The sequence below is a fragment of the Dromaius novaehollandiae genome, chromosome 1 (assembly GCF_036370855.1).
Source record: "Dromaius novaehollandiae isolate bDroNov1 chromosome 1, bDroNov1.hap1, whole genome shotgun sequence".
Classification (NCBI taxonomy): Eukaryota; Metazoa; Chordata; class Aves; order Casuariiformes; family Dromaiidae; genus Dromaius; species Dromaius novaehollandiae.
In genome coordinates, this window is record NC_088098.1 from 207,873,879 (window position 1) to 207,945,967 (window position 72,089).

At 39.6% G+C, this 72,089-nt stretch overlaps 1 protein-coding gene and 1 long non-coding RNA gene across 2 annotated transcripts; one reads left to right on the forward strand and one right to left on the reverse strand.

Annotated features, from left to right (window-relative positions):
- Positions 1-208: 208 nt before the first annotated feature.
- MTNR1B (melatonin receptor 1B) lies at positions 209-41,804 on the reverse strand. Its single transcript, XM_026109126.2, has 2 exons — positions 41,411-41,804; positions 209-7,646 (listed from the first exon to the last, which is right to left on the reverse strand). Exons 1-2 carry the CDS (start codon positions 41,640-41,642, stop codon positions 6,778-6,780), a joined length of 1,101 nt encoding a protein of 366 aa, XP_025964911.1. The 5' UTR covers positions 41,643-41,804; the 3' UTR covers positions 209-6,777.
- An 87-nt stretch (positions 41,805-41,891) lies between these two features.
- LOC112988599 (uncharacterized) lies at positions 41,892-46,288 on the forward strand. The gene is made up of 2 exons (XR_003260582.2): positions 41,892-42,001; positions 45,352-46,288. It is a non-coding gene; the product is annotated as an uncharacterized LOC112988599 (long non-coding RNA).
- Positions 46,289-72,089: the final 25,801 nt, after the last annotated feature.

Sequence of the window (72,089 nt, forward strand, 5' to 3'; positions counted from 1 at the left end):
GAAATTTTAAATAGGTATTAGGGAAAAAAATTGCCATGACAAAATACTGACATAGGTCTAGAGATGTTGTGTAATCTCTGTCCTTGGAGGTGATTTGAAAAAAATCTTATAGCTACTCATGTACTGATTACCACACAGATGTGAATATTTGAAGCTAGAAGTAGGCTTTATTTTAGCATCTCTTCTAAATGTTTTTTCCCCCCCTTATGGTAATAATTGTCCAGAAACATAGAAAAAAATAGTTACAGTGAAAGCAAGAGGCTGTGAGGGAGGTTGTCTTTCCTGGAAAGTTGGTTTTGTCAAGTGCAGAGCAGTTTAAGACTCCTCAGCCATGTAAGCAAGTCATCCTCCCCAGGACTGGGGAAATGAAGCTGGGTCAAACTGATCCTGATAGGGGAAAGGGAGCAGTGTGAACAAGGGCTACAAATGCAATGAAGAGCTACAAATAGAGCCCTAAAGATTTACTGTCAGCAGAAGATGGGAGAGAGAGGGGACAGTGATAATGTCTGCTGAAGGAACCACATTCCTATTAGCAATCTCTGTCCTCTTATCTTCCCATAAAACATCCTGAACAGCAACAGCTGCAGCAACAACTTGGCTTGCCAAAATGCTTCCTGGGCCTGGCCTATTTGTGCATTTCTTTTGTTCTTGCAGCAATCAGGCAAGCTCTGTGTTGTGGAGAAAATAAAAGCTAATGAAGTTCTCCATGACTGGAAACCGTTGTGCATCCATAGGCAGTCTTCCACATTCTGTTCTCGTGTTATTCTACAAGTGTCTTCAGTTTCTGGTGGGGACTTCTGAAGCTGTACCCTGCATCTGGGCAAGCTTAGGAATTGCGGAGTGCAGATTTCTTCAGGAGGGTGTCTCTTGCTTTGAAGCAGGATTATATTACCTTTTCCTGTGGAATTTTGCAGTCTTTTGTAATTTTTTCCAGGATAAAATGGTTACATTTACACTAAACACATGCAAACACATGACTCACCACAAGGTTTTAGTGTGAAGCAATTTAAAACAATGGTCAAAGGGCTTGTTTTCATAGGCTTTTTTTCTTTTCTAAAGGCAAAATCCCACTGTTCATTCGTTTGTAATTAAAAAACACAGCTGGCATTAGTGGACCTCACTTGTCACTGCCTATAATTTTAGTTGGCATGCATTTAGTTCTGATTGCATCACGTCTCTAGTAAGAAGAGTTGAATTAGTTGGTATGTATTTCAGACATAAAAAGTTATTTTAAAAATGTCATTACTGTGTGCAGATCTTCTTTCTTCTCCCAAGGAATGATTCTTTATGCAGCAATTTCAAGAGTTCATTCTGCAGCCATCAAGCCATTTGCAGTTTTGCCTGCACAAGATTGTGAGATTAACTTGTTCTGTGAGTGGACATCAAAAATATTCCATAGGACCATCCCAGCTGTCACCAAGGACTAAAGCTCTTAGAGCTGAACACAATAGTCTCTGCAGTTAGTAGCTGTGACAGTCTCATCTCAGTGACTAGATCCAGAGGGAGTTATAGCTGATCACCTTCTTTGTGGCTTCAACCGCCAAATCCAGCTGTTACCTTCAGATTCTCTATTTTTTACAATGAATTCAACATTGTTCTTACCCCAGAGGTTACACTGAGTAAATTTCTGCCACAAAATATTTACAAAAAGGTTTTAAAAAATACTTTAGCTATTTTTTCTTACTACAGCTGGAGGTATTACTAACAAGAGGAGGAACGTGAATCAGTTATATATTTTACAACTCACATCTGTAGCAGTCTCTATGAATGCTCATTATGACTGGAGGCAAAATATTGATTTATTATTATAGACCAGATGTGTAAGATCCAGTTAAGCAGCAATATATCAATAGATGACTGAAAAGAAATTTTGCCTTCCATATTTCCCATTAAATCTGTAATAGAATTTAAATTCCAGAAAATAATCAGCTGAACAAAATTGTGTTATATACAAGGTTAAGAAGTATATACAATCTTCCATAGATATTTATTCACTGTATAATTCCAAGCCTCATGCAGTTCTTTAAAAATACAATTGGGAAGTAAAAGTAATCATTTTTAATCTAAGAGTTTTCTGAAAGGAAGAAGTGGAGATACAGAAGTGTATTTCTGCCCCTGAGGATGGGCAAGAAATCGTCATGGTATTTAGTCAGTACTTTTGGTGTGAAATTTTGAACTCACTGAAGTCAACAGTAATAGTATTTAATCCTTAATATTAGTTTTAATTCTTTCTTGAGAGTGAAATTTTCACTTGTACAGGGGGAGATCACAGGGCTAATGCATCACTTTAGTCTCATTTAGACTTCACTACATCCTCCACTTCCCTCTTTACTGAAGCAGGATTTACTAGTTGTCTTCACTCATCTGTCTAAGGGTAAGTTTTCTTCTGGTCAGATTTCTATTGTAAGAACCACTCTAGTTTTTTTTTTAAATGAGAAAACACAATGCTTTTCAATCAAGATAAAATTAAATGGTTGAGAACACATCAAATTTGCTGGAAACTGACTTTGTCCCTGACGCACTAGTTTTGTTTTTACTAATTACCTGTGCAGAACATAAGATCTCTCTGACTTTCTTCCTCCCTTTTCTTAAGGTGTCAATACCTGATATGTTGGTATACATGCTTTGGGGTCTTTACAAATAAAATAATAATTTCCTCAAAGATACATAAACCTGTACAGAACTGTTATGTTCTTCCTGAGTATACTCTCAAATCATGTTATAAACATATCACCTATGTTGATGGTTAGTTAAACTGTAAATTGCATTTACAATTTCTTTGTCAAATTTAGATTGAAGAGGAAAAGATTTGAATTTAATAAAGTGAGGGACAAAATTAATTTAGGGCTTTTTACATAGGTAGATGGGTGCATTATTATGTGGAAAAATGAAGTATTGCTTGATGAAGAAGTTTTACCATGGAAGAGCTGTATTTAGTTGTCTAAATTAATTTAAATTTCATGTAGTTAATTGATTTACAGTTTAAATCAAAACGTAGTGCTGTGCAGTAACACATGGTATAAATACTTACTTTACCAAGCACAAGTTATTATCCATATTTAAGGACTCAATAAGAAACAGTATCTGGCACACTGAATAGCTCCATTGTTTTTGCACAGACACCATGCAGAGCAAAGTCTTATTCAGTGCATGTAGTGGTAGTGGTGGTAGAATCCATGCCTAAGAATTAAGCATTGTTGCCATGTCTTTTAAACATTTGTGATGTCGGATCAAATTCTGGAACGCTTCTTTCTCTGAACAGTGAATTATTCACGTGAGCTTCATTTAGGATTGCGTAGTTGAGGAAATAACAGTAAAAGGATTTTTAAAAGTGACCTTTCATTTTTAATGTGCAGTGATGATTTGTAAAATGACTTCATAAAAATATCAAAACTGCTTACCATGCATATGCAGAACAACAGCTGCTCACTTTTATGGCTAATGAAGTGGTTACAATGTTTTGATTTTTCTTGTGGAGTTAAACAATGATGTGAATTTAATCAAAATTCTGGTCTCTGTTCTGATCATGTTATCAAGTGATAAACAAATTTCAAACAATTTACTTCTAATGCTAGTTGATCTGTAAGTTGGACAACAAATTTTGTCTTTCAAGCCAGAGTTTTGAGTAGTCAGGGGTAGGAGTCATTAAAAACAATACTGTCAGTGGAGCAAACCTGAAGTCCTCTCCTTGATTCTCTGATTCTTGAAACTCCTTATTTACTAAGAGGACAGTTTCCCATGTAGACATGCAAGTACATTAGTTCTATGTTCAATACCTTGGTATGGAAGTCATGAGGAAAGAAAATGCAAAACATAAAGTGCCAGATTTACAGAATTATTTTCAAGGAAGAATCAACACATTAATGATTGCTACTTTTAGTTACGATATTTTTATCTCTACTACCAGACCAGTTTGTCCTATTAAAGTTTATCGAGTTATGTGAGGAATATTTATAGGTCCTGGTTGTTTAGCTCTTTATTTTAGTAGATAAGTATATCCCTGTATCTACCATCTAGAGAAAATGTTTACATCCCCTTTAACTCCTTATTCACAGAGTTTTAAGCTTTCATCAGACTACTACTGTATGAGGCCTAGGGCACTGTACTTCAGAGATTATTAGAAATTACCTGAACAACATTGAAGTAGCTAGAAGAATCATCACATTTGTTCTTTTGCTTTACTTCTTTTACTTTAGAAAGATATTTTAGAAAGCAAATAAAAATTTAATACTGTGGTTCTTTGATGTTTGTCTATAAGTATAGCAAAATAGGGACCATGTTTAATATGTCTAAATGGCTCCAAGAGCAGTATGTTCGATGCACAAATTAACACTATTATACAGAGATATTTTTCATAATAGTTAGGTCAGAAAACCCACACTGGCATGTAAATAGCAACCTGAATTCCTCTTTTTTTCTATTTCAGTGCCAGAAGTGGATTTACCAGATAAAAGCTAATTGGCCTCTCTCCTCTCCCTGATCAGTACTACTAAGAATGATGTGCATTTCAGGACTATCAAGGAAATAACTTTATTCACCCTGTGATTCCATCTGCTCCTGATCCCTAATCTGGTATAAAAATAATGCAAACCACACTGTGCAAATGACTACAATGCTGAGAGGTACAGCCCAGATTATAATCTGGTCACAGTTACAATGTGATGATATCTGAATAAAAAAAGAAACTCAGTCTGAATTTGAGTTACCTCATCTGAATTTGTAAACATAATAGAAAATCATCCTTTTATTTTATGAACTCTGCAGATTTGAACTGCAGTTACACCAAGGATAGGATTCAGATCACCTATCTTTGTCTGAAGTGTAAGTATCTACACATGAACTGTCTAATCTGCATTATAGTCAATGAGGATACAGTCAGTAAGGTCTGTTCCTTCGACCAACAAATCTGTCTATTTCAAGATAATATGAATTGTTTCCTAGAACTCCATGTAATACAGTTGGAATTTAGAAATTAGATCATATGCAAACACTTACTCTGGAGATAGCCAAATTAGGCAAGATACATCTCACTCCAGCTATCAGTAGTGAGGATTTTAATCTAAACTAGTAATCAAAACTCCTTCTAAAGTCAATAAACCAGAATCTCCACAGAGCAATTCATGCCATCCTTGGATGCCTGTCTACCATAGATGGGAAGAACCATATTTATGTGGACTATAGGGAGACCCTTGCAGGTTAGCTTAAACCAGACACCTACGGTGGATTTTGTTCAAGATAAGATGTTTGCATATTAGCCAAGTATCTCAGCTGCCGTTATAGTCGATGAGGCTTCTTTCATTTGGCCGCACACAAGTGTCTAGTGCTATCTCAGATGATTGAGGGTATCCTGACCAGCCTCCTTTTGCTACTCCAGAAGAGCACAGGTCATATGCCATAATTGCCAGCCTGTTGCAAATGTGTCAGGTATGTGAAAGTGCATCAAATGACATTGGAGGTATATGTTTAGGTAAATGGAGCCCAATGAAGGTTTATTCAATACGGGCAATGGAGCCTAGGCAGGTAGTCAGTTCACTGGGAGGTAGAAACCCAATGGCTGTTGAGCTGAATCTTCTTCTAGGTTCCACTGACAGTATTGACTAGACCTCACAGATAAACACCTACACATAGACAACTAAATGTAAGTGTCTTCACTGTAAACTGAATTCACCCCTGGATGGCAGAACCGGATGAAGTGAATCTCGCCCTAATAGCCATAGACACAGAAGTTCACAGACCAGGATACCCTTTTCCATATTCAGGAAATACTGAACTAGTTACAGCCTCTTCTTAAAAAGGCTTCCCCTGAAGCCAGATTCATCTCAGCTGTCAAGGGTACCGAGACAGATCTCTGAGAGTACTATTAAAAAGTATCATTTTTAATTCTGCTACTTCATTTGTATCAGTCCTATTCAGCACTCGTTCCTTCATGTACATTCTGGAGTTTACAACTCAGAGAATTTGTTCAGAAAAAGATAAAGACAGGAGATTTGTAATATTACATTATTTCAGATGTTTGGTATAGTTATGTGCCTTCTGCATTTTACTGCACAGGTAACACAGCCTGGTATTGTAAGAATGCTGAACATATGCCTTCTCTAAGGGAGTAATATTGCTCAAAATAAATGTGTAAGAAATCAAGCCTTTGTATTGTATCTTCTACAATAAAATTGACCATAGAACATGAACAGAGTAAGTACACAGAGATGGGGAATGCTGTGTTATTATTTGTTGTTACAACAACATTCTTCTCTCCAATTCACAAGTTTGTTTCCAAGATACTACTATGGCCACCAGTACATGCACAAAAGTGCCATGTTTGACTCAGGTATGGAAAGCTGAGTAATCTGCTTCACCCTCTTTGTTCAGATATAAGAGGGGGGAAAAAATCACTTTCCAGGCTTTAACCAGCTGGTATGCCCATAGGTGAGTGCACTCGTTGCATTTTCTAAGGACTAAATTCTGACTTTGGATAATGCATGCAAAACTCCCATTGAAGTCAAAATGTGCCTCATTCACATGTTGGAGGGCAGAACTGAGCTCTCAGAACTAAAACTGCTTGCACTCACCTGCTGCTTTAATTCTGAAATGTATTTTCAATTGATATCTTGTGTAGACAGTGAATTAATGTGAGCAATGTGCTATATCAAGAAGACAGTATCCTAGTTACAAAGTGCCATCCAAATGGAAACCTCCAAAAGCTAAACAAGAACGACGAGGATATTACAAACATATTATTGGAGTTTTCCTTTACAGTCCCTTACATTCACTATTACACATTTACAAAGTATCAGTTTTCATTTGGTCATTGTTGTTTAAAGCAGGAGAAGGCTTGCTCTTCTGACCTTCAGTTCCTCCTTTGGACGTGTCTTGGAAGAAAAGCCTTGGCATCCACAGTGACATTAAAATTCGTTTGTATTCTTTCCGAAAATTCTGATTAAGAAGTCCATATATTATTGCATTAAGGCAGCTGTTGAAATAGGCCATGAAGTAGCTTACAATGAATAACCATTCAGGAACTTTTGGTGCCATTTCTGAAGGATCAATGGCTACAGCCAGTCCAATGAAGTTCAAAGGTGCCCAACAAAAGGCAAAAATTACAAAAACCACAAACATGGTAAGAAAGTTTCTGAAGTCGCTTGGCTTCAGTCTTGGCTTTGTTTCTGACTTGACTCGTCTTCTAACTTGAATCACTAAGATCCAAATTCGAAGGTAGCAGAAGCTCACAATGGTGATAGGGACAATGAAGTGAATAACCACGACAGCTATGGTATAGTAGGAGCTAGCAGTCTGAACAAATGTGCATGAATAAATGCGTGGATCATACTTCAAAGAGCCAACAAAAAAATTTGGCACAGTTGCAATAACCGTTAATACCCAGATTAAGGAGACATACAGCATTGTGTTCCAACAGCTATACACTTTGTCATAGGCAAAGCTATGACATATATAGCAATATCGGTTTATTGCAATTGCAGTGATGTTGAAAATAGAGCCTATTACACTTAGTCCCATCACAAAGCCACTCACTTTACAGTGCATTTCACCCAAAGTCCATCCATTGTGGAAAATGGCTAAGAGCACCAAAGGGTATGGGTATAAGGCCACCACCAGATCAGCCAAAGCGAGGCTAACCACAAATGCATTACCTAGGGAAAAAAAAAGATACATGAACGTAAGTCCAAAGGCAAGCATATTTGTGAATGAAAAGAAAGTATTTTATAGTGTTTTGGATATTGGCAATGTGAAATTATTGATGATGCCACCAAGCAGCAAGTATATGGGATCAATTTATCTGTGTGGGAAGTAACTCTACCACTTAAAGCAAACTGCCATAGAAATAACTGCAGCAACATGATGGTTCAAATCTGTTGGTGACTGGATTATACCCTCATTTTTATTCTAATCATTAATAAATTCAACCATCAATGAGCTATTACATAAGTATGTGCTGAGTTGTTTCCATATAGCTCACTCCAGCAGTAGGAGTAAATAAGGTGAAAGAAGACAAAAGTGTAAAGGGATCTAGGTAGACAGGCTATTATGTCATTCTAACCTATCACTGGAGTACCAAGGGTCTTGACAGACAGCAAAGGGAAAGATATATAAAGACTAAGTCTAACAGCATTAGAAGGATGCACAGTTTTATGTGTATTCTGAACAGCTGTACAATAGGCTGCAGTAGAGATATTTTCTTGATGAATGGCCTACCCATGCTGCAGCTATTTTCCTATCCCAGTGACTAAGTAATAAGACTGAAGTGTCTTCACTACCTTCTATAGACAGGCATATTAAATTATACAAAATAAAAATACATGAGTGTAATAGAAAGGGAAGAAAGCATTCAAATGCACAGAAAGAGCCTTTAGACCCCTTTCTGCTGATGATGTTTAAAGAAATTTTAGTAATGTAATTGAGGCTTATTGTCTTTCTTTAAATAGTGTCCTTTTCATTATTTTGAAATTTCTGGACAGTGCATCTAAGGACACATTACATAAAATAGCAACTTATTAAAATATACTCCTGAAAAATGAGATTCTTACCATGGTAAGCAGTGGCTCCCTTGGTTTTTAGGAAACATACGAAATAATTCTCTAGGAACTTCCCAAGAAATAGAAGGGAGAGGTACTAATCTTAGGGTTTTGGCATTTAAGTAACATAAAAGACATGATTATATTTTCAAAAAGAGCCATTAAACACTCAATCCTACAAATTCTGAGCTTTCTGGTCCTCATCTAGCAAGAAGGATAGAAACATAGAAAAAAAGTGATGCAATATCTGTAAAGGCCCCAAGTGATTCGTCATTTTTATGACTGTTTTACAGGATCAGGAGTTTCCTTTGAATAAATCGTTGATTTTATATCATGGTCTTTTATTTTTCATTCGGAGTTATTTTGGTTGTTACACATTTATTTAACAAGTTGTTTTAAACTGCATATAGATTTCAGCCTCTTACCCCAATTTCCTGATAACTAGGCTACAGAATCATGTTCTTCCTTGTACACTCTTCTTCTGACCCAATTACTCTTGTCTCATTTAGGGTAAAATGGCCAAGCTTCAACAGAAAGAGTGTTTCTACACAGGCTATTGCAGACAGTTCAATTTGTCTCTGAGAAATGGGAGAGAGGGTTTGTAATCCTCTCTAGTTTAGAAGGGAATTGAAGCATATACTAGTGTTCTGTCTAGCAGGTTATACAAAGGGCAAATAGCCTCCTCTTCTCCTAATGTTGAACTTGGACCACTGTGTAGTGAAGAATGGAAGGAGGGCAGAAGAGACATGAATGTGACTATGGCATAGTGGATGAGTGTTTGGAATAGCAAAGGACAAGGCTTGATGCCTCAGGATATTCCTGCTCTTCCTCCATTTTCATATTCTAACCTCAAGGGGAAACTCAGAATCCCTCTTGGACATTTCTTGCTTCATTATGTCTTCAGCTGGAATGTAAATGAAAAATCTCTTTGTTAAGGCTAAAGGCTTAAAAACATGTATAATAATCAGCACTATGTTTATAATTAAACAGCCTTTCATACTGTCTGATAATGATAAGAAGTAGAGTATTTTTTAATTATGTTACTGGTAGGTATTAACCATACTGTAAAGAGGAGTTCCGCTGCCAGACTGTTGTAGCCCTTGTACTCAAAATATATTGAAAAAGAGAGCTCTGGAAAGCTCTGATACTTTTCCAGTTGTGTCTGAAGTGTAAAGATACAATCTGAGTTCATTTTCTAGGCAGCTAGTCAAAGGCACAAGGTATTATTTCAGGGATACATGGTTTTATGCATTCTGTAAGTTACTTATATACCATCAGTAAGCATACAAATTGTTTTTGTTCTAGTTTTTAAAATGTTCACAAAATACACAAGAGTCTAATCTTTTAGCTCTTTCCTGTAGATCATTAAAGGAAACTGAAGTATATCTTTTACAGTCTCAATCAGAATTCCAACTTTCTGCAAATGCGTGCCTCATACATACAAAATCCTTCCTCAGCTGTGACATTACCTCTCTCTAATAAAGGTCATGTTGATCCTAATAATAGGGTTAGTATGGAAATTCCTGGTGGCTTATAATTTTTACTTCTAACTACCAGCAATTTCTGCAAAGAAAATGTCATTTTTATAATATTATTTTTAATGTTATTACCTCTAACTAATTATATAGTATTAGTCTAAATTATCTACCTCCTAGGCCTCTTTAATGACTGCTGAAGGTAATCGGAGAATTGGCATAGATTTAAATGAACCATTAATCTGTCCATTAGAGCTCTGAGAAAATAAAGACCACTTATTCTAAAAATGATGCTTTTGTCACCTTGCTTTCCAGCCTGAACTAAGCTAAGAAGTAGTGGAATCATATTAGAAAAATCTGGCAAAATCTACCTGGAATACTCACCTAGAGACATTCAGATAAGACAGCTCCAGAAGGGCAGAAACCCAGAAAACATAAATTTGATAGCAAAAAAAGACCTTTGCCAATAAAAGATACAATAATAATAATAATAAAGCAGATGAATAATATTTGGAAACAAAAGAAAAAAATCAAAGCTGAAAACGTTCTCATAGTTCCTATGACTTTTCAAAGAACAGACCTCACCTTCAGACAAAGATATATAGTAGCACGTTAATCCCAAGACATGTTAGTCAGGATTCACTACAGTGGGCGGCTTATGTGGCTCTGTTGTCACAGCCTGAAACAATATGGAAATTGTAGCAGCATATATAACAGACTGAAGAAAGCGACCATTCCTTCAGTCAAGAAACTGTCCCTCTTTAACCTCCCCTTGGCTACATAACTAGTAATAGAAACTATGCTGCTCTGATGAAGTATTGTCATGAACTTTTTTTGTGCGAGGTCACCTTTCTGGATCCAGACCTAGGTCTAATTTCCAGATCCTTCTGAGTGAGTCTCAAGGTCTAGACCAGATCAGATTGGAGCATGCCCAACTAACAGGAAACTGGTACAAAATTGACTTCACATATTTATGTCTGTACTTCTGGTTGTATAGGAACAGCCCTGAAACTGAAACTGAGTCCAAATTTGCTTCTCAGCCAGATCATTTGAGCAGAGGATTCTGCTAAGGGCCAGCTTGAGTGCAAGCCTGAATAAGGTACAAGCATTTTTCCAGGTCAGAGTTCAGGATTTTGGCAAACCAGGTGATTACTGTGATGGAACTATGTAGCTGGTCCCACTCCTGACACTGTTGGAACTTCCTCATTATATGTGTGCGCACGTACACATTAACACTTAATATAATATTTCTTTAGTTGTTCTTCTTTCCCAAAATTTCAGTTAGTTTTGACATATTTTAGGAAAGAATTACATAATGAAATAATCGATAGGTTATATATTCAGAGCCAAAATTTCTGCTAAACCTCCAGGTGACAGCTTTTAAGTGAAAGTTCTTGCCAAATTATTGCTAGTTCTTGCTGCTGCCATTGACATCTGGCAGAAGGATAACACTCATCTTTTCTGACCAGTCATATTTTTTACTGGGCTGCAGTTCCTTGCAGCTCCTTTTGGACTTGGCTGGGGGCTTCGTTTCATAAGGTTTGCTCTTTTATGTGTAAAGAAAAATACTACTCTGGAGGGCCTGAAGAACTGGCATGGGGTAAGTAGGCAGAACTCAGGCATGGGTAGGGGCTTTTTCTCTGTTCCCAGAGTGCTCCAGCAAAATTGCGTTACTCAAGCATATGCGACTGGAATGCTGCAATGGATGAATGCAGGCTCTTTAGGAAGGACGGGCCAGGAAGGTGAGGAGAGGGAGTCAACCTTTATGTGAGAGAGCAACCGGAATGTATGGAGCTCTGCCTAAGGGTGGATGATGAGTGGGTTGAGAATTTAGGGGTAAGGATTAAAGGGCAGACTAACATGGGTGGCACTGTTGTGGGTGTTTGCTACAGGCCACCTGATCAGGAAGAGGAAGTAGATGAGGCCTTCTACACACAGCTGGAAGTAGCCTCACGACCCACAGGCCCTGGTTCTCATGGGGGACTTTAACTACCCCGATATCCGCTGGAGGAACAACACAGCAAGGCACAAGCAATCCAGGAGGTTCCTGGAGAACACCAACGACAACTTCCTGACACAAGTGATGGAGGGGCCAATGAGGAAAGGTGCTCTGCTGGACCTCATATTTACAAACAAGAAATGGCTAGTTGGAGATGTGAAAGTTGGGGGCAGCCTTGGCTGCAGTGACCATGAGATGGTGCAGTTCAGGATCCTGCGAGGAGGAAGCAGGGCAAGAAGCAGAATCACAGCCCTGGACTTCAGGAGAGCAAACTTTGGCCTCTTCAGGGACCTGCATGGAAGAATCCCAGGGGATAGGGCCCTTGAAGGAAGAGGGCTCCAAGAAAGCTGGTTGATATTCAAGGATCACCTCCTCCAAGCTCAAGAACGATGTATCCCAATGAGCAGGAAGTCAAGCAAAGGGGACAGGAGATGAACATGGATGAACAAGGAGCTCCTGGCAAAACTCAAACAGAAGCAGGAAACACACAGAAGGTGGAAGCAGGGACAGGCCACTTCATGACAAATATAGAGACATTGTCCGAGTATGCAGGGATGGGACTCGGAAGGCCAAGGCTCATTTGCAGTTTAATCTGGCAAGGGAAGTCAAGGACAGCAAGAAGGGCTTCTTTAAATACATCCGCAGGAAAAGGAAGGTGAGGGGAAATGTTGGCCTGCTGCTGAAGGGGGCAGGGGCCCTGGTGACAAAGGATACAGAGAAGGCAGAGATACTGAATGCCTTCTTTGCTTCAGTCTTCACTGCTAAGACCAGCCCTCAGGAATCCCAGGCCCTGGAGGCAAGAGAGAAAGTGTGGAGAAAGGAAGACTTTCCCTGGGTGGAGGAGGGTTGGGTAAGAGATCATGTAGGAAAACTTGACATGCACAAGTCCATGGGCCCTGGTGGGATGCACCCACGAGTGCTGAGGGAGCTGGCGGACATCATTACTAGGCCACTCTCAATCATCTTTGAAAGGACATGGAGAACAGGAAAGGTGCCTGGAGACTGGAAGAAGGTTAATGTCACTCCGATCTTCAAAGAGGTCAAGAAGGAGGACCCAGGGAACTACAGGGCAGTCAGCCTTCCCTTGATTCCTAGAAAGGTGATGGAGCAGCTCATCCTGGGTGCCATTTGCAAACACATGAAGGACAAGAAGGTGATCAGCAGTAGTCAGCATGGATGCACAGAGGGGAAATCCTGCTTAACCAATCTGATAGCCTCCTATGATGGGATGACTGCCTGCGTAGATGAGGGGAAAGCAGTGGATGTTGTCAACCTTGACTTCAGTAAGGCTTTTGACACTGTCTCCCCTAGCATCCTTATAGGCAAGCTCGGGAAGTGTGGGCTAGATAAGTGGACAGTGAGGTGGATTGAGAGCTGCCTGAATGGCAGAGATCAGAGGGTTGTGCTCAGTGGCACAAAGTGTAGCTGAAGGCCTCTAGATAGTGGTGTCCCCCAGGGGTCAATACTGGGTCTAGTATTGTTCAGCTTCTTCATCAGTGACCTGGATGAAGGGACAGAGCACATCCTCAGCAAGTTTGCTGATGATACAAAGCTGGGAGGAGTGGCTGATACCCCAGAGGGTTGCGCTGCCATTCAGAGGGACCTCAACAGGCTGGAGAGATGGGCACAGAAGAACCTCATAACATTCAACAAAGGGAACTGCAGAATCCTTCACCTGGAGAGGAGTAACCCCAGTACAGGCTGGGGGCTGACCTGCTGGAAGGCAGCTCTGTGGACAAGGACCTGGGGGTCCTGGTGGACGGAAAGTTGACCATGAGCCAGCAATGTGCCCTTGTGGCCAAGAAGGCCAATGGTATCCTGGGTTGCATCAGGAAGATTGCTGCCAGCAGGTTGAAGGAGGTAATCCTTCCCCTCTACTCAGCGCTGGTGAGGCCACATCTGGAGTGCTGTGTCCAGTTCTGGGCTCCCCAGTACAAGAGAAACATGGAGTTACTGCAGCAAGTCCAGTGGAGGGCTACTAAGATGATGAAGGGACTGGAGCATCTCCTATATGAGGGAAGGCTGAGAGAGCTCGGCCTGTTTAGCCTGGAGAAGAGAAGACTGAGGGTGGATCTCATCAATGTATATAAGTATCTGAAGGGAGGGTGTAGAGAGGATGTGGCCAGACTCTTTTCAGTGTTGCCCAGTGATGGAGCAAGGGCAAAGGGCACAAACTGAAACACAGGAAGTTATGTCTGAATCTAAAGAAAAAATTTTTTACTGGAGGGTGGTGGAACAGTGGAACAGGTTGTCCAGAGAGGTTGTGGAGCCTCCATTCTTGGAGACATTCAAAAGCTGTCTGGACATGGTCCTGGGCAGCGTGCTCTACATGACCCTGCTTGAGCAGGGGTGTTGGACTAGACAATCTCCAGACGTCTTTTCCCACCTTGACAGTCTGTGATTCTTTGATTCAAATGTTATACATGTTAGCTGCTCCTGGAGAAATGCTGATCTTTCTTTACTTCCAGGCTGAAAAAAAAGGAAACTAGGGACTGAATGTTAACCCTAAACCATAGTTTCTTTCTGTCTTGCTCATGGAATACTGCAGCTACATAGTAACATGGAGTTCCAGGTGCTGATCTGGGACACAGCTAGTTGCAGAAGTGTAAGTAAACTCAGTCAGAGAAACTTGAGTACATAAAAAGAATGTGGAAGTCTCACCTCCTACATTGCCTATTTTTTAATTCAATTTGGGCTTTTCTGGTTATTATTTTTTAAAGAATTTAAGCACTTGTAGTTTTTGACTCTTGGTTTAAACGGGTAATTTTTTGGTCTATTTAAAATCATCTGTGATAGCTCTATTTTTTTCTTACAATCCATTAAGAAGAATAAATCCTGCCAGCCTAATTCAGATGAAACTCCATTCATGTCAGCAGGAATGGAGCCAGCAGAAGTGGACACCAGCCTGCAGGTGGAGTGGAGAATTAAGTCTTTCACACATTGACATTTGAATTCCCTGTGACACTACCAGCCAAAACCTAGGGTAATCTTTGATTTACTCAGACATGTGTTAATCTAATGCAATGTTCAGCGATGTGTTACTAACAGAAGGTTTAACGTAATGCTCCAAGGCAAAGCCAGATGGTTTTTTGTTTCCCTTGTATATCACAGTTTAAAAACGGTGACACACTCCCTTGCAGTTATGTCTCATGTTTTCAGATATCTGTTGGAAGTACTGCAGACATTGATGTAATGGAAGGGACAGGTGGTATATTTTAACTGGAACTGAAGTGCTTTAGGGACTCAGAGGCAAAAGAGACACTATAGACAGGGAATCAAGGCTGGATCTTTTACCTATGGAACATTGACGTTATTTCTTTTCAGGAAAGGTATGTTCTAGAAAGCTGTTTAAAATATTTGGTGAGTATAATTACTCTATGCTGTGTCTGAGGGAAATTCTCTAACATCATTGGGAGTGCTCTATGCAGAGCAGAAGGGGAATATTTACTGTGGGAGTTATCTTTCTGTTGTGCATCTACCCACAGACTCTGGGAGACTTTTCCATTCAAAATAAATTCTGAACTAGACATCCTGAAAGTTAGAAACCTGTGTTCCCTAGTATTTTTTACAGCAAAATACAGAATCCAGACTGAGCAGGCTCAGGACTTAGTTATCCACTTTCTGGATGACAGCACTAACCTGTTATGCAGAAGATGAGAAGTACTTCTCATTTTAAGATAAAACAATATAAACAACTCCACTTTGGGAAATTTCAGGGGAGAATACTCTGTACATCCCTTGTTCCAGCTGCGCTCCAGTGCCAAGAATACCACATTCACAGGACTAGAAGCCCAGCAAGTCAAAGGTAGCTTGAGATTGTACCTTAGTGACTAGCAGACTCCTGGATCAGGACAGACTTGTGGTCTTGACCCCTGGCTCGGGATTATTGTTTTATGAACTGGAGGTAGAACACACATTTGCAGGAGCAGATCTTAGGCCAGAAGCTGTAGTTCTCAGGTATTGACATAGTCTTGCTAAAAGAGGCACGTAAGTTGCGCTGTTGATGAATATGTTTTCTGAGATCATGATTTTGGCATGCTTGGCAGGTAGGTGTGAATGTAACTCAGTGAGCAAAGCCTCAGGTTCTGTTCTCAGAATTACTTTTCCACTGGTTAAATATGGGGGCATAGGTGCTTGCTGTGAGTTTGCTGCCATAAGTTCCATAATCCATAATTTCCATAAGTAGATTTTAAAAATCTTCCTAATGTTGTGCTGTTAAAAATCCAGTAAAGACTCAAGACTCATAACCTCTTGGTGTATAATTTTGTTCAGCTGTGGCTTCCTCTGGTACAATCACTCAGAGTAAATAGGGACTACGATGACTCTCTATTGCCACCTAGTGCACCAGCCAAAACAGAGACTATAAATTGTACCATCTAAAATGTGGAAGGCAAAGACAAATGGTTTGTTCATCCAGAGCAAAAGTCTGATCATTACTCAGGTAGTATGTTTATAAGGGTGATTAAGATTTTTCTGGGCTCCTGAGCCTTTCTGGGATTGCAGGAATTATCCTGGTACTTAGTGTGGTTTTTTTTTCAAGAGGGAGAGGGGGAGAAGGAAGAGACAAGACAGTCTTCCAGAAAATTGACTATTGCCCTGTGGTTAGGACACTTCCATGGTAGTAGACCCTTTTTAAGGTCTTGTTTGGAAAAGGGACTTGAACCTATGTCTCCCATAGTCCCAAGAGAGCACCCTACTCACCAGCCCAGCTGCTCTTCTGGGATTAGCCTGTGTCAAGAATTTCACCCTGGAACAGGAACACATGGGTTATCACTTATGTTGTAGAGTGCTCTTCATCTATCTCAAAGCAAAAAAAAAAAAAAAAAAAAAAAAAAAAAAAAAAAAAGAAGAAAAAAGATCCTAACAGATGAGAAATTGAGATAGATGCAGGGACTCTCCCAAGGAACAGCTTTGGAAGAGCACTTAAGTTTCATGAATATTGCTCTTTTATACTAGATAATACTACCTCTGTTAGGCACACCTTGCAAAAAATGACAAGGCCTGTCCAGTTCACTGCTCCAAAATGGCATCACAGAGGGGTACTCGTATTGAGGGACTACAGGGACTACTCAGTGTCTACTGCTAAAGACAGAATATGACACCAGCTATATGCTTGGTCTGAACCAATACAACTGTTTTTATGATGAGTACATACTGTACTTAGTATGTTTCAGCGACACCAGTCAGAAGCGCAGCTTCTTCTGTGGCTCCCAATATTGTGCTGATGTAAGTCGTGTGATGCAACATCCTCATTCAGACCCTTACCTGACGCTTCCTTACACAATCAGCCTATTTTTGTTGGCAAAATGTATGAAGGGACAACAACCTTGTTCTGTATCTCTATCCACCTGCAATCGACTGCTTTTCACAGCAATCTCAGGAACGAAGATCTCTTACACTGCTGTCTCCACACTGAAGTCAGAATCTTGCCTCCAGGATAGTCTAGCACGCTCAAAGGCCCCCGTTATTGCGGAGAAAATCTCTACATCTAGCGATATCTAGTCCCCTGACTGTTGCTTTTCATGTATTTGTGGGGACTGAAGGGAAGATGTTTACTCTGAGATTTTTCCACTGTGGGCACCAGTGATGCCTCAGCTGAAAGCCTTCAGTTGCTGAAGAGTCACAAAATAACAATGAAAACAGATTGTTTTTTCACTGGTTCATGAAATAAGTCATTTCCTGTATCTGTCAGTACATATCTCCTGAATTTTTCTTCACTCGAAGTAATCACAGCTGTTGTTTGATTCAACCAAGGAAGAATAGGAAACCTACATGAAGGACTACAAGTCTGAAAACTCATTTACTGCTGACAAAGAGGCTAATATGACAAGTTGTAAAACACTACAGGTGCAATTTAGTCAGATTCTATGAACAGTCTGGTAACCTATTTTTGTTAGTAGCATATATATTTTTTTCAGTCTCCCAACACTATATTGCGTTCTATATACAAAAATGAAATATGTACATTTTGAAGGATGCTATTTTGTTACAAAAAATAAACACTGGAAATTTAATCAGACCAACTGTAACAGGATTTTGGAAGCAAATAAAGTAGGGACACTGCTAAAAACTCTGGACAAAACTTTACTGTGTCCTGGCAGATATTAAATTATATTGTGTGAAAAGCTAGTTCTTCTTCTATTACCTTTACAAGAACTCTTAGGCACATTAAATACATCATGACTGTCTTTGCTACTTTCTTTAGCCTGAATTTGTGTCAAAGGAAATTATGTGCTTTTTTCTCTCTCTGCAGCAACAAAAACAGTGTTCAGGTCCTTAGGATAATTGTTATCTCCCACCTTCTTTCAGAAAGGAGGACAGAAAATAGTTTTGTGAAAACAAACCCCATGCTTGGTTTTCTTTAGCTGTTTGGTTTTGTGTTTTTTGCTAATATTCACCAGTATTTTAGTTTTGTTAAGAAAACAGAATATAAGAACTATTCAGAATATCCAGAAAATGTGTCAAGTGAATAGGAATGACAACTACCTTTTGCTGACTACGGGAGATACTTAGCACCAGTTAGCCAAGAGTTTTGGTTAGCTCTGATAAGGTTTATCTTGTAGCTTTGCCTTGTAGACCCTCAATAGCTTTACTAGGGTTCTGACATACAGAACAGTGGAATTAATTCACCTGATGGCACTCAATATGCCTACATGAATATGTATATACTGAATACATGAAGTTTCATGTTATCCAAGTCTTCAAGGCTTTCTTGTCTTTTTCAAGTAATGCACTACATTAGGCTATTTTCAAGGGTTCCAGTAAGTTTTTAACGCTTCACATGAATGAAGTAACAAAATAGTAGTCCTAGTGTTGAAACTTGATATTACCATTGTATATGCATAGTAATAGCTCTCTGAATTAATTTAATAGGCAGCAAATAGATCTCAGAGTCCCAAGTAAGATATGAAAAATAGCAAGGGTTACTGGAGTTTCTGCAAACGTTTACTAAGGCTGTTTCTGTAGCAATAGTTCACTGACAAATGCCACTGCTTCATTATCAACTACAACTCTTTCCTCTGGTCTCAGATACTCATTTAATCTGGATATAGTACAAACCTTCTGCTTGACCTTTTATTAACCTGTAAAAACCAGAATACTCAGACTAACATGATAGCCCACATTAAAAATGAATGGCAGATTTGCAAGTCTCAAACAAAATCAAGTCCTCTTTCTGCCTACTTTTGAGCAGAGATTTAATAATGAATGAATAGATGAGTCTAACATGGCTAAGACTCCATTACTTCCATGAACTTTGCTACAGAACTTTTGGTGCACTATGAAGTATTGCAATATTTAGAACGGTAGCATTCTTCAGATAAAAAAAAAAAAAAACAACAAACCTGTGCATATGATGCATTATCCACATTTTCCTACTGAGTTTGTTTGTTTTCAGGCTAGTTCTCACAGATTAGACTGATGCTTTTCCCAGTCACTTAGATAAAATTTGGAAGGCTCTATCAGAACATGAGGCATAAAGTGCTGCATGACTCGTGTCCTAAGTAGTGATTATGTCTTAAACCATTCATTACATCTTTTCCCTTCTAAAAATCTACAAAGTTTGAAATAGTGTGAAGAGGAATATTGGAGCATGTTGTCATCTCTCACCAGTTATCATTTGCTAGCCTGTCCCCATACACTGATTTTAAAAATGGCAGTGTCACTAGTCCACCTTACAGATTGGCCAGTAATAAAGTCAATTATCCAACAGCAAGCTGAGAACTGGCATTAAGATTTGGTGAATACATATTTTCCAAGACTATCTTAGAAGCTCTCTGATTTCTGTTTATCATGATTGTGTTTGAATAATCAGAGTTTATGTTTTTTATCCCCTCATTTTGGTACGCATATTCATAATGAAAGGAAAGCAGCCTCTAGATGAGAATCCGTTCTGCAAACTGGGGTTAAATCCTACTTTAACTAATCTAGAACTCCCTTCTGAAAACATCAAGTGATTGGCCTGAATGAGGACTTCCAGATTTGATTTATCCATTTAAACGGAACAGAGCATTTTGGCCAGAACTAATAATGTGATCTCCTTTTCTGGAAATAAAGACATGTAAGTAGTAATTTCCATAGTGATTTAGTCAACTGCTCTACAGGGCTCCAAAAGATTGATTTGCAGCATGTGACAGATATACAACCAGAAACAAGTACATTCAAAGCATGTGCATGCAAAGCACAGCTGCAAAAAGAAATCAAACATATAACAGTTATTGCTGCTACATACTTTTATGGGTTCTTATATTCAGCTCCCCAACACAGTGGAGAATCCTAAGACAGTACTGGAATTCTATAAAATGGGGTTGGATACATTAAAATAACATAAAGTATCTGGGGACAGTCAATATTGGGGACATTTAGGCTTACAAGTTGCTAGTGCTTCTAAGTTGTCCTTTGGAGTCCCATCATTATGGTCCTCTCTCTCCTCTTGTTTTTATCCCTACTTTTTCTTTCCTGTTTGCTATTTCACTGAAGAAGAAAATAGATGACACTTTATGAAAACAGCCATTATAACCCTTCAGTGAGAAAAAGTCTTACCCATTCTATGTTCTTAACTTTTGGAAGGCCTCATGAGTTTTACACTGCACATGCATATGGAGTTGAATGTCTTTAGAAGCTGTTGTCAGTCTGTGCCATCTGCTTCTTTTGGAAACAAGGCTTTAAAGCAAAGTGCACTGACATGATTCACCTTATAATGATACACATAGGTTTGTAAACAGCATGTAAACAGATAAGTAAATAAAGTGCTATTATAGAAAATGTATTCTCTTCTAAAGTATTGGCTGGTTTATGATTCAACTTGATCTAGAAAAAATGTGTAATGATCATTTCCTGAATTCAGGTCTTTCCTGAGAATCAGTAAAAGTCTTGCAGGTGGACAGAAACTTTGTTCAGGCTGGGCCTGTGAGCCATGATATTGCTCAGGTAGTTAAATGAAGGGCAGTAGGTATAGGTGTATAATCATATAATCATTGAGGTTAGAAGAGATCTCTGGAGACGACCTAGTCCAACCCTTCTGTTCAAGGAAGGGTCAGCTAAAGCAGGTTGCTCAGGGTGATGTTCAGTGCGGTTTTGAATATCTCCTCCAGTAAGATGCCATTGGTTTTGTACCAGATGAGGAAAGGAAAGAAGGAAGGCAGGAAGACAGGAAGCAAAAAAGGAAGGAAGGAGGGAAGAAGGAAAAGGAAAAAAGAAGAAAAAAGGAAGAAAGGAGGAAAGGAAGGAAGGAGCTAATGAACAAAGAAATGACAAACAAACAACTTTCTTATTTTGAAAACTGATCCAAAAAACAGTTGTCCATGACAGGTGGTTCTAAGCCCATCTGTGAATATAATAACTTGTATTTTTGCAGTCACTTTATATCTCTCACAAGCAGCCGTTGTAGTTTGCCCTTCTGTAGAGTAGTCTGTATTTTAGAAGTACAACAATCATTTTCTGCCACTGTATTTTACATCAGTAAAATACCTGGAACATGCCAGTGAACTGCCTGACTTCTGCTAACTATTCTGCTTCTAATTTTAGATTTTCTTTCTAGAAATAGAGGCATATAAGGATACCAGTCCCCTATTAATCAGATAATTGTTTCATTATCTAAGCTGTAGGCCTTGCTATTTAACAGAAGGTTCTTTAAATATAGTGTTTTCTATCAGGTGACTGTGCTGATGTAATTCAAACTGCGAGAAAGTGTGCTGCTTTGTTTTCTCTTTTGGGAAATTATATTTATGTTTCAATTAAGGGTTGGATCTACTGATGCAGAACATTCATGAGGGTGCACCCCTCAGCTGCTTTCAATAACACTATACACTGCGAATACAAAGTCCCACAAACACAAACTATTCTCTTGCTATCGTTTATCAAAGGGCTATCCCTTGTTTAACAAAAGATATGCTACCAGATGTACTGCTACTACTGCAAACATATCACTAGCTTCACTTTATTTTCCTGTTCAGTCTGTTCGGAACTGGAGCAATAAAGGAAGGGAAAACTAGCATTCGTAAGCAATAAAAGAAAGACTACATTAAAAGAACAGGAAATGTGCTACCTTTTAAAATACTTACACTGTAAAAAAAGCAAGATTTTCAGAAAATGTTTCCTATTGGAATCTCAGAAAACAGGATGAGTCAATGCCTGCCTATGCATTGTTAAGCCAGTTCGGTTAATAGAGTTCTGGCAATTTATGTCAAGTGAAAATCTTTCTTCTTAACATATGCCTCTTTCAATGCAATACTTAATTATATGAACACCAGTAATTAAGTTAAAATACAAGCTTTTTAAGAACAAACTAGTGTGATACTGGAGCCTTACCTCAGTAGGGAATCAGAAGTGGTAACTTCTTGTAGCATCCTGCAATTTTATTGGTTACTTGTCTTCCAAGCATTCATTAAGTCAAACTTTGCTTAGGTTGTGATAAAATTAATGGGATATCAATGAAAAGGACATTAAATTAATATTCCAAATAGCTCCTAGACCTAAAAAGGCAATAGCCAAGGATGGGGCACTGATTAGAAATCTGTCACATTCTCATAGTCTAACGTTACCCACAGATAAGAAATTCTTTCTTATAACTAAACATCATGGATTAGATTTCTGGGAAAGGTGTGGGAGTCATTTCAACTCTTCAGCTAAGTCATTTTGGGCTCTGTGGTGCTCGCAGTGTTTGGGAGTAAAAGAAGGAATGCAATAGCTGCCTCTCTTAGGGTTCCCAAAGTACTTCTCTCTCAGGCTTTTGCAGATGATTTATACTTACATTCCATGAGCAAAACCCAGGAAAGTGCACAGCATTTTACGCAAAACAGAGTGCATGATCAACTTTGATGGAGCTACACGCAGGACAGTGTAGTTAGCTGGTTCCTATAAGAAGGCTTCAGGAAAAGTCACCTCTCTGATTCAAAAGATACTTGCATGAGAAGTATACAAGTATTGCTTGTGTAAGGAGATTCACACCTCCTTTTTGTGAATTCTGAGTCTTTAGATAATGAGATTAAGCAATTTTGCACATAGCCATAAAGTGGAGGGGCTATATTTTCTGAAGAGCTTGGTATCCAATAAGTTCCTTGGCTTGTGAACACTTTGGGAAATCTGTTTCTTTTCACTTCATGTTTATCTAGAAGTGATTGCATGCCAACTTCTTTTGCAAATCTCTCTATATTTGATATGCTGAGTAACACCCAGCATTCTTAGCAGCTCTTGGCTGAGTGAAAGATGCAGTGCTTAAGCCAGAAGCTGGAATTGTCAACAGGCAGTCTAGATGAATGAGGCTAAAATTGCCCTCAGTGACAAGAAGAATGGATTCATTTCCAAACAGTGCAGTAGCAGTTACTGTGAAGATGGCTTATTACTTCAGAAGGGATTTGCTGAGATGCTTTTAAGAAAATAGAGGAATTAACTATCTGTCACCTTAGGGCTAAAAAGGACTGTTCTTTATTTTTAAAGGATGACATGGAAGAAAGTACAAAGGTGTGTTAAAGTTACATGCTGTCTTAAGTTTGCACACTCAGTCCCAGAAGGTTTGTCTAAGTTAAGATGGAAATTCTAACTAAAGTGTTTTGTGAAGCTTTTCCTCTGTAGCAATCCAAAGATTACACCCTGCATACTCTAGTAACATCTGCTTTCAAACAAGTTTGCTCAGATGCGACCTTTTCCTTGGTGTTTCCAAATGGGTGGACTAAGTATGACCTTGCTCAGCATACTGGCTACCATGAATTCCATTCCAAGGCTCCTAAATATGCCCAGATAGAGAGTGGGGAATCTGCCTGAGGGCTGTGGATTTCACTTTCATGATTCTAGCCCTACTGATTCAGAATTATTTCACATACGAACGTTTCTTTGTAATGTAATAAATGCTATATTCTACAGAATGCTGTGTCTTTCTCAGAGTAAATTTAGCATACGTAGAGCTTGGGCTTTAGAAAACAGTTAACTATATAGCACTTTATCTTATCATTCCTCCATCCTACTGGGTATATCTTTCTTGTCAATAAAAATGAATGAATAAAAGCAATAGTGTGACAGATATCACCATTAATATTTAGAATGAGTCCTTGATGCGTGATAGATTCTAAAATTTGCTTTGTTATTATAATACTAATGGAAAAAAATCATAGCATAATTAAGTGTTGTGAACTTGCAGGTACTAAAAGGATCGCAGTGGATTATGGTAAAACAGGTTTGTTTATCCACCAACATGATACTTTCAGTGCTGTGAAATGTACCAGCTTAATTGGTGACAGGATTGATGGGTGAGTCACTGTCCTAGAAGGACCTTAAATTATAGGAATAAGCACAGACAAAACTAGAGCAAACAGCTATTTTTTCCAACGTAGCTGTCAGTGACTTATAGTGGAAAAAGTTTTCAAGCCTGTATCGCTGGCTTTTCTGCAAGAAAAATACTGTTCGCACTGTTCCTTCACTCTTGATTGGCTGAAACGTTAATAATGCAAAAAGTCAGGATAACAAAAACTCAATGTCTTATTGTCTCAGATGATCTGAATAAGGTCAGGAATTGGTTTCCCAGAGGGGGAAAGTGTTTGATATTTGAACATCTTTCAGTATCTGAATTGGGACAAAATGTTAAAAAATCTGCAAGCCAACAATAAAAATTGCATATGAAAGAATATTTCCTGCTTTTTTCAAAAACTTTAACTTTTCCTATTTAGTTCAGGTTTGTAGAATCACTTCGTCCCCAGGTCTGAGCTTTTATTGTTGGACAATGTTCTATATTCATGTCTAGATTTCAGGATGAGCCTGAAGGCTGTATTTACTTCAGAGTATACAGCTGAGGAACAAAACTGAAGGCCTGTAGAAGAGCTTTCCAGACATAACCCTCAGAACAAGGCCTCTACTAAGTTTAGAAGCTCTGGGAAAAGTGTGATGGGATTGACCCTTTAGTCACTGCTACCCTACCCATTCTGCACTTGCTCTGGAATTATGGCTTTTGGCACTGGAAGGTTATTTACCCTCCATACTTCTGTGTTTGAATTCTGCTATGATATCCAACAAAGGAGATTTTGTAAAATGGATCACACAGGATCAAAAAAATGTTGGTTGGAAGGAGCCTCTGAAGGTCATATAGTCCAGCCCCTACCTGAAGCAGGTTGCAACTCTGGATCACATAAGTCATGGCTTTGTCTAGCTGAGTCTTGAAAATCTCTGAGGCTACTCCTCTTGGTAATCTGTTCCAGGTATCATCTTCCTAGTGATTCTTTTCCTGTGATGTCCAAAGTGGACCTCCCAAGCAGAAACTTGTGGTCATTACCCCTTTTTATATCTCCTCACTGCAATGTACATGAAGATCATAAGGTCATTTCTTGGGGTTAGAAAGATGTATACCATCTAAAATGTAGGCTTGTAGCTTACATGCTCACTCATCCTAGGTTCCCTCCATCATCAAAGGAAAATTTGAGACATCTCCTTAGAGTGGTTCAGATCTTAAGGATGGAAAAAGAACTTTTGAAAGTGTTTCTCCCTCTCCACTCTTCATTGAAGAAGCGTGGGAAGTTTCTAATCCTCACCTGCTTGCCTCAGACCTTGTTCAATAGAACAAGTTCAATAGAATGAGCTTCCACCTGGATTACAGTTTTCTAGCAGCAATCTCTTGAGCCATGAAAGCGAGCAGTTATTTTCCAGTTAACTAATTTACAGTTAGTGAGCCTAGGACTTCAGGTCCTAACAGCTGAAAAACTATATTTACTCTTTGCCATGGAATTATTGGTTTTAAAATATATATCCTGAAAAAGGGTAAAATTCCAAGGCCCATGTGCACAGTATTAATATAGTGTGTAGGCATGAAATCATTCATCCAAATGCTGGAATAGTCAGGTCAGTTTAAAAGGGAGAGGACAGCTAGGTATGTGGCTGGGGGAAGCTCATAGTCTCTGTTCTTTTTAATAAGTTATGTTCAGTCTGTAATAAGCCTGTTAGCTGAATTGACAGATGAAAAGGCGTGTCTTTCTCCAAGCTACTTCTTCCTCTTCTGACAAGGTACAGCTCTGGAAAGACGCCAAGGTGCATGCATATTGTTTTTAAGGGGAGCTCAAATTGTTCAGTATCTTGTATGAGCCCTGAAATCCTAAGAGTCAACTGTGGTTCTCTTTGATTCACTTTCTTTTTTTCTGTTTTTCTCAACATGAACCAAAATTTTTAGTTTGTTGTTTCATTATCTTATTGTGGAGAAAAGGTTGTAAAGAGTTGGCATTCCATTTAGTGAGGAATATGAGGAACTTTGTTGTATTTCCAATTCCAGAGGCCACACACAGAAAGAACTACTTTCTCAGCTTTTTTGACTCTTGTTATTCTTATGGACATGCTGTGGAGTGTTCAAATCTTTGTAATTCAGACTAGGCATTCAGCTTAGGTGTAATAGGGTGAAACAAAGTTAGCAGGACTAAAATCTCCATGTAGTCAATGGAGAGAAGTATGCAACTTGAGCTTCATGACTCAGAATCCAACACTGGGAATGGAATTGAGTTAGAGACTAAAACAAATTTTATTTAGATGTTCAAATAAAGGTATATTTATGTGATCTAGGTGCCTAAACTCCCATATATTCAGTGGAGGTTTAGTCAATACGGTCAGTTGTGCTTGAAGAGTGTCCAGTCACAATCTCAGGATGAACTGAAACACTCTGTAGAGTGACTCCAGTGTACTGACTGCATTAATTACAAGAGTCTAAACACCATGCTCACACCTGAGAGACCTGCATGTCTGGAGCAGAATGTCACCGTCTGGTTTTCATTCAGTTGCCTAAACACAGGCCTTTGGGTTGTCTGCCTGGCTTCCAGCTGCCACTCTAGAAAGGTGCAGGTGTCCTACAGGTCCTGTGTCATATCTGCAAGACCCATGCTGATGTTTTACATTTTCCAAGGCTTCTCAAGTGGCATTAGATGCCTATTTTTAAGCAACTAAATCAAGGCCACTGTGTCTAAAATATGTGATTATCCTGTGAGTGTTTTTTATTATGGTAGGACATGCAGTTTTCTCTCATTCCTAGTCTCTTTCTCTTCAAAAATCTTGTAGAAGTACTGTTACAGGCTTTCCTTGTAACTGAGTCCAGGAAGGGGGAGTGGCAAGAGGAAACTCTTCAGTTCCAGAACTGTGTTAATTCTCATTTTGTTTGGACAAGGGTTGTGAATTAATTCCTTTCTGTCTCTCTCTCTCTTTTTTTTTTTTTCTTTTTTTTTTTTTTTGTGGAGAGAGTGGGAAATCTTTCCTCTACCTTCAGGATGAAGTGGGGCCATAATCTGATGGTACATATGTCATAGGAACTAAAAAATTTCATGTCAAACCTGCCATCTCGAAGATGCTGCTTCAGGGCATGCGATCTTTTCCCACTTTCTTGACTGCAGTTAGTTGAGTCACTGAGACATAGCCATATGCCTATCAGGTCTTCTGAACAGCCTTGGGAGTAGCCACATACTACTCTTATTCCTACTTCCACTTAAGGAGCAAGAGCTAGAGAGCTAGTCTAGTTTGCAACTAGAATTTAGTCTCATTGTAAACAGTATTTAGTCCATTGTCATGTAAGCAGCTATTTTGCTCCTGTCCATAAGAAACTAATACTGTTAGGTTACTTTTAAACTGATGAAACAAACTGAGATCACACCCTGCATACATCAGATAGATTGCATCCTGATCACTGACTGAGGTGAAGTATAATCAATTCCTGCCTGTCCGTTGCCTGGGCTTCCAGAAGCAGGAACTCCAGGTATGTTGGTGAGAAGGTCCCACATCTGGACAATGAAGAGAACATGACTCTTGGATGCAGTGAAAAACATTGTTATTGATTAGTGCAGAAACAGTCTTCAATACCAAAAGACTTGTATTCAAGTCGGAATATGATGAGCTCTTTAATGAGTTGTGATTAATATTATCCACCTAGGCAGACTTTTCAAAAGTTTCTATATTATTTCAGTAGAAACCTTCTCATTATTTTGTATTTCTCAGTCACATTATTATTTTTTAAAGTACAATAGTTCTGGTAGGATGTATATTATGCCATGAATTTTTATTTCCGAAAAAAAGGTATGGTATCTGCCAGATAAATGTACAGTTTTAAAACAAGCACACAGAGAGTAAAAGGAAGAAAATCAGGGTAAATTTAAAGTGATCAAGGGTATGATTTGCCATATAATGGTTATATTTGTCCTATAGTGGTCATAATCAAGTGTGTGTCTGAGTTAGAGGGATTAGTAAAATTTATTGTTCCTCAGATTTCAGATACACTATGCACATTAAAAAGGTTTATTGCAACAGCCGTTCTGGTGCAATATTTTTTATTTTCTTTGGCAGAAAAAATAAGCGTGAAAATAAGTTCTGTGAGTACTGCTTATGGCCTCAGAACATATTGCTTCTACAACTGCCTCTACAGTGGTTCAATAACTGCCAAAATTTGTCATGGAAAGGCTTAAGACTTAAAAGGTGCAATTTAGCCAGTCAGTTAAGAGTGTTCAGACAGTGTCTTTATTTATGAAAGGTTCACCATAACTTTTTGACACTTGCTAAAATTTCCTGGTTTGTTTCTCTAGCAATTGTTTGAAGGAGAAGAGTAGCATGAATCACAACTCTAGAAACTCATCCATAAAAGTCTGTGTAACTACTAGAATCCTATAGAAAAATTGCACATGCCAAATATATTAATAATGATAGCAACTTTAAAATTATTACATGAATATTTTACATGGAATTCACATTATTACAACATACCTCATTTCCTTTGGGAGACATGACATGGAAGTGTTGTGTTGTGTTGTCTTTTTCTTTTTTTTATTATTTCATTGCCTAGTTCTGGTAGTTATGTTGAACAGAACATGGTAACACCAGTAGTAAAAAGAGATTTAAAAATAGTATAAGTTCTGTCATTTATGTAACTTCTTAAGGAAAAAAAATACCAAATTTTGACAACTCCACTTCCAACTGCAAAAAGACCTACTAAGACTTTTTAGATTTCTCTTTTTATCCGTATGTTTGGCATCTATATAATTAGAATCATGAGTGGATTAATTTTATTTTTAATTAGCTTAAGCACTTTGTATTTACACTTAAATCTTATATGTTACATATATACTATATATGTATGCTGCTTCAATTATTAAATAGCATATATGTATATACACATATATATATCTGCTAATAAGAATGTATATATGAGAAGCAGAATTTTTCACAGTAACATATTTTACCTGTCTGATTTCAATAAACTGTTCTATAAACAGAATATCCTTTTGCCAGAATTACACTCTAGAGAGAACGAGGGAAGGGACAAAGCTGATATAACTTCCACATTCGGAAAGAATGTATTTTAAGTGTAAAGAGAATTCCAGGTTCCCTAACCATACTTCCTATACCAGGAGCTCCAGTCCTACAGTTCTTGGACCTAATCCAGCCTGTGTAAAGATGAGTGGAGGCTACATGAGCTTTAAATGACTCCTAGTAGTACTTCAGCAGATTTCAGCAGGACAGGAGCAAGATAAAAGGTCTTGATACAACTCTCACTGAGATCCCAATAAAGACTCTCTTTGATTTGATTGTATGTCAAATCAGGCCCAAAGAGTGCAGAATCAATTTTAAGTAAGCAAACTGAGCAATTGGAAGTTAAGACGGTGAAAATTTAACAAGTTAAATATTATATAAGCATTACATTTAGGCTTTAGCAAGTGTTTTCTGGAAGAACATGAGTAAAGCATGTTCTTTAGACTCTAGGACTATAAATCAACAAAAATGCCTAGTTGTCCTGCATTTTAATCTTTAGAACTAAAGTTGAGCCAATGTCTTTCTTGTTTCTTTTTGTACTGCAAATGTGTGTGGATAAATGTTTTCTGTTTTCAGATATCTTTGCATTTCCAGGCCACAGTTGTGTATAAAAGTGCTAATTTACAGCAGGGGGAACATGGACACAGAAAATCGACAAATAACTTAGACATCTAGAGTATCCTCTAGGTGGAACTGGGAGCTTCTCACTCAGGACAGCAATTCAGGAAAAGCCCTCTTAGTCTGTTAAACCATGAAGTACTTCTATTTCTTGAAATTTCAGGCAGAAACTTTCCTTAGTGCCTTCAGTTGAAATTTTCTTTCTTTTCTGCATTTGGTGTGTAGAGGTCCACTTCTGACCAAGGCCTATGCGAGCCATGCTGGCATGTCTCCAAAGGAGTTCAGTTTACTTGGCATGGTCTGAGCACATCTGTTTCACTGAGAATGTAGAGAGTCCCATGAAAAATATATCAGTAGTAACTCTGGAGTTAATGCCTAGCAAAAAGTGAGAAAGACTTGAATCTGCAACCCCTACAGTGTAAGCCAGGGCCATAACCATGAAGTTATGGGTTATTCTGGATGCTGGAGTAGACAGGAAGGCAAGATTTCCAGCATAAGAAAAACAAACTAGAAGATCTTGTATCCTCAGCAAAAAGAAGGTATAGTCATCCTAACTGGAAGACTATGGTACACTGAAGAGTTAGTGATCTATCTAACAGTTGACCTGAACAGGTGAAGGCCTATGCTGTGCTGTACATACCACTTAGCCATGGATGGATTCAGCTGACTATATCATGACAAGGATACCTGAATGCAGGTCCCACTTGGCAGAAGGGGAAGGGGAAGGGGAAGGGATAATGATACTCTTCTAAGACTTCAGCCTGCTGTGATAGGTTCAAGAGGTTCAGATGAACCTCTAACATCAGAACACTTATAAAAAAAACAGCCAAATACCTTATACCTACCTAGCATATATGGAATGTGAGGTCTAAGGTTAATCTCATTTAATAGTTTGAATAGCCATATTGTTTTAAGTCTATGCAGAAAATGCTCAGTAAAATGGATTACTTTTACTTTAATGAAAAGAGCTGTCCCAAGCTATGAGGCAGAATGAAATAAAAATACCTAGATTGATTAGATAACAATTATTCATAGGTGATAACCATCTGATACAAGATCCTTTTCACTGTTTAAACTCAAATTAAGTTCTGTGCATAATGAGATAAATGAAAATTTTTCATTGATTTTAGTGGGAGAGAACACTGAGAATTTCAGACAAGGTTTGAGCAAAGCTTAGACACATGTGGATGTCCTTTATACAACCCTGTCTTTTATGTAGGGGTGTATTTTATGCTTCAGTGCCTGCTCTGAACTTATAATTAGTTAACAGAACTATATTTACAAGGCTTACATATTAAATAGATATTTTTCCTAATCTTATTATCTAGACTACTAGCTTCAATGGCTATATGTGATATTTTCTGACAGTAATTGTTGCCCTCATTGTGCAAATGTGCTAATCTAATGTAACAGATGAACGGATGTTTTTCTATAGCAAAAAGATGGCAGTGCTGTGGAAGTGATATGTAATATCAGTATAACCTTCATATAGGTATTTGAACACTCAAAATAATCAAACTGAAGTCCATAAATAGTAGCTGAACAAAACTGATGACTTTCTGAGAAGGTTTATAGTTTATGGTTTTTTTTTCAGACATAGTTTAAACAGTATTTATTAAACAGCATAAACAAAAATCTCTGTAATATATAAGTAAGTAAAAAGAATCCCAGAAATCCAGATCTCAGCAATCAATAGTGTAGGTCGATGGGTGTTTCGGGCTGATATTATCTGCTGTCATGTCAAGAGATAACTGTCCCATCTCTGAGTTTAACAGCATTCATATTCAGCTGAAAAGTCAGGAAAATGTTGGCTCTGTGATATAGCTCACTCTTTATCAGTATTAAGACCAAAAGTAAATGAGAAGATTTCAAAACAGCCACTGTTATTAAGGGAGTCAATGGAGTTGCATCCACAGTGATTTAGATGTGGTATTTCTGTAACATTCTCAGTAGAATAGCTCAACCTACCTGGTGAATATGTATCTGCAAAAAGCACTTGAAAAAATTACTGCCTTTTAAAATGAGCTGTAACTGCTCTCAGTGAGCAGATTGGGTCTCTTAGCTCTCTTGTTGATCATGTCAAAGAGCAGTGTGAACCCTTGAAGAGTTTCTGCTGGTCTATCCAAGAACAGAGCTTTATTGCAGACAGAACATGCCTCACATAGTCTGTAAGGATTGCGGAAGAAAAGCCTGTTTGGAGGAGACCTGGCAGTAAAGGGAGTGCTGCTAAGACGCATAGGAATTGCCATACTACAGCAAACTTGAAGTCCTTCTAATTTCCTGTCTCTGAGATTATGTTTCAGGCAGAAACAAGTGTACTCATAGTCTGAGCTGAAAAAAAAAAAAGCTTTGTCACCACATTAGAGTAGGATCTATGGAGAGCCTGGGTATGGTATTGCAGACGAAGTGTCACACTAACATCATCATGTAGTTTTCTTTTAGCTCAGTGTATGGTTAGAGTGTACTCATGCCAGCTGCAATACACAGTGTGAACACATCCTCAGACTCTTCAGTTAGATATTCAAGTATTTATCCAGGTCATCTAAATGCTTACCATTTTGTTTCTTCTAAAGACAAGAACACCAAAAGCCTCAGTTGTCCAGTGGAGTAGAGATCAGCATTTTATTTCTAAAATACATACAAGCGTCTTGGAGCTGATCTTGGTGATATGCTTCCTATTCATTTATCAATAAATGGATCTATTGCTCTACAGGATAAACCTCCTCCTGCCCTCACATTAGAGTTTTATTCTAATCCTTAATTGCTAGAAGCTGGTTTACGCCTACCACTAACACATTTTATACTCTATAATTTTTGGTATCATTAGCCATTATAACATTGAACACTCAGGATATTTACAGAATAGCCAGCAATTCTTTAAATTTTTCCAAATTCCAGACTTTCACAGTTCACTTAGAGTTCAAAAAAGCATCTTCTTTTCCATCTTAGTATTTTTCATCTTCAAATTTTATTGAATGTACTCTCGGTCTTGTGTCATAAGACTCAGAAAAAAGACCATACTAATCTGTCTTCTCTAAGCTACTCACTATTTTGTATACACTGTTATGCAAAGCCACCTCCTACTGCTCTTGAAGAAACTGTTAATCTCCTCATCATTCTCTATGTAAAGACTGATGCAGTTTTTTTTCCTAAGCAATGTTTGTACACTCTTAAATGCTTCTTTCAATCCTCTTAGGCCACTGATTTCCTTACAATATTTCTACTTCCAAAATATTTTAAAATCCTATATTCTTCAGACTTCTCATCTAGAATGCTCTTAGGTCTCTGATGTACACATCAAAACTTACTTGCAAGGTTTACTTCCCTTTTCTGAAGGATACTTCCTCTGTTCAAGCAATTTCTTCTAATTTGCTAATGAAGCTTTTCTCTTTGCTTTCCTACTTTTTGGATTATTAACAGGTTAAGAGAGTTTAAAGGTACTATTTTATAAATACCTTTGAAGGTTTATTTACTCAGCTAGTTACTTTTTCAACAAAGTCTCACAAAAAAGATGATGGAATCAGTGATGAACTTATCCTATTTCCCCACCCGGAAGTAAACCGAAGTGTAATTAGAAGATTAGATGAGTCAAGGACACATGACTGGGTGACTCTAGAACTGGTGTACATGGGTTTGAGATATTGACCATGTGGAGGGATTTTCTGAAAAGAGAACTCATATCTTGATAGACAGATTTCATCTAAAATTATGGGATACTAGCTTGTGATCCAACCTGGCTGAATGAATAAAAAGAACTTGAAACTGAGAGATGGAAAGAGAGCATGGGAAAGATTCATATAATTTCTTGATTTAATACAGAGGCCAAAGGGGAAATTGGTTGGGGGAGGGTGATGGCAACAAATATGGACAACTGGAGCTTAGAGACTGAGGAGATTGACCGTAAAGAGTTACTGATTTAATTAATTGCCATGGTAGTCAGAAAAGTAAAGACAAAGTAAAAGAGTGCAATGAACCTATGCAACGAAGTAGGAAATCCAAAAATAGCAAAAAATATGAATGATATTTCATGGCAGTAATTCTACCAGAATGGAATTGCACCAATATTTGAAGATGAGAAATATTAACTCAAAGTTATATAATCTTCACAAAAGACAGAAAAAAGGATGAAGGTTTTGAGGTAGTCCTGTGCATTAATAAAAAGGGCATTATAAAATATTTCATAAAAAAGCCAAAGTTAAACTGGGGAGAAGATGTAAAGGCAACGTGTAGGGAAGTACCTGGTAATCTGCAATAGCATAAGATAAGCTCTGTTTAGTAGGGCAAAAGTAATGGAAATCATTTAATGATAGGACACTGCAGCTTCTTATATGTAAAGGGGATAACAAACGTACTAATGGTTGACTCCTGGACAGACACTCAACAGATTTCTTCAACACAGAGTCTATTAGCCAACATATTTCATCTTTTGTTTTGAAAAAAGAACGAAGATATCCCTGAAGAGCTTATCATAGAAAGTAAGCTTGAAGCAAAGGAGATGATTTAGTTTAAATTAAATGCAAGGATAAACAAAACAGATGTAACTAAGGAGTTTTGCTTTAAAAGGACACATTTCAATAAATGAAAGAAACTAATTAGGAAAGCGAAGTCATCTGTATGGAGGCACTTAGGGACTTGAACGTGAAAGAAGTTTGACATTTCTTTATACTAAAGATACAAAAAAATTGTTTGGAACTTGCATCCAAAAGAGGAAAAACTGTAACAAAGAGCTCCAGATCCAGCTGGAAGAAATATCTCAGCAAGGATGCTGGGGCAAGAAGAGGCTAGAAGGAACAGGAAAAGACAGATCCACCAAAGATTTGCCAGGAGAGCAGAACTGGATAAAATGGGAACTGGCAAAAATCTAAACTTAATTGGCTTTTCAAAGAAAAAAGAATAAAAAATCAATAAAAAACAAATAAAAATCCCTTCCAAAACAAATAAAATCTCTTTTGCCACATTGATGAAAAGACAAAGGAAAGAGGAGTTACTGAGGGAGGGAGAATCCGAACAGGGATTTAAAATCACCTCAGAATGATCTCTGGTACGAAGAAAGATTTTGCTAAGGTTTTTAGTAAGGGCAGTGGTGGTGTGCTTGGGACAAGGCAGGCTGGCAGGTGAGGAATTATCATATCCACAATGAAGTAAAAATGCCTGCAGGTCCAAGAAGTTGGATATACCTGTCAGGAAGAATTTTTTAGTGTCTGTTATCTCAGAAACAGTGTAATGGGTTCTGACAAGACAGAGCTCTACATGTGGGACATGCAAAAAGAGGTAGGATGTGGTCTCTGGTTCTCAGTCCTGGTAGGAAAGTACTGATTTTTTTGAGGCTGTGGCACAGAACCTGGCTCTCAGATGCATCACACAGAGCAGTTTTGCTGTGGCACCCCTGCAGCTGTGGGTGCTCCCACACTTTAGTACCCATTTTCTTCACCCTTGCTAAGGTGCTGCTGCTACTTTCGTTTCTTTTTGCATGAATGGTGCTAGCAATGCGTCAGGAAAATAATTAGTCAGGGAGTAATGAGAGAACTAAAGTACTATTAGTGACCCCTAAGAGATCTATTTTTCTATCATAGACCATGTGCTAACATAGCACCTGTATTTAAAGTGGAGGAGGTGGAGAGGCTGAATGGATCAAGAAATCTTCAGGCTTGTTAATCTCAACTCAATAGCAGATGAGGCTACAGAAAAAAAATGAAAGAAAGAATTCAAGACACAGGTAAAAGGCAAGCACAACAAAATTTAATGAGTTTATAAGAAGAAGTTGTGCCAACTAATCTGATCATTTCTATTTAATAACATCTGAACTTTCTGTACCTGGGAAGGTTGTTCTGGTCTGGCATGGCTTTGGAAATGCATTTTCTAGGGTACCACACAGACTGCAGCTGTCTATGCATGGATAGTGAGGAAAAGAAAATGTTGGACCACAGGGAGATAACCTACATTAGACTAATTTTATCTAATGTGGAAGTATTAGGTCACCAAACACAGAGAGAACTAATGCAATTTGGTGATAATACAAAGTTGGAAGCCCACATCGATGTAGAGAAAAATCAAGCAAAAATCTTTTTTCCTTGAGAAATAAAAGATTAGAAAGTGTATGGAATATAACAGTATGAGGTCTGGGGTCAGGCGCTGAAGGAAAAATGATAATTTTGTGGACCAAAATGACAAAAGAAAAAGGAGTTGTATTGATAAGTGACAGCACCAGTAAGAGTCATCCATATTACGCTATCACATAAAAAGAAAAGGTGGCCAAAGATGTATCAAGTATTATCCAGGGAAGGGTAGCACAGGACAGAAAAAGGTGCTTGTGTTATCTTGTTTAAGGTATTGGTGATACTTCATCTGCATTACTAGGAACACTTCTGATTTCCTCTGCTTAGCAAAGATGAATTCAGCTGGGAGAGGTGAGCTGAAAGGCTTAAGACAATCAGGAAAATTAAGAGCTTGTCTAATTAGAGGAAACTAAAAGTGTTTGCCTTGTCTGCTATGGAAAAATGAAGGTTGAGGGAGAATATGTGTTTGTTTTCTATTAATATGGCATGAGAGTTATCACGAGGGGGAGAAATGATCTATCTAAGTTAAAGGCCAATGTTGGCTCTACAAATAATATAAAACCTGCTATAAATCAGCAGCTAATAAGTACAAGCTTAAAATAAGAAATTATTTTGAACCATAGAATTATTTTAAAGAGATAAGAGCTCTATTTTGTTATAAGCATTGGGTTCAATGAACTTTTGCAAACATTGAAGTCATATTCCCATGAATTCCTTAGTGTCGGGCAGCTTCAAGGCTAGAGATCCTAAATGTGAAAGAGAATGTGAAGGCCTGGCCTGCCACACACAGAGTCCCAGGGCTAAGGAACCCAAGAACTAAGGGTTCAAGAAGTCAGTAGTATAAAAGTTCTGCCAAGCCTGCTCCTAGCTGAAGCCATAAACAGTGGGATCCCAAGCTCTGCCTAACAAAATGTATTCTTGTGATTATCATTTCTGGTATTAAAAGCCAATTTCACCAAGCAGTTTCAGGATCCAAGAAATGCATATAAGTATTGAATATTTCAGTTGTATCAAAGATTAATTTTTCTTTTTAATATCAGTCTTATTTGAATCAAAACAATCTTTGGAGGACAGAGAGTGAGGAAGGGGAAAATGCACAAATTTAAAGATGGAGCTTGACAAGGTTCTAGAAAATTACATGATGGATTGCTTCTGACTTCATATGTTGATTTCATCTCACCTGACTGTAGATGACTACATCAGAGCTACATCCCTCTTGCTTCCCTTTGTAGTTAGTGGAGAGAAAGAGACACTTTTAGGGGCTCAATCATGTCAATCCTAATGTAGACATCAAAAATGGGTTGGAGGAACTATGCCCTAAAGATGCTTATTTCTCTCCATTGACTATAAAAAGAGCTCAAGGAAACAAGCTCAGAAGCAGCTCTCTCCACTGTCATCTTCTAGAGTTAGTTGAGATGAATCCCACCCCAGGAGAAAATATTTTATGACCCTCCACTCTTCCAACATGTAGGAATAATAATAAGGAAGAAATAAGGGAGAGGCAGAATAGAGGAGAGAAAGAGAACTGGTGTGACTAAAGAGAGAAAGAATAACTGAAAGCAGCAGATAATATTGGAGAAAACATCCTCAACTATTTTACAGAAGGAAATATGGAGTGAAGGATAAGGAAGGAGAAACAGCAAAAAACAAAAGCACAAGATTTGGTTATCTTTCTAAACTTTTTTATTTAGTAGAAAGATGAAAACCAGAATTACAGTTCTTTGTGCAGGAATGTCCTATTTTGTACTGATGTCTGTGCATATGAGTAGTATTGTCTATGTCTACAGCCACACACACACTCTTATTTAATTATATGTGCAAATACACTTACGCCCGTGTTCTCACAGGCAGAAAAAGAAGCATGAATTATAACTTCGTGTTATAGAACCACCTTGCAATTTCAATGGAAATCAGAGTCTCATTGTGCCATATTAACTGTCATATATAGAAAGGAAAGTAGTGGAGGAAGAGAGTGAAGAAGGTTGCACTAAAAATACCAGTTTCCACTCATGAATTTTTGGCAGTGCCCTGAGGTTAAAATTAGGCCTTCTGCCAAAAGTCAAAGGGTCCCAATTCCTCACTATTCTCAGAAATAATATGCTAGTTAGTGGACCTAATTCTGACCTCTTACTGATTTTGTGCTGGCTTAACACCAAAGACAGACACATGATTTGCTTTCTCTACCTCCTGTGGGGGATGCCACGTCAGGTTCCCACCTGCAGAAGTTCTTCCTAGTGGGTTCTTGCCCTGACCCCTAATGTTATGGCTATAGCTATAGAAATATATCCTGAAATTCTTAAAAGCATCTAGTGATTTTAATGGCTTGATAAACCTTCTGGAGACTTGACTATCCAACAATGACTGTTTAGCACTTGTGGACTTTAGCACTTCAAAAGTTTAGCACCTTAAAAGCTGCCTCCAATTAGGCATACTTAAATGAAGACATCCAAAAATCAATAGTCACTTTTGAAAATTCAGTATACAAATAGGAAGACAGGCTAATGTATTTAATCATTCCCACCTACAAAGTTTTATTTAACTTTGTAGTGTGTTGGACAAAGTTACTTCCTCTCCAAAATTAGAAATGATAAAAGCATTAATTTCTGTAAATTCAACCACTTTTTAGAGATCAGAAATTGCTCAGACTCACAAAAAGGCTGGGTGTAGTTATGTAAGAAAACAAGCATGTTGATTCATACCAATTATGCTCTGCATTGCTTGGAAGAGCCTTCACAAATTCTCCCCTCCCCCCCAAAAAACAAATTTAAACATGGGAAAGAGACTTCTGTATGCTATGAAACAATCCTTCTGTTGTAATGCTGGCAAAATTCCTACTGCTTAAGGAGCTAATGAGCAATCTCTGAAAGTGCCAGTCCTACCCATTCTCCACTTCTCTTCTGCTGAGCATACTTATCAACATAAAGGCTAATGGGTCATTTTATTTCACTCCATTCTTATGCCTCATAATATATGACAACATTAAAGTGGATTTGCTTTCGATCATGCTTTAATTGTATGGAGGGTAATTCATAATTAAATTGTTTGCAATTATCAGTTTCTCTGTAAAACCTAGGACAGAATAGTATTGTTAAACCTCGGGAATATGTTATAGCCCTGTTTTGCTTTTTGAAGGGAAGATTAATATTTGTATCATAGAAGCAAGCAGAGTTGCTTACTTTATTGGTCATACATCCATGGCTTATTTGAAGTCCCAGACTCTCTTCCCTATCCAGGAACCTCTTTAGCTTCTTCAAAGAGAATTAAGATCTCCCTTCCTTTTTCCTTCAGTCATCCAGATTCCTTGCCTCCTGTCACAACTATTCCACTGGCTTCATCTTGTCTCTCTGACATCCCTCATTACCAGTCTAACTCATTTCATGCCATCTTTCTCACCATTTCACTTTCTCCTGCCTCTCCTTCCCTTGCCAGTATGAGCATGTTGCTTCTGATCTGCTCAGAAAGAAACATCTGTAAGTCCACTTGCCTATCCATCTTCTCTCTTTGCCTCAGGCTGAGAGAAGCCTCAGCCCTCCACCACCTCCCGTGCCCTCCACGGCTCCACCTACAGCTCTTCTCACACTCTGCCTCCTCCTTATGAAAGTCTCCCACCACAACGGCCTCTCTGGCTATTTACCTACTCAACCTCTTTCAGCCTTTTCCCATCAGCTTTTCCGCGATACAAAGCAAAGAACTGGCAATTTATAAGACATTTAATTTTATGAAGATTACGCAGGAGGTACTCCTTGCTATTCGTCATGATGCTTACCAAGGATCAGGAGATCTTTGTGACAGGGTCAGTGACACCACATTGAGGGTGATCCTAGAAGGAGGCCAATTAGCAGGTATTTTAATTAAGTATCGAGAAACTCTTAGGATGCTACGGAGCACTTTGATCAATATCTTGAAGCTTCGTCTTCCGGGCAAACTCTTCCGCTCCAAACCCTGCTCCTCGCTGCCGCGTGAGCGGAGGAGACTGCTCAGGAGAAAGCTCCTCTCCTGCTCTCCCCGCGGCCAGGATTTGGTGCCTCGGGCTGGCCGAGCTCTCTCGGGACGAGCCGGCGGGAGCCCAAGGGTTAATTTCCCGGGGGCGCTCCCCGCGGACCGGGGCCGCGTCTCATCCCTTTATAAACTGCTTCTGCTCTTAAAGTGCAGCTCGTTCAAGCCGAGTGCGGATGCACACCCAAAGTCAGCAGGAGCTCGGGCCACGCTGCGCCGGGACCACCACCGCACCGCAAAGGAGCTGGATCCTCCCGGGTGCCGGGCGCACATGTCACGGCGAAAGCACTTAGGGGGCTGGGGAAACGCCAGCCCCCAGCTCTCCCTCCTCCCCCGCCGGCGCTTAAGCGGGACGTCAGAGGTACCACGGTACCGCAGAGCCCCGCACTCGGCGCGGGCAGCGCTCTGCCTCTAACTTCGCTGGGATCTCGGCAAAGTTTCGTTACGGGAGTCTGCGCGCGCACCACGGAAAGCGTCGCTCCCACCTGGAGAAGCGAGCCGGCCCGGGAATCCCGTGGTGCAGCGAGAACATTAGTAGGTACATGATTATTTGCACCGCGTTTTGCAAGAGTAACACCTTGCCCTATATGTCAATACTTCACAGCCAGCCGAGTGCATGTGTGCGAGGACCAGCCTAACTGTGCACTATGAAAGAGCTGCTAGACTGGAACCGGCGGAAACTGTCCGCAGTTTATCCCAGTTTATCCGCTGGGACAGAAGGTCTCCATGCAGGGGGACACAGAGGAATCAAACAGAGAAGTTGGGAGGAGGGAGGCAGATCCGAATAGTTGCCACCAGCTACAGAGCGTTGTAATCGAGGCGTGTGTAATTAGCCCAAAGAACAAAAGGCAAGTAAGTTTAGCAAATACGACACCACCACCACATTTTAGCACTCAAAGAAAAACTATAGACACGATTCTGAAACCCAGTTTATTTGCCGCTTTTTAGTTGAAGAACATTGAGTGAGGGGACAAGAGAAAGGCGATTTCACAGAAGGCTACTGTGAACTCCGACGAGAGCTCCGGACCTTGGGCTGAGCCTTCCCCCCCCCCCCCCCAAACAAGCACAGCACCTCCTCTCAAAAGTACTCTTAAGTTCGACTTAAAGTTCCCCCTTTCTTTCTCTGAGAGCTTTGGGCACACTTTGTTATTTTGTCAGGTTGCACTGAGAGAAGATGCTCCTTCTCATTAGCGCCACAAAGACTAATTAGGACCCACTCGATGACCTGCACGCCCTCACCCCACGGGGGGGGAGGGGGGGCGGCGCGGTGGCAGCGGCACCGGCGGAAGCACGGGCAGAGGGCTGAGAGCCCGGACGGGCACTACGGGGCTGAGCATGCGGCAGGGGGGCACTTCAGGGCCCCCCGTGCTCCGCAAGCAGGCGAGACCCCGCGGGGCGGCTGGAAGGGCGAACCGGGGTACCGCCGTGGCTCTGGGCGCTCGCTACCCCCTGCCGCCCGGCGCCGCCCCGGGGCTCCCTAACCCTTACCTGAGTTCCTCAGCTTGCGGTTCTTGAAGACGGAGACGATGACCAGCAGGTTGCCCAAGATATCCACCACGGTGGTGAAGATCAGCACGCCGGAGAGCGCCGTGACCACCCAGGCGGGCCGCGGGCCGGCGGCCGCCGCCGTCTCCTCCTGCTCCTCGGCCCGCTCCGCCAAGCCGAAGCTGCCTCGCCCTCCCAGGTCACAGCAGTTCCTCAGGGAGCCATTCTCCAGCATCGCTGCCACCCCAGACCCGGCGCGCTCCGCTCCGCCTCGCCCCGGCAGCCTCCCCCGCCCCTCGCGCTCCTCGCATCGACCGGCCCGCGCTGGTCCCGGCTGCTGCCCCGGCGGCAGGCACGGCGGCCCCGCTGACTGCCCGCGCGCGACGGCGGGAAGGCTTTTAACGGCCGCGCCGAGCGCGCGGCCCCCTCCCATCCCCTCCCCTCCCCCGCGGAGGCGCCGGGGGCGGGGCTAGTGGGCCCTTCCCCCAGGCCCCGCCCACCCGGGCGGGCCGCGGCCGTTGGGGCGGACGCGCGCGCGCGCGTGCCGGGAGGGGGGCGACGGCGGCTAGCGGCGGCGGCGCGCGCCTCGGCGAGGTGAGGGTAGTGCGGGCGCGTCCGCGGTGGGAGAGGGGGAGGGGGAGGGGCGCCCCCCGCCGTGCGCCTCCCGGCGCCGAGGCGGGCGGGCCGGAGGGGCCGAGGCGGAGGCAGCGCTCACAGTGAGCGCGGCGGGAAGAGGCGGCCGCGCTCGTTCATCCGCTGTGGCTCGGGCCGTGAGTGGAGAGGCGGCAGGTCTGAGGTCTCCGCGGCCGCGAAACGTGTTGCCCTGAGGCTCGGTCCCGTGTGCTCCGGTAGTGCCGGGCCAGGGAGTCCCTCCTTCCCCTCAGCAGCCCCCGCCAGCTGCTGCCTGGCTCCGGAGGCTCAGCTACGAGCTGTAATATTACACTGCCCATCTATATTTGCAATATTATAGTGCCCATTTTGCGCTGCACTCTTGCTGTACACTATAACGTTATATATTCCGTGTCCTCACCGGTCTACAGTCAAAATAGTGTAGTCAAAGACTCTGAAAGTTACCCAGGCAGCAGAACATCAGAACTGGTAGTATTTGGTTCACAGGTCTCTTGGCTTCTAGCCTCCGCTCCTCTGTTTATGAATACTAGTACCTCTTGAGGCTGCTTTGCCTTGTGTGTGAGTCTTGCCCCTCCCACCGCGAGCGAAATCAGTGCATATCTGGTTAATGACATGCACTGTGATCTAAGAAATTCACGTCAGGAGGCTAAAGTCTCCCGTTTGACCTGCCAGGCAGGCTTTGCCTGTAATTAGCAGAAGTAACAAGTCTGAATGTGAAGCATTTCTTCCTTTGGTGGGGGCTGCAGGTCTAAGGTTTTACGGGGACATTTCTGTGGCCTCGTTCTTTGCATTTGAAGAAAACAGTCTATGAGACCAGGACTAAGGACACCACCTGTAGGGAAGTCACAGGCAGGACATGCAAAGTAACGGCTCCAAAACCATTAAGTCTGATATTACTGACCATACGTAAGTAGATATTGAGTCCTTTGCCCAGGCTTTCCCCTTAAATGTCAACTTTGGAAAATAAGTGCATTTCAGAAGTTTTTCCTTTCCAGCTGTAGGAATAGACAGTGGGGCATTAATGGGTTTCTACCTTCTATCAGAAATTAAGTTTGAAACTTACAGCATGGTTCTCAGGTCCCAAAGTGGCAGATGCCATATGCTCATTTGCATTCAATAAACAGTATGAGGAAGATGGGTGAGACAAAGGAGGACAGACCCCGTGTGTCTCAGTTCAGAGAGTAGACCTGCTCTACCTCAGCATAGTTCCTGGCTTCCAGCATGGCAGGCATAGTTACTAGATGCCACTGACAGTGTATCAGTGGGCTCACATAGCATGTGCTGACAATTAGGGCTGCTCACAGCAGATGTAACTCAGAAGGGTTTTATGTCCTACTTTATATTGTTTTCAGGGGAGCCAGGCCACACAGGATCACTGATCCTTGTCCTGCTTCCAGGTTTTGCCCCGCTTTTCAGTGTGATATTGGAGGTAAACCTGCAGAGAAGGTTAGAGCACTGTTGTATTTTTCCTCTTTGTGGCTGCTCAACACAGGGGAAAGGTATGTCCCATACTTCTTCAGGGATTAGATCTTGATATAGCCTGCCTCTGTTAAGTGCATTGGCAAAAATGGGGCAAGTTTCTGTCCACTCTAACAGCAAAATAATTTATTATAGCACATTGCTTCTTTGAGATTTATCGCTACACAGGTGTGCACTGGTTTAATTAAAATATTTTAAATCCTTGTGGGGGACTTCTTTCTTCAATTTAAAAATAGTTTAGTGTTGTTCAGTTTAAGCATATTCCTCATCAATTTTAGATATCCTAAAGTGGTCCTGGTTGGGACCAAAATAAAAGTGCCCATGTAGAATGTTTGCACCAGTTTTAAATACATTGATTTTTAAAAAATCGTACCACAGATGCTTTCTGCTTAATGTACACACTATGTAAATCAATATCTGCATCTCAGTCCTTTTCAAACTACAGATGAAGTTATATCCAGAAGCTTCATGTCTTGAAGCAAACAAGGACTGTCTTCTGAGAAGTGGCATTACTGAATATCATTTTCCAGTTCTGTCATTGCCATGGGAAAATAATAATTGCACACTTGATAGAACAGGTTCTTTCTTGGTGGAAGCAAAAAGTTTGCTTGATTTTTCTTCCTCCAGGAATCTAAAAGGTAGTTTATCCAAGGGAATGCCTAATTTCTGTATTCTTAAATGCAAAGAAGTAATTTTCTGCCAGTGAATAATAATCTATTATTAAAAAGAGATTTTGAGTCACACTGTTCTCTTTAGCCATATCTATACTAATTTGCCATTTCAGAAAGCTGGTATTCTCAGTGCTCACTACTCTAGTCTTGTCGAAAGGACAAAGCAGACTCTGACTTACTATGGAGCATATGTAAATATTATCATTTATTTTCTGACATGGAGCTCTTTCTGGTCATCTTTACATAGCCTGTGTAAGTGCTTTCGGGAGAAATGTATCATTTTGTTGTCTGTGTTGTATTATTGCTACATGATTTATCTTTAACTGGATGTCGAAAGTGTAAACTGTCTCTGAGCATAAATGTGACTTTCAAAGGTAGTCTTTGCTCCTGGTATTCTCCAGGTTTTCAGTTTGTCAGCCCAAGAGTATGCTGTATATTTTTCCCTGCCACACACAATTGTTATGTATCATTACTCATTGCAATTTGTAACTCCTAAAAGCATGTCAGGTGATTTAGACAAAAGTTAGAAAGCTGTGGCCTGAACTTGGCCCAAAGTATACGCTAGTTATAAGATGTGAAATAAAATGAGATTTGCTTGGCTTTGTAACAATGGTCTCTTTTTTGAGGTTTGCACTGCCATTTGACAGTAGGAAAAGAAGTAGTTAGGAATCAAAATGGTAGGCTTTCTGCCTCAGCAATCTATAAAGAGCAGGCTCTTCATCTGATCTGAATTCGCATTCTCTTCATTTATATCAGTAACATAGGTGTGATTTTTTACTTAGGGTTATCTATGCAAGGATAGGTTATAAAAGTTAATCTGATTTGCTTTCTAGGATGATCGATTAAACTGCATTAAACGCACTGTGGATGGACTTACTCAGCACTGAAGTACTCTTATTTCAAATTGAACTAATTCTTTTTGAAAGTGAAACGCAAGCTTAAAACTATGGATTGTTATGGTTAATATGGAATAACTCGTTGCAGAAAGTTCTGCAGTACTCTGTCTCAAAAAAAGGGCTATATTCTTCCAGGCTGGATTTTTAAAAGGTTTTTAACTGTTGTGGGGGTTTCTTCTAATTCTATGTCTAGGAAAAGTAACTGTGTTTTGTGTTTATTTTTTAAAGCAATCTACATTTTCTAAAGCAATCTCTGTTTGTGCTGCAGGATAAGACCAGGAGTTGCCTGGATGGCAGAACAATCAAATATTCCACGCATCACTCTGCTGCCGGAGGCCTTACTCTCTTGCTGAGCATTTTTTTCCATTCTGAGGACGTATAGCTGCTTCCTAGAGATACATTCATGCTTTTCATTTTCTGTGTTTTGATGCTTTGTTTTTTGAAGGGACTTATCTTTAATTGGTTGCAGAAATCAAAATTCTTCATGAACATGAATGAAATTCCAGAAGACAGAGGTTCCTATTTCTAACATCCCTTGAATTTTGTGTCCCGGGAAAACAGAAGAAGAAATTATGTCTCTGCTCTCCTTGTTGCTTATCACACATTTCTATAAGACCAAAGATCACTTAAAACTAAAATGCACTTTCTCTTACATACCTTCCTATTTTCAATTGTCTCAACTTGTCAGTTGACTATTTTCCCAGTACACTTCATGACAGATGCTGAAGTTAGGGCTTCTCTACTGCTTCCATTTCTACTCAATTTTGGTTTTTTATAAAGTTTTATGTATTTTTGAGGCAACTTAAGCATGAGTACCATTGCTTAAATGAAAGCCTGTTTGCCTGTCTGCCTGTTTGCCTGTTTGCCTGTAATGAACATGTAGGAAAAAGTTTTTTCCTTTAAGAGAAAAGAGTCTATGTTTTCAGCAGAAACAGAAGTTGATTCACGTAATGACATTTTGCTGTTTAACTTTCATCTTCTCACTGCTGCGATAGCACTATTTTTACCTAGAAATCAAAGCTTTACTGGGGGGATGGTTATTTTGTTGTTCATAATTTCCAGCCCTTTTTACCATTTGAAATTGCGTAGAAAATGAGACCTTTCATCTGATTCTCAACCGTGTTGGTATTTTGGGTATATTCATTTTATATGGCCCCTAATGGGGTCCTTATGCTTTGAACCATCAATAAAAAGTCAGAGACTCACCTGGTTTTAAAAGTTTAATCTGAACAGATAGGGCAAAACAAAGGAGGAGAAAAAAGGGATTAAGGCTGGCTATATCTCATTTTCATTTTAAAAGTAAATTTGTCATCTATGTTGTCTGTAATTCAGTTGAGAGAGAGAGAGAGAGAGAGAGAGAGAGAGAGAGAAAGAGAAGATGGGCCAGACAGAAAGAGAGATCTGCTTCCAAAGGACAGCTTGTGTTGTGTCATCCTTGGCTATAAGATAGGTGGGATGGATAACCTTGTGCCTGTCTTTCTGTAAAGACTGGAGAGTTGACTTTGTCGACTAGTTCCCAAGAGATACTTCATTGCTAGGTGATTAAAGGTGAATCCTGCTTGCAGAAGCTTACTCAAGGAGTCTTAGCAGGGCTAAGAACTAAACTTTGGTCTCATAATTCTCATTCAGTATCATAATTTCAAAGCCATCCTGCCTCTAAACTTGCTTAGCTATTCCACTTTCCTATTTTTTAGTGTAAGCACAAGGAGTATAGGACTTTATCTCACCACTTTTTATACTCTGTTGATAAAGGAAACAGTCTGTTACACTTGTCTGGTATAATAAGAGTATGCAATATGTTAGCAAAATGAAAAAGCTACTCTTGCTATTCCACTCCTGAAACCATTCTGCCAATTTGTATGGCAGGAATTGAAGGCTGGAATGGAAGAAACTCTTTTTGTTCATGACCCAAACTAATATTTGAACTTACATTTTTGAGGAGTGAAAGGTTTATTCCATTATCCTCATTACCCTTTGACTAATTCTATTTAAGATGAAAAACAGAGCCAGAGGAAAATAGTTGGCCGGTATCATTAAAGGGAGCTATCACAATGCCTTGCTCGTGTAGCATTCAGGTGCTGTTATCTCTGTCCTTCAGCTTGTTTTGAAAGCAGCTGCTAGTTTTATCACAGCTAGAAAGGCCAGATGGGTGGTGAAGAAAGCACTGCACTGGGATTTGGGATGTTCTGAAGTCGTAGTGGTGACTGTCCCATGGATTTGCTACAGCACTAGGGCTAGCTAATTTCATTTCTTTGTCTCTTTTGTCCCACGAAAATGGGCTAAGGAAACTCCCTTATGTACTTCTCAGGAGAGAAGTGAGAGTTAATTAGTTAATGATTTATAATGCATTTAATTTTGCTATGCAGCTTATAGTCTTTTGTTTAAGTTAATGCAAAGCGGTCATGAATGACCGAAGATGCATAAAAAATAGTTTGTAGTCCTCTGCCAATACCAGCAGTAATAACTGACATGGTTCACAGGGTCTTTAAAATGAGTTGAAATGTGCAACTGAGGAAGAGTTTGGTTTAGTGATTCAAACTAGTTAACAACTTAAATACAACTTTTTTATAAGGAAAGGTGTCAAGTTTCATCCTTCACAACCTGTTTTCACTAATGTTGTCCAAAAGACCATATGAACTGTGCTGCTTTAAAGTTCATCATGATGACACATGATCATTTGAAATATACCACTGGACTTGCTGAATGTGTTGGAGACTCCTTTTGGGTTGTTGAACAGTGACTTTGCCTCTTCAATTCATGCTGTTGAACATAGGAGAGGTAACCACCATTTAAGATTTAAATCTAGATGTGACCTCAGCATTTATAATTGCAACCCATCTGGACAAAGCCGTGGGCAGGTATTTGATCCAGATCTCCCAACTTACAAGGACAAAGAAGAGGAAGAGGAATTTCTTGCAAAGCCTCTCAAGTAGAGTCTTAGAAAAAAACAGCAGAAAGTAACTGTACTCAAGGTTTTGTTTAACACCGAAGATTTATTGTTTGGAATGTAGACTGAGTATTTGGACTGCATGCTGATGCCAGCAACAAGGACTGAGGTGTAGGACATTTCCTGGGGATTAAGGGCCCCTGGGGCTGAATGGTCTCACTTCCAGGCTAGGGCCATTGATTCCAGAGGCATTTTAATCCCCAGGAAATACTCTGCGCCTCATTCCTTATTGCTTACATTAACATGCAGGCTGGAAGCTTCATCTGCATTCTTAAGGATAAAATGGAAAAAACAAATCCTTGATATGTGGAGCTTTTTCTTTCTATTTTAAAGCCAGGGATGCAGATTTCCACCATCTGAAGAACATGAGAAACTTCTAAAGAACTATCATCCTGGCATCCTGGATGTTTTCTGCCAAGGACCCTTATATTGTCTGTCAGCTTTTTTAAACGGACCTGTTCTGCAGTGTGAAGCATCAGCTAAGAAATGCAGCAAAAGATTAGCTGCTGATTCAGTAGAAAGTGTCAGCCACCTCACTCTTTCTGTTGTTAAAATTCAGGGGAAAAGAAGATGGGGAGGGTCATGCACGACTCAGCATTGTTGGTTCCTTTCCTTTTAACATTAAGATTTAAAGGAAAACTCCAAGGTTGTTCCTAACTCCACTTTTCTACTATATCTTTCCTGTCTCAACATGATAGAAACTAGTTTCTTCTGCTTATCTGATTCTCTGCTGCTTTCTTCTTGTGTGCTTTTGGGATTTATTTATCTGCTCTCCATGACTAGCTTTGTCTTAGATGACCTGTTTTCATGACATGTAATTGTAATTTGTTTGATGTTTAATAAGAAGTTAGTTGTAATTTGTTTGATGATTTCATGTGAGAGGAGCTATATAACAGATGTGCACTGTAGTCAAAAGGAAGTGTTCACTTCCAGAGGGCATTCCATATAGATGCCCAAGGTAAGTGGGATGAATTGCCTTCTTGAAGTACATTTCTTTGTTCTGTGGCTTATCTGTCCTGTATCACCTAATCTTCCTTTCAAGGGTAGCTCCTTCTAATGTCCACAGATCCTTCTCCTGTTCCCTCTCATGGCAAGCAGAACTTCTTACCGGTTCCATGTGTGCAGCTTGGTCTGGCAGTATGTGTGTGGACTGACCAGGTGTCTAACACATCTTAACATGCGTAAGGGACAGAATTGTAACTGCCTTTTTCTCAGAGATGTAGAAATGTGTCTCTTTCTCTTCTGGCCAGCTACTGATTTTCACTAAAACTCTAGGAATACAGTATCTTTGAGGCATGAGGCCATGAATCACATCTGTTGGAATTTGGTCAATGTGTTTAAAAGTTGTCAGAAAAGGACAAATGTGTCAATAGAAAGCCTGATTATCATGAATTTCTTTTCCTTGGGAAGTGCAGGTTAGAAGTGGTCTGGACCTTAGGTGCTTTCATGTAGATTGCTAGTGATGTGTCCACTTAGTTCTTGTATGCCGGGAAAGTGATGACTGGGACTGGAGATAGAACATGATGGCCTGGTGGGAATGAAAAACAAGCCAGACTTGGTGATTGCTTGGTTAGATCATTTAGTGACAACCAAGTTCACCCTGACTAGATAACACGCTTAGGCTGCATATGTTTTTTTCTGCTGTTACCATATGATTCAGAGGCAACAGTCTAGTTAATTTTCCAAGTGGAAAGGCCAGAGTATCAATGAGTCAACCATGAATGATGGTGAGGTGCTCTTCAATTGCGATCTCTCAGGGTTGGGAGATAGAATAAAGGTTATTACCATGTAAGTTGGAAATTGTTGTTCAGATTCATTGCCATGCCTGAATAACATAAAAGCTGACCCACTGAATTATCTGCCAGCTTGGGTATAGTGGCTGTTTGGGGGGAATTCATTTAGGGCCAGATATATCTCTTCAATAAAAGTCAACATAAAGCCTGAACACCACTTCAGTTACTATAATAGCATTTAAGAGAGAATTAAGTAATGCATTGCTGTTGTCTCTTGTCGTCATTCCAGGTGAATTTCATCTATGATGTGAGAGCTGTTGAGGTGGAGTATGGTTGTGTGTGTGTGTGAAGGAATTCATTGCACTAGACTCTTTCTATTTAATGGTGAGGTTACATATCTAGTTTAGAGTTTTAATATGTTGGTTTCACAAAGGATTGAAACGAATCTCAGAAAACTACTTTTTGATCTAGTGTCCAGTAATAATTGTGCTTTTCTTCTGGCACTCTCATACTACAAAGGACAAAATAATATTAGAGGGCAAAGTTGTATTCATGCTAGATGTTAACTATTCATGCATTGACTGGAGTTCATTAAATAGACAAAAAGCCTGGAGATACATTTGTGGAAGTGGTTCAGAATTATTTTTTAACTCAGTATGATGATTAACTCAAGCAATAAGAAAGGAAACATTGGCAGACTTGGTATTACTGATATGGAGGATATGGCTGAAAGCAAAACATCAAATGAGGAATTCAGGAAGCAATTTGGAACATACTGTGGTGGCACTATGTTTAAAACTAACAAAAAGTAAAGGGGAAAAGTCAGAGTAACCAGCTATGTAAAGTGAAGCTTGGCTGGCAGTAGATGAGAGATAAATGGGTTAAAGAGAAATGGTACGGATGTGAACTGAAATTAGAGAGGAAAGCAAGAGGTGACCAAACTTTGTGTTTTTTTCTAGGTTTTAAATTAGTGATTGAAGTGGTTGAAGATAGGATACTTGAAAAATGCACTAATAGGAATAAGTAAACAGGTTTACAGTATCATTAGGGAGAAAGGCAATTAGGGCTATTGGACATTTAAAGTTTCATGGAAGGGAAGGAAAAAAAATCAAATCTCTAACTAAAAAGTTAAAGACTTCAAAGTAGCACACACACAGAAATAGAATCGAAATAATCTTTTTCAGGCAAGCAGCCCAAAGGGACCACATTCAAAAAGCTAACTTGAAACACCCTGGACCCAGATGTTTCCCTGTCCCGGGCTGATCGATGTGGCTGCTGCTTTCCTGTTTGCAGGTTCCACCAGTTGGGAGGATAAGCGTGTATCCCAGGGACAGACAGACAGACAGACACACACACACGCACACACACACACAGAGGACACTGACATGGCTGGCTACGCAGACTGCCAGAGACAAGATGCTGCCTTAAACAGCACCCACACACAGCACTACCACAACTCACACAGCACATGAGTATAGATAGCCGAGTCCCCTTCCTTCCCTCTGGCTAGTAAAGGTTGAAGCTCACTAGTGAAGGCACACATGCCCTCGCTCTAGTTCACAAGCACACGCACATTTGCAGATCCCTTGAATATCAGCAATGGCCCCTCTGTCCATCTGATATCCCTGCCTAGATCCTGGGCCCTCTTGCCTGCTATTTGGGACTTCTACTCGCTGGCTAATCCAGCTTGAAGTCAGCTAGCGAACTGCATGCATAGATACCCCCACACACCAGGTGAGGGAAAAATACCAACACACTGGCCCTCACCCCAGCAGCTGGTGCCCAGGCACACAAGTGCTATGGCACATGGCCCCTGCCTCAGCCACTGACACTGAGACCTTCCCTTGACTTTCACTCCGGCCCCACCAGGAGCTGGCACACAGGACACAGGCCCTATGGCCCCTGGTCCTGCTCCAGTAGCCGATGCTGGGACCATCTCTCACTCCAGGTGCAGACACAAAGGCCACCATTACCCAAGGTCTGACTGCAGTTACTGGCCCAAATTTTCTCACTCTTGTCTCTGCCGTTGCTGGCACTTAGACCTGACAGCACTCACACATGGGACAGAGAGTGAGATTATACAGAAGGAGAGTTAAGAAAGCATTTAATAAGAAGATAAGATAGACTGTGGTAATCACGTGGAAGGCTGGGTCAGACAAGCGAACTGACCAACAACTGCTTACATGTGACCAGCCGCTTTTATACTCCCTCCTCTCTATTATTCTCTTTGTTCCTCTTCAATGCCCTTCCCTCCAAATTTCCTTAGAAAGTTTTGCATAGTCCTGCAGGCCTCCCTCTTATCTAAAAATCCTCTTGTTTCCTCCTTCTTTAGAAAGTCCAGGTTGGCCATGTCTGCAGTTTCTTAACGACCCATTAATTAGTGACTGAAAAATTTGCTCTTTGTCATTGTCTTTATCTCTGTCTACCAGGTTTTGTGTGTGTGTCTTGTTTTTGCTTCCCCCTTTACTTATTGTCCCCTTCGCAATGAAAAGGTCCTTGAACTGATTACCTTAATAATGCAGACACTCTCACGTTTCACATATCCTTACATAAAGCATTTCTGAATTTTGACTCTGACTGTGATGGAGATGAGGACCCTTTGTTTCCTCCATCTTTCAATTGGGACATCAATTATTTGATTTATTAGAAGAGCTATTCAAAATGTGGGAAGAACTTGGTGAACTACTTTTTTTTGCTTGTAAACCATCATTGAGATTCACCTGTGAGGAATTTCCTAGCTGTTTCATGTAAAAAAAATTAATCCTATTCAGACAGAATTTGCTGCTTCTGTATAAGAAAGATAATTCACTTGACTTGTTTTTCTTGGTGAGGTCCTGAGGCACTGCAGAAAACACTGGGGAGAATTCTGCAATTTGAAACTTTGTTCCCATTTGATAAATACCTAATGAGAGGCTCTGAATAGTGTCAGTATTTATCTCTGAAAGAGTAAAATGCCAGCCTGCCTTAAACATTCTATCTGAGACATTTTGTTTGAGATTCCCCTGATCAGTATGTGGAGTTCTACAATCATCTCATCCTGAAATAGACTTCTACAACTGGACAGATGCTATGCTTTTCATTTGACTATATTGGAAGCAGATGAGTTGAATCATACCTTTGTGATACTGGAGTCTCTTTAGCATTTTCTTGGACTAATTTTTATTCCTTAATTGAAAGACACTGAGAAAGTTATGGTGAAAATTAGGTCATACTGGGTGGAGACATCTGTTGTTTTTTAGATTTCAATACTTAAGCAAGGATTGTACTAATCATTTACATGTTTAATTGCTCAAGGACTGGTGTTTTATCTGACTACAAAAGCACCATATGATAGGCAGTGATAATTTCCATGGTGATTCTTTTAGCCTTGTCAGCTTACCTTGATATTATTTGCTGATGTGGCTATGTATCATGGTTTGGTTAAAGAACTTGTATATGAGATGGTCCATTCTCCTACACATTGTATTGCAGGTTTTTCTTTAGGCCCCTCTTTTGTTTAATATGCATGTGAAGCACCTCAGAAGAGGCAGAAAGCACTAGCCATGGTGTCATGAATATGCCAGTGACCCTAAGTTTCTGCATTTTGTCATTGAACTGGTTGGTCTGGTCTCCCAGAAATACAGATCTGATGAGAGCTCACTTGCTACTGTGCAAATTGGGGATATAACTGTAGCTTGAGGAAAGATCTGGTGTCTGATGGCCCTAAGGCATTATAAATATTTCTGTATTTTTCACTTTGAAGTATCTAAAATAATGCACTTTGTGGCAGCACAGTAGTGATGGTTTTATAGCATGACACCTGGAGGATGTAGTGAGTGCTCTGGGGAGTGGCAGGAAGGTTTGTGGGTTTTTGAAATTTACCACCTCTGGAAAGACTTCACTTGACAATGTTGAAAGTTTCACTCACTACAACAGCATATCTGAGATTATGAAGCAAGTATGGGTTGGAGACAGATGATCATGTTGCAGGCAAGAAACATGGAGAATTTCAGGGTGACAAAGGACGCTTTCCTGGACACCTCCAGGGAACTTGTGCAAGTGCTGCACCAACATCACAACAACACATTAAAACTATTTGGATGTTCAAAGTCCTGTGGTCATTACCCTTTTCAGGCTCAACATCCTGAACTTCTATAGACTGTCTGCTAACCAAGCAGCTAATCAACTTGGCTGGGTTAGACCAGCTCCTTTGTGGTGGAGATAAGGACAGTTAGGAAAGTGAAATGTGCCTTAAGGATACTGAAAAGCAGATGATATTCTTTAAAGAGAACGATAGAGGCTGGCTGCTGACCAAACCTATCTGGATCTACAACATTGTGATCTGCATTGCCTGAAATTGATGAGAAGGAGGAGGAAGCCCTGCCGAGGGCTAGGAGACATTGATTTTGCATGCTCTGTTTATGAATATTTGAAAGAGCTGACTGCGTGTCCATTGGTCGTTGGGAAGAGGCTGTTCTGTGGTGCCTGGGTTCGGGTGTGCAAGCTTTGGGTGCTTTCATGATATTTCAGTGAGGTGTGCCTGTGCATTTCATCATCAATCCATGGGCGTGCCAGGTCCAGCAGTGCTAGGCCTAGTAGTTCTTAAAGTAGAGACAGAACAAAGAGAAAGAGAAATGGCAAAATGAACTCTGTGTGTAAATTTGAAGGGAAGTCTTGTAGCCACAATTATGAGCCCTTTCTCTTTGGGTTGTTGGGTAACTTTGGGGCAGCATGGTGGTAGCCTAGAATTTGGGTTTGAGAAGCTGAGTTCCACAGGATACATCAGCAGCTCTTGATGGCATGAGGTGGTGGTGGGGTTAGACTGGTGAATGTCTTCCTGAGGGTCCAGAGCAGAAGGGTTGATGAACCTTGAGTTTACTGTACCTCTCGAGAAAAGGATGCAAAAAGTGAACAGCAGATTCAGAGCATTCTCTCCAAAGCAATATTTGCCTAGCTATAATTTCCGTGAGCTGCACTCATATCTCCACATGCTTTGGTGTGCCTGTCATAGGCTTTGCTCAGTCATCTCAAAGCCCCTTTTCTGCAGCATTTGGGACAAACTGGACCCTTTTTCAGTCAGTTGTTTAGTAACTATGATTCTCTTTTCTTAAATTCACAGTCCTCTTCCTTCTGTCCTTCTTTTTATCATAGGTATTCCCTCCCCATTCCTCAGTTTCCCTCTCAGTCAAGCTTTTCCCTCTGTGGAAGCTTCCATAATCTCCCAAGGACTTGCTTTATTCTCTTATTCTTTACAGTCATGTTAGCCAGACTTCAGGGAGGGTGAACACCAGGCTTGTTCTATGCATTTCTGGTGCCATCACTGTAAGACTAAGAAAACTACTGTGCCATCTTTGCTGTGCAGCAGCTGATCATGAATCAAACATAAAACCTTTGTGTTCTTGGGTTTTTTGATTTTTTTTCCCACTTTCGTAATTTTAAGAAGCTGTTTTAAAGGCTTCCTTGGAGACCTTAGAAATGATAAGCCTTTTCCTAGCTTTTCTCTTATATTTGAGTCATGATGTATTTATTAATCCTGTCTGGCTCTCATACTGTTACGTAAGTGATTACTTTCCAGTTTGCTGTTTCACTCTTTCATTTATGATTTTGGAGGCTGCATTGTGTCACAGACCATGGGACCAAGTAGACGAAGCTCGAGGAGCATAGCCTAATGAGTCTAGCAGAGTGGCAGCAGTTATGCTTCTTTGTGCAATACTAATTCAAACTGTGTCCCTGAAACATGACAAAGGAATGATCAGATATGTGATTGGAAAGGTTAAGGAGAATGCTGTAAGATATGCTCTTATTCATGATGGTAGGGTCTTCTTGTGTTCTGTGAGACTGGAAAGGCATCAAAAGAAAGTAAAAAGTAGTCCTGCACTTCAGTGTTACAGTGCTTTCCAGTTTTTGTAACTCCTACAGAGAGACTCAAAGTTCACTACACCATTAGTGCTATTTTGCAATGAGTTTTTGGCACTTAGGGGTTAACAGTGCCGATGTCCCCTAACTTGCACTTTGCTATGTGCTGCCTACTTATGCTTCTGGTATTGCTATACTATGGCTCAGTAACTTTAAAACTGAATTGTTAAAAGCTTTACTTGTTCAGAAAAAGAATTATGTGTTACACTGAATTAAAGAGTGTTTACCTAAAATTGTGTCTGTCTGTATGACCAAAGTCTTTCTGAAATTTATGTTTATATAAAACAAAGGCATTACTGAAAAAAGATACCATTAACAGTTTTTAAAATTATGGCTGTAAACTGTTGCACTTGAGATCAGGATCAGGACAGAGCAATTGATCTTTTTGAATGCTTTCCTTCTTTCCTGCCTGGTCTTGCCATGTGATAATTTGTGAAGGTCTGAGGGTAGCCCATTGTTCCCTTCAAGTACTGGTTACACACTAACCTGCTAAGCCTTCCATTTTTATAGTCTACACTGTCTGTACCATCACCAAAATCCCTAAAATGGTTAAAATGATAACTGTAAGATGCAAGTTCTAGGTTCTTGTAGCTGTAGGAGACCATCCTAGGAGGGAGTCCTGCCAGGAGCAGTGCCCCACATTTTCAGTTGTGGTAGCAATGTGGATGACTTGGTTATTTATTTGGCAGACAGTAATCCTTACCTTTGTAGCTTGTTGTACCACACACCAAAAAATTCCAGCTTGCTCCATAGGCCATTATTGGTACGGAGCTCTAACCTCAGAAACAATATCATTATACATTTCTAAAATTTCCTGATGAGCTCCTTCATTAAAAAAAAAAATACCATCAAATTAATACAGATTGCATATTGTAAACATATGTAGTGTTTTTATATCTCCATAGGGGAACTTCTGCTTTCTGCTGTATGCTACTTTTTACACATTCCAGAGCCATCGATAGCTGTTTTAAAATGTCCTGGCTGTAACACTACACAAAGTTGCAGTCTTTTAAAGTATGACTTACCATGGTAAACATTTCCACATCTAATTGATTTTCCCTTGCTTTTTATAACACTCAAATATCATGTTTTATAAAAAGACAAAATCACATCCATACATATTTTTGTTTTACATATACACATTTCATTTATGTGCTGGTGATCTATTAATCATGATCACTATTTATAAGAGGAGATATGTCCATCATCACTGAGAGAAACAGAGTTTCTCTTGTTTGGTGATAGACACCTTTCAACTGGATCTAGTTTTCCTCATTATTTTTGCTGGTTCATACTTTTCTCTCATTTTAATGTCAGCCATGGCAATTGACCTAAGAAAGTATTATATCTTTCCCTTTTCAAGCATGATAATAAAAAAGCAAAACAAAAAAGTAAAACAAAGCTAAGCAACTTCTGATTAATAATATTCATGGAGCTGGAATGGATTACTATTTCTTCTGTGCTAGCTATGGAAGATAAAATAGCAAGGGTTTTTATTAACAGTTATCTTAGTTACTCAAGCTAGAATATCTACCTCCATAGGATTGTCCAGTGATTTTAAGGGTCTAATTAACTGCTTTTTTGCTTGCTTATTTTATGCAGTTCATCAGCTAGTATTCTCATGTTATGGTTTATAAATCCTCAGTTCATGTTTATTATCTCTTTATTATTAATTATCTCTTATTTATAACAAACAGATTAAGTTTGTTTTAGCTGGAATTGGCAGTCATTATACTTATGCATAATTTCTACCATCCTCCTTTTTGTCTTCTTTTTCCTTTTTTTAACTCTAAAACAAATATTAGTTGTAACATATCAGTTATTATAGCGTTATATTTGGTTTGCAGAGTTAAGTCTGCCTCAGTTCAATTAAAATAATTTATTTTTCATTATCTCCCTATTGTATCTTTATAGAGTCACACTTAATCCAGCATTCTTTTAACGCACAACTACTTAAGTACTGGTTGTACATGGTGTTTGTTTTCAAATTTCTCTTTTTACTTTCCTTTTTGCTACTGATTTTGTAATCAATGTAACCCCCCCCCGCTAGATTTCTTTCATGCACATACATACACAGATTTCTTGAAAATGCTTTACTGACTTTAACAATACAATCTGTAAGGTTGAACTGTTTCTTTCTCTGCTAGACAACATGTCTAGCCCTTTCCGTTCTTGCAGCAATCTTAATAGTTAAAGGATGTATTGGTTTTCTGGCCATGCCTCTCTGTATTGCAGTGCTGGTTTTGCAATAGGGCATATTATGGTGAGTAACTGTCCTCCAGAGCAATTATCTCCCCCAGAACAATTATCATTATCGGTACCAAGTCTGGATGGGTCTGGATCATTCCATCTATTTCCATCCTGGTCTTCTGCGTCTCCCAAAGAGCTATAACACACCCTTTGTGACACTAATTGTGCTTTCAGGGCCACTGCATGTTTCTTTCTGTGCGGTCAGCTCCTGCAGGAGGATGACAGGCATCAGCAATTCCTGTTCTCACGGCAGCCCTGACTGATTCTAATGGAAGATTCAACTTCTCCAACTTTGTATGCTCCTCTTGTAAAAAAGTCCTTTAACCCATGGTTGATGGGATAGTATTGAGCAGCACCTGGGCTCGTTGTTTCCTGATCACCCCTAAACTCCACCAGAATAGTGGGCCTTCTCCAGTGGCCCAGTTCTAGTATGACTATGAGGCACAGGAAGGCTAGGGATAGGACTCCCTAAACTATGAATAGGAGGGAGAGGATACAGGGCCCACTTTCCTCTTTTCTCGTGCTTTCTCCAACAAGCAATACAGCAAAATGCTTGCTGGGGTATTATCCCAGCAATTCAGATCCTCCCCAGGCTTCTGAATCAGTTTCCATATGTCCAGTCTTGCAGACTATCTTTTCTTGCTGTATTATTTCTTAGCACTACCTAAGGGGTTATGCTATCTTGCCACTTCTCATTCTGCCACCCTATTTTCACCATTTTTCCTGAGGAATTGTCTTGAGGGAGTTACACTGTCAAAGGTAAAAGCTTTTGTATAACCTGTAAGTTATTCCTTTCCCTAGATTGTTTTTAGGTTACTATAATTTATGCAGACCTCTGCCGCACTGCTTATCCATGCTTCTAGGCCTTTCCATACTGATGTCTCCACATTTATGGGCCTTAAAGCTGGGCCTTAGCCCTGGGGCCAGGCCATCCACTATGACTGTTTTTAAATGTACCTGATCATAACTCAGGGCTTGTCTGCCTTATTATTCAGAAGACCACAGACAGAGTCTAACAACTCTTTCCACCCCAAATACACCTCTGTGCTTTGATTTGGCTTGCACTTACGCAGATAATATTATTTAATTTCTATTCTTCCTTTTAGAGCTTCCACAGTGTGACATGTCTGGTCATGATGATCTACAACTACTACTGATTTACCACTACTACTGTTCTACTTTACTACTATCTATTAGCTACTGCAGGGGCTACATTCTTTACCTTTCTTTCTAGGGAAACCTGCTCCCAAAGTGGGTCCTGACAACTTATGAGAAAGAAGCTAATGAGCAGAGGACTATGATTTACCTCTGCCAGTCTCTTTACCTCTCCCTTAGTTGAGGCAGAGGGCTTTCAAACATTATCTCTCTACTCTCAAATTTTCGTCAGGTCTTTAAAACTCTGTCTAGGTAGTTTGCATTCTCCGTCAATTTGTTACACTCAGAATCTTGTTATGGGCAAAAGGAAATCCATCTTACATGTGAATTTATTATTAGTCTAATTAAAATCTTAATAGTCTAATCAAAACACAGCAATTATTAGTAGTAGTTCCCTTAAAATGATACTAGCACTTGTAGCCCAAATTATGTGATCATTATTGAAAAATCTCCTTAATAATACAGGTAAAAATGCTATACAAAAACTTCTTAGTATCTCTCTAATGTTATGCCCACTCTTCCAAAGCCCTTCTGGGACCTCAGGTTATTGGTACCAGTCTTCCTTGAGAAGAAAGTGAGTGGGTTATGATGAGTAATTGGCAGCCTGAGTTCTTTGCTTGGAGGAATATGATGGTAATGGTGGAGTGCCTTCCTCCTCTTTGGGCTTGGCTCCACTTGGGGTCATTTCTGTATGTTTTCTAACACAGTTTTCCTGCTAACTCTTCCCTCATTGGTTCCAGTTCCACATTACACTTGGTTTTGTGTTCTTTTTGCTACCCTAAACTGGTTTTAGCTGACCCACAAGGTTACATTCCCTAAGTGACCAGTAATTGCCTGTTATTTGTGTTTACACTCTGGGCCTCTGGTACCATCTGGTGCCTCTACTCTTCTACCCTAGATTTTTATTATAGGATCGCAGACAATTCACTCATCTCAAGATAAATATCAGTTATTACTATCTATTATTTAGCAATAGGCATTACACAACGCAGTTGCACAAAGCTAAACTAAAATTAAAACAAATTTTGCCAATAGTCACCTGACCGCTAGACAATTGCTCTCACAGCTGAAACACACTTAAATCAGCTCAGGCTAAGGCAAGTCCAGAGATCCTGCACTGTTAGGCCAACACAAAGCCTCTGATCTTTTCCTAACCATGAGAAAAACCTTATTTACTGCTCTACAAAATCTAACAAAGTCTCTTGTAGCAACTCATAGAAAGTTCAGTTCCCTGTAAATTCACTGCTCTAGCAGGCAAAATAATTGTGGTTAGGAGCTGAACATATATCACGACTGCCAGAGCAGTAGATAGGGGGCTCAGTACTCAATGAGAAATCTGCTGTAGTAGTAGATACTGGCACGTGGCAGTTTTGAGCAAATGGCAGAAGAAATTAAGGAGAACAAATGAGAAGGTTCCAGAAAATGGAAGGAACATTTTTAGGGGCCATGGGTGCAGTTTTGAGCCTGTGGAAACAGGCTTTCAGGAAGGGATTGCTCTCACTTCCACTCACAGTGGGGGACAGTAACAACCACTTCTGAGAGCAGCTAGCACAAATATTTTTACTCTTCCCCTCACTAGTGTACTGGCCACCTGAGCCATTTCAGTGGCCGGTGGGAGTGGGTTAACGGACTGTGGGATGAGGAAAGGTTTGGGTCACTTTCTATGTGGGCTTAGCCACTTTCTTGCACAACAAAGAGCCCCTGGCTGCATCCTCCCACTCAGGTCTGCTGTCCTCTGCCCCCATGAACACTGATAGACTGCTGCAATTACAGAGTGTGTTTGCATCATTAATAATGCCTAAGCCTTTAATAGCAAACAGCTTTAGACTTTGAGGGGGTTTGGAAGCAGCATCTGAATGTCATTCTCAGGGCAGCACTTTTCTATGGCTGTGTTGTTTTTCTGAATCTGTCTGACATGGATGAGATTCTGCAGCAGTACTGCATGCCAAAACCCTGTTGGAAATGATAGGATATTTGAGGCTGGAGGAAAGTTTTATGCTTAACCAGCATAGGCCACCTTCAGGACTTGGTGTCCCCATCTGGGGCTCTATACTATCAGGGTTGTGACTATGTCTTTAGAAAAAAATTATCAGTTTTGTGCCTGAATACACAAATCCAGACACTTTCTGCATCTTAATCTCTTCCTACCAACTGAAAGAGTCCAATATTTTTGCAGAGCTCCAGCTGCACAAAGTGCACAAAGATGACAACCCTGGAAGCAGCCAACATTTAAATGGGAAGGCAAAGTTCAGTCAGTATAACCTGAGAGTAATACAGGTGACCCGGCAAAACAGCACAGCCTATTTGGGCAGGCTGCCGTGCTCTGAGGCTGGATGGCTGAAGGATCACCAAAAGTTATCAAAACATAGACACATGCACATAAGGCTAACAGTGCCAAAAATCCTGCCCAGCTCTTTGTAAGTTGGGCAGGTATATGTACTGTTGGGTATCTGGTTTTTGTCCTTTGCTTCCCATTAAACTGTTTTTGTTTCCTTTTTTTTGATGTATCAGAAAGGATTTTAGGTCACGGTTAAACACAGACCAAATGAGTCTGAAGTGTCTGGGGGTCCCTTATTGTCCAAACTGATATTTTGTAATTAAAAATAACCAAATATTCATTTCCAGACATAAATTATAACAAAGGTAGGAATGGTATCCTAGACAAAGTGTCCATGTGGAATAAAAATGCAGGAAGAACTATTCATTAGTCACCTGAATTTGACAAAACTGAGAGGGAGCCTTCTTATCTAGCCTGGAGTTTCACTGGATGTTTACAACTGTCTCACTGTTTTTCCTCTTTTCCTGTTCCCTCACGATGAATTTGCTAAGAGGTCTATTTACTAACCTTACACCATTTGTATTTATAGGGTGAAGAAACTAACAGCCTTCTATTTTGCACAAACACATTCCCTTCTGGGAACACTAAATCTGGCACTTGCCAATTTGGCACATTCTCTTGAGCCTAAGCCTGTGTTCCTAAAATGACTTCTCTGATCAGGGTCATTCGAGTGCAGCTGAGCAATTGCCACCAAGTAACTGGGACTTGGGAATTGGTGGCATGCGCACAATGAGGCTAATCATGCTCTAGTCCCACAGTATCGCAAGAATGGTCTCAGTCCTGGAAGCAAGGAAGTGTGTGTGTGTGCATGTGTGAGACACTGAAATGTGTATTAGCTTCAGGCAGCCTCTCAGGCCTTCTTGCAGTTTGTCTCACAAAAGGAACAAACCAGTGCTGCTTGCTTGCATTTTGCCCTCTCAAACATTTAGACTTTGGAGTTGCTTCTAAGCAAAAGACACTCCAACAGAAATGACCACACTGAGTGGCAGAAAGTGTACAAAGAGGAGCTTCCATTTGACCTCAGAGAAATCATGTAAATGTGACCAAAGTGCTGTTTTTGTTTTCAGCAGGTTTCTGACCTGCTTCTTTTCCTGTCAATGAGGTCACCAGTGGGCTGTCAGCGAGGATGTGTGTGGGGGGAGAGATTGCCAAGTTTTGGAAGTGCAACTGATTATAAATGGAAATGCTTTCACACATTAATATTTATGCAGTGTGCCCACAAATGGCAGAGGTAGGTTGATTTTGGATGACTTTAAGTCATATTTCAGCAGAGTGCAAATCTGAAGGTGTTGCATGATTTCAACAGCATAACAGATGTAAAAAATTGTTTGTCCAGTCAGCAGGCAAGGGAATTTTATCACTTTCAATCTATAAGCTTTCATGAATGGCTGAAGATACATTAATTCCTTCATCAGTTTCTCAGCCTACTGCAGACAGAGTTTAGTTAGACTGGATATTGTGTTATTAATTATTAAATGGGACCATATTATCCATAATGGGCTGCTGAACCACAGTTCCATCACCAGCTCTCTTTTTGACTATGCTAATAATAGTCTAACCTGTCTTGTTGCATGATACATTTACTCTAATGTTTTATTTCCTGATCACTCTAGAACCAGCAAAACTTATTTTGATAACATAATGGTGGGATATATAAAGACTGCAATACAGTTTTTTTCTGTATTCCTTTTTCAGATAACATTACATCAAATCCCTTAAGTGCTTACAGGGAATGGGCTGGAGAAAGGAATTTCAGGAAATAATAAAGAGGGGCCATATTTCTGTGTCTCAATGAATCAGCAGCAGATCTGCTGAGTTTACAAAAAAAAATCTGATTTTTAATCCTGCAGAATCAGTTTAGGCTCTGATAGTCAAACTGGGGTTCTTGACTTCCCAAGTATCACCATTGTTAATAAAAAAATGAAGTAATCAGACATACTGCCCCGAACACCATCAGGCTGTGCGGGTTTTTTTTTTTTTTGGTTGCCACTGAAACTGCTCTGTCAGCCTCCTGTCTTCCTTGTGGAGATATTTCTGAATTGATTGTGAGACTGCAATAAGCAGGGACAAACTTCACCTTTATTTCCAGGAATTCTGTTGAATAAACAGTTTTTTGTTTTTTTTTTAATCTAGAACTAAGCAAATTTGATACGGTAATCAATGAAAGAATAAATAGAGAATCCCAATCACCTTCAGATTACAAGAATACTTTAGTTGTTTTAGCACCGATTCTGATCCAGAAAAGAAGAATTAAAGTTTGAATGTGCTTTAGTTTGATCATGTAACTGACTACTTCAACAAGAGGCAAATGTAACCTAGGTAGTGATCAGAAACCTGTTGAGCAGAGAGATGACTTCTGTGAGCTTTCACTTCATGAGGTTGTTTCATGCTAAGCTCCAAATCACATATCCTGCATTGGTCTCTCATCTATATTTTAATGAGCTAAAAGGATGATTTGTTTTAAATAACCTAATTAAACAGCTTTAAGCAAGGGATTAGTATTGTTAGCAGTAGAATTTTTGTAATTAACTACATAATCACACACAAGTTCATGCAAAGATGCACCCATTTAATAAGATATGTTCCCTATCTACTAGCTGCAGAAACCAGGAAGCACCTGGATCACAGCTCGATCAGAGGAAAAGCATTTTTCAGTTCCTGTTTCTGCAGAAGCTTCTCTTCCCATCAGCAAAATGCTTGGGAGGCTGGAGTCTGAAAGGCAATTATTTAAAATAATGGAAAGAGCACTACAGGGTAGTAGAGTTTGCTATTACTCGTGGATTCTTCTACAGCTTTTATTTCTTGAACATACAGGGCAAAGATCAGAAGGGTCTCATTGGCCTTATACTGAATTGTCCTAGTGAGAAGGCAGATAACTCTCTGCTCTGAGCTGAGTTATTGTAAGCTGTTAATCTGCATGTAGTCGTGATTCAAAAGGAATTGTTCCAGTGGGGCATTCTCAAAATATGGAGACATTTTTATTGTGTGCAGCCTTATCACCTTGATAAAACTTTTTCCTTTTTCTGGTAATTATTTCCAGACAGCAGTCAAGTTAGTAAGAGCCATTGGCAGCACTTTTCAGGTTTTTATAAATTCTTCCTCATCTAATTAAAAAAAAAAAAAGAAAGAAAAAGGAAAAACGGTTTTAATCAGCCAAAAGTTTAGGTGCATTATTACCAAAGTCACAAGACCTCTTATGCTTGTTGAAGATGGTGTACAGATTCCATTAGTGAATGTGAGAGTATCCTACAATTGCAGCTGCCAAGCTGTCAGCTCAGTGGACATTTCAGGCTTTCTTGTGAGCCCCAGTGTAGCAACATACAGGAAGTTTATAAACTTTACTGTTTAACACAGTTTTGCAGGCTTGCTTAGACTACTCATTATAGCTTCGAGGTTTTCTGAAGACTGTGGGAACCAGATTGATAAAATTTTCCTGTATAGGATTATAGATTATGGATTGTAAAACTACCCCTCCAGACCAGCTCAAAATTGGTAAGGCTATAGTCGTCCTTTCTTTGGGATGGGCTCAAGCTGTTAGCTGTTAGCTGTTAGCTCTGCTTTATCACCATGCTGGACGTCACACAGTTATGGCGATACATTTTTATTGTCTACACCATGCACAGTGTGCCTTTGACTTTGTCTTTTCACTTAGAGCTAGATTCAGAGATGTTATTCAAGGTAGTGAGCTTTTTTACACACCAGGAAATTGCTGTAAGGGAATATAATAAATTGGCATAATTTATGAGGCAAAGCAAGAGTATCTATCTACCATAATACCAGAGTATGGAGACCTATGTGTCATCCTGAAGGCATGGTTCCCAGGCTCATGAAACCCAGGCTTCAGTGAGATCTAGTATCCTGGGCACGTTGCACCGTACCTTGCTCTGAACATCCAGTCCATGTACCAGATGATGCTCTTAAGAGCAGATATCTAGGTACTGGCCCACAGCAAGTGGCTGAATTTTTTGTACAATGAGAGACAGACCAATGACAACATGAATTGAGGACAGAATAGTCTATCATTAAGCAGAGAAGAAAGTGGCTTGTAATTTTATTTATTAAAGACTCATTTACTAATAATACTCCATATTGTGACATATAAAATGCTTTACTGAAATATAAGTAGATGAGGCTGAATATAGTCCATCGCATTTTATTTCTGTTGTGCTTTAGGATACTGCATCCATTTTTGGGTGCCTAACTATGAGAGAGACTTTGAGAAACTGGATTGAGTTCAGCAGAGGACCATCAAGATGGGCTGGGGCACTGACCTATGGGAAGAGCATGGGGGGGCTGGGGTTGTTCAGCCTGGAGAAGAGATGACCTTGGGGGGGCCTAATAGCAGCCTTTCAATACCTGTGTGAAAGTCTTCAAGGAAATGATGCCAGGCTCTTCACAGTGGTATATGGTGGGAGGACAAAAGACAATGGGCATAAATTGAAATAAGAGAAGTTCTGGCTGATTATAAGGAAAAACGTTTTTCCCATGAGAACAGTCGAGCATTGGAACAGGTTGCCCAGAGACATTGTGCAGTCTCCGTCCTTGGAAGTTTTCAAGTCCCAATGGGATAAAGCCCTGAGTAGCCTTATCAAACACTGCTTTGTGCAGAGGATTGGACTAGAGACCTCTTGAGGTCCTTTCCAACCTGAATTATTCTGTGACTCTATGATTCTATAAAGCTCTTATACGTGTATCTTTGAACCTCACAGAAATAATTCTTGGGTTTGCTGTTCTTGCCCATAGCTACTCTACCTTCTGATGAGAATTTTTCAAGTACAAAAATGCACCCACAGTAAGTTTGTCGCAGGACCAGGACAACAATGAGGATAAAAGCCCAAATATATAAAACGATACTTTCATGCAGTTCCATATTTCTTCTACATTTTCAAGATTTCAAAAGATTTGTCTGATGGCCAGCAACAAACTCAAAATCTACAAAAAGAAAAATGATGCTGTGTTTTTTTTTTTGCCTGTTTCATTGTCTTCACTAAAAATAGGTTGTTTCATTAGAATTTTGCATTCAGTCCAGGAGAGAGATGAGAATGCAGCTCACCTTTCCTTAGCACACCAGAACCAATGCAGCTTAATGGGTTGTTTTGGACAGTATGTATGCAGCTATTTCAAAAATAAGGGGAAACGACTCTGCTGAGTAAGGGTGTGACATTATTATGTATGTTCTTGTGTGGCCTTTGTTACATTTTAAGCATGTTAGAGATGTAAATTGTATGTTTTAGCTGGCTGGTGTCTCAATGTGATCACAAAGCTAGAAATAAAAAAAAATCTGAGAAATTTTCAGTGTTGGCTTATTACTTGTATATTTTCAACATAGTAGCAGTGAAAAGAATGAACAGAAATGTCACATATGGTTGACAGTGCAGACAAGGCTGAGGTACACAGTGCTTTATTTGAATGAGAATAAGAAAAAGGAACACCAATTGTGACCAGATACTTAAATTAATTTTAATGACAGGATAGAGGTGCAGTCCAAGATAGAGAGGGAAGGCATTAATGACCATTTAGATATGTTAGATGGATTCAATTTGGCCAGATCTACTGAAATTCACTCTGAAGTTATTAGAGAACTTAATCATTAAAAATTACCTGCAAGGATACCTTGCATAGGAGAAGAGATCCCAGAGGACTGCAGAGAGCAAAATCTGAAATCAACAGGATCATATTTGATAGAAACAAGTGTGGAGTATGACCATTAGGAAGGGAAAATCAACTGCATAAGTTAAAAATGGTGGAGATGTAGACAAATTGTTATTGCTGTCAGGACTCTTTCCAAGAATAATAAAAGAATTAGATAACATGACCTTTGAGGAAAGCCTAAAGGAATTGAGTTTGTTTAGTCAAGCAAAGAAAACCTGAGAGAAGGGATGAAAACAGCATGCTGATATGTAATGAGTTGCTGTAAAATAGACAATGATCAACTGTTCTCCACATTCACTATGATTGAGGGACAGAACAAAAAGAAACCAGATGAATTACATTAGAGTGTGAACTCATTTTTCTTTAACAGAAGTTTTTAACTGGGGCTTGGAGACAGCTCTCTGTGGGGAGATAATGGAAAGTCTAGACTAAAAGAGTCAAACCAAACTCAGAGAGGAGGCTTAAGGTTTGTTAACAGAGAACTACGTCCTAGGAACAAGGTGAATTTGGACACAAATGCAAAATTTGTGGAGTTGTTTGAATGGGAATTGAATAAAAGCCAGAACATATTCATGTCCTCCCATGGACAGATCTGTGAAATATATAATTAATTATTCATGTGCCAGGCAATGCTGATGTTAAAGAGAGTGACTGTATAAAAAAGGAAACAATGTTTGAAATACAGCATCTTTGATATGGAGCAGAATGTCTATTAAATAATGAATGAAAAAACAGAGCATAAGACGGCACATCACTTCTGAAAGAAATTGAAAGTGTTCTAACATCACCGCTACTCACTTTTGCATTAATTATATTCCCATTTTGTTGCATTTGCAGTTTGCATCAGGAGCCAGCCTTATAGTAGGTAGGGGAAAAGGATAGAGGAGGAGGAAAGAAGACTACAGGAGAAGCTGACATTGTGTTTAGGGTTGCTTTCAGTGGCCATATGTGTGCCTGGGAAGGAAAGAAGAACGACAAAGCCAGTACAGGGTCCTTTAATTGGAAGTGATACTAACAGGAGTGCTGTCAGATTCATCTCCACCTCTCACCCATTTCTTCTGTGTCTGCCTATGCATGCTAGTAGAGAGAGGAACTATTACTATCCAGGAGATTTGTTTGACAAAAGATGCTTTGTTTTATTGAGCAAAGGCGGGATGTATGAGCAAAGAAGGAAGGGATAGGCTGTTTGTCTGCCAAGTCAGCTGGTTTTGGTAACATGAGAACAGCAGGTGTTGAGAAAGAGATAATTAAGGTGTGAAGTTTACAGGATTGTGAAATATTCTATAAGGATGGATAATTGTATTAGAAAAACACCTCTAATGTTCAGTGGGGAGCAACTCCATGCCTGAAGAGCCTTTAGAAGTGTGAAATATGATGTGAAAGTAAATCAAATGGATAAAATACCAATTAGCTCAATCTTTGGTTACATGAGGAAAACTGACATCCCCTGTGAGTCAGGTATTCTGATCTCACATGCAGATAGGATATATTTATCAACTGAAAAACTGCCCAGCTTCATGGACTCTTGCCTCTGATATGTTCAATGGAAAATTTCTACCTGAATTAGAGCAGGAATGTGTGTGTACACATGTGTGTAATGGGTATGAGCACATTTTGTGTGATCATTAGACTGCATTAAGAGCTGTTGTAAATAGCAGGAGATAAGAAGTATGTTATTTAACAACCTTTACATTTTCCAAAATAATTGAATGTTCAAGTGGCTTTTTTAAAGAAAAATGGATTTAATATACTTTGATGGATTACAGAACTCAGTCACTCCATCAAACAAATAATTTTCTCAGGGAATTCATGAAATAATTTATACTGCTGAAAGAAATCATTCATGTGTTTAAAAGGAAGATCTTAATTATTATTATTTTGCTCGTGAAATAGATGAATCAACATATTTATCCAAAGGACCATAGTTCATGAATTATTTTTCTATAAGTAGGGTGAGAAAATCTAAGATTTTTTTGTTATGCTTGCTCTGAAGAAAACGCCTTGTGATCTCAGTGAAAGTCTGTAATAAGCTGGTGAGTCTATATGTCCCGAAGCCTGTCTACCAATATCTACCTGCTTGAACGCCCATACAAATTAACAGAAGGAAATGGCAAGAATCAAGCTGACAGACAAGCATGCAATTCCTGGCAAACATCATATCCTCTAGGAATAATACTTCCAAGGTAGTAAAATTGTCTTACTATAGATTACCTTGTGGATATTTTCAATCCACTTCTACTGAAACGTTGTTGCTAAAATTTCCTTCATTATTTTCACAGCTAATTTTGTATTTGGCATGAACTGAGGACATCAAAATAAAGCACTGTGCATGCACTGAAAAGATAAGAAATGGTATATGTATAATGATATGACCTGCTGTATGTTGTAATTTAGCAGTCTGCATAGTTCAGCTCTGTTCTTTGTTTAATGTCACTGAGACGCAGAAACTGTAACATTTTCCAACAAAATGCCTCTTCCCATAGTTCAAGTTGTAGGAGCTCTTGGTTTTGGAGAAGAACAACCTGGTATCTGTTTTACTGAAATATGTACTGTTTGTCAGACTCATATAAGCATATGTGTTTATGGAACTTCAACAGCCTGCTAATTTTTAGTGATTGGGTCTATTCTGAATTATAGACCTGAATCAGGTTATTGCAGTTACCATTTAAAACATGATATTTTCAATTGGATGAATGGTGACACCTAAAGACGTTCAGGTTACATTTTCCATGCTTGATCCCAAATCTTTTTAATTTCAGGAAATGTTAGTACAGTCATGCTAACTCTGTTCTATTTGCATAAAAGCCCTATACTTATTGATGTAATGAAAGTACTGAATTCAGACTGGAGTCATACCCCTTTAGCCTCTGCAGTAGTTATAAAGATCCTTCAAAACATGTGGAAATAAGCAATAGGTTTACTCAGCAGACTCTTCAAAAATATTCCCTTTCCCAATGGACCAAGTCAAGCTGAAAATTCTTTTCTTCACTTCTTGAATTTAACTCCTGCTAGCTTGTCAACCTCCTGCCTTCCCAGTTTGCCTTTCTTCCCTTAAACTTCCTTAATCTGTGATTACCTGAATATCATGACCAGACCTGACTTTTTCAAATTAGTTCATGCAAGTCTATACAAACTACAGTGAGGGTTGATCCCTGAGCTAATGGAAAACATTCATTTCTATAATTTATAGCTTCCATAACTACCAGAAAAATGAGATTCCACATACTGTGCTCTGCATCTGACTTAAACAGTCACTGAAGCAAAATGACTTGTAACTATGCGATGAAGAAGTTATCAATCCCTGGTTTCTGGGCATTTAACACTGAGAAAACAGTTTACTGGACACTTGTCATAAAGTCTTTTTGCTTATTTGCAGGTCTAAAATCAAATTTAAGAAACCAGAGTAGATGAATCTCCACCTTAATCCCTTTTCTAGTAAGGGAATCACTGTAGCTGTAATCACTTTAGCTGCCATAGGGTAACTGTGAAATTTTAGCTATGTTTGTGAATGGAAAGGGAAAGTCTCAGACTAATGTTTCTAGTACGTTCTGGTCTACAGCATATAAAACTCAACAGAAATATTGTTGAACACTTCTGGTTCTTCAAAGGCCCAAGAAAGAGATTGATAAAGGAAAAATTTATTCTTTAATAGTGTTCTTGCTCTATATTGATCATGTGAAAGGTAGCTATGGGCCAATGATATGTATTTAATTGTCTACTAATTAATAATAATACCTGTATACATTTAATTGAATGGCGGCTGTTGTTTTTACCACTAAACACTGTCAGAAATAGGTTTGCCTAGTAATGTTAACAAAGCGTGACAGACTATTATCCAGAATCCAGCATGACAAGGAAAGAGAAGAGGGTAAACATTGTTGGAAAATGTACAAAAATGCATTTGGTAGGTGTGGCAGTGTTCTGCCGAGAAATTAGGATCCAAACTTTTTTTTATAATAAATAAAATGAAACCATGGAAAATACTGCAACTGAATGGGAACAAGGGGAGGTGGGAGTTCACCAAGTGGGAGTTTTGAGATACTGCACTACAGAAAAGTTCAGCACTGGCAACTAAATATGGATATCTCTCAGGTCTGACCTAAGGAAACCACCTCTTATTGATTCTCTGTGTTCTTACAGTCTTCCAAAAACACTAGACTGACTATTATCATCACCTCAGTGTGCCAACAGCTTCTTATATCTGGCTTCCAGCCACTTGAGTTCCCAGGAAATAAAACTAAAAGCCTCTTTTTGAGGTACATACAATTCCTACAGTAGCCCACCCAAATAGCTTTCAGAGAACTGTTGTAAACTGTAAGTTTAGCTTTCTGATTCCTCTAGTTGGTGTATTTAGTTTCATTTTGTTGTGAGGTGATAAACTGATATGAATCCTCTACTAGCTTTTGGCCATCTGGGGTTCTTGTCAAAGTTTGAGTGCTGTTTGAATAAAGCTCTGCCATTTACTTTTTAAAAGATAATTGCATTAATTCAATGCATTTTCAGAGGAACAGTAGCAAAGGTCCATTGGACAGAAACCTGCTCATTGACAAAAGGATATATGGACAGTCTCCAAGTGTTGAGGATCTTCAGTATAAATTACATACAGTAATGTGTTAAAGTTATAAACACTTTTAAACGTTATCATTTTCTCCTCTTCTGATTCTGAAGGAAGAAAAAAAAGAAACTACTGTAGGATCTGCTATTACAATAACTGCTCTTCTTCTTCATCTTTTCACAGTAAACAAAATATAGCTGTTGGGCACACTAAAAATGATCTAGTATTCCAGACATAATTTTATGCTACGTTGAGCTAGAATTCTGAAGAGCACAGCTCTCATTTTGGCATTCAAATGAGCAGTGAGGCTCTCAAAACTTCCCAGTGTGTGGGTGCTGGACACTGGGATCTGTAGAAAGTCTGACCAGGAGAATCACCTGGCAACTGTTGAACACATTTGAAAACCTGGCCCTATTTAAGTGTGTGACAGATCTATTCTGAAAATTTGATCCCAAATGGAAGTGCTGAATAACAGAAAAGC

Coding starts and splice junctions, on each gene's coding strand:
- MTNR1B (XM_026109126.2), bottom strand. CDS start 41,642: ATGCTGGAGAATGGCTCCCTGAGGAACTGCTGTGACCTGGGAGGGCGA. Junction 7,647..41,410: donor CCGCAAGCTGAGGAACTCAG/GTAAGGGTTAGG, acceptor TTTTTTCCCTAG/GTAATGCATTTGTGGTTAGC.